Source organism: Colias eurytheme, chromosome 13 (assembly GCF_061535395.1).
Source record: "Colias eurytheme isolate Ceu_HAF_F1 chromosome 13, ilColEury1 Martin Lab GWU primary, whole genome shotgun sequence".
NCBI classification, from domain to species: domain Eukaryota; kingdom Metazoa; phylum Arthropoda; class Insecta; order Lepidoptera; family Pieridae; genus Colias; species Colias eurytheme.
In genome coordinates this window covers 10,100,440-10,159,070 of record NC_142992.1, presented here as the reverse complement: position 1 = coordinate 10,159,070, position 58,631 = coordinate 10,100,440, and the positions used below count along the sequence as shown (strand labels likewise).

General features: G+C 32.5%; 1 protein-coding gene across 1 annotated transcript; it reads right to left on the bottom strand.

Annotated features, from left to right (window-relative positions):
• Positions 1-4,322: 4,322 nt before the first annotated feature.
• Cht6 (Chitinase 6) lies at positions 4,323-58,403 on the bottom strand. The gene is made up of 19 exons (XM_090109135.1): positions 58,109-58,403; positions 26,234-26,288; positions 24,422-24,607; positions 23,873-24,024; positions 22,296-22,528; positions 18,032-18,161; positions 17,524-17,709; positions 16,881-17,100; positions 16,391-16,496; positions 14,471-14,584; positions 13,774-13,862; positions 13,293-13,415; positions 12,736-12,950; positions 12,111-12,225; positions 11,655-11,793; positions 11,040-11,156; positions 10,436-10,681; positions 9,926-10,069; positions 4,323-9,554 (listed from the first exon to the last, which is right to left on the bottom strand). Exons 1-19 carry the CDS (start codon positions 58,145-58,147, stop codon positions 4,799-4,801), a joined length of 7,365 nt encoding a protein of 2,454 aa, XP_089965261.1. The 5' UTR covers positions 58,148-58,403; the 3' UTR covers positions 4,323-4,798.
• Between the last annotated feature and the right edge of the window lie 228 nt (positions 58,404-58,631).

Genomic DNA, 58,631 nt, shown 5'->3' with positions numbered 1-58,631 from the left:
TTTTAACACTAGAGACCTAGAATTAAAATTATTATTAGTATACCTGTTTTCATCAATGCACCTTGTTTCAATGCAATTAATTTACTTTATTAGTTATAATTTTAACCGTACATAGTTACGTAATAATAAAGGTTTGGAAGAAGAAGCTCATTAACCTACTAATTTATTTCACACGACAAAATTAGTAGCATTATAAGGTTTAGGGCAGTGGCGCAACTGTTTAATGAATTTTGTCTGTTTTGATAAAATTGGATTGCCTAGTACGTATTTTGCAGTTTGAACTTGTTTTTAACTGTTATACATATTATATTATAGTTTCATTTTGTATTTGTGAAAATACAGGCGATTTCGCTACATATATTATGAATGTAGATAATTTACACAACACCATAATATAACTTCACAAAACAAAGTTATTTGCTTCTAGGGTAATAAGACAACTGAAATACAGAGTATAACATAACCTATGCATTTATGAACATCAAAACGATTAAAAGAAAAGCTCTCTAAAACTACAATATGTAGAGCATAAAGTTATACAAGAAGTTAATTTAATATTAAAAATTAAAATTCGGTTTTATTATTTTTGTAGGAACACCATATTTTTAAGAGAATTATATATATGTACAATAGATTTAAAATAGGACTTCCTATCTATCTATTCGTGATCACGAGCTCAGTAAACTGTAATATATTTATACGTATAATATAAAGATTAGAAGAGAAGAGTTTGTTTGTTTTGTGAAACGGAACTGCCCCCCTAGACAAGTGGCTTTCTATTAGCGTAAAGTTTAATAGAATAGATTATGAATGTATGAGATTGACGTTTGATTACGACGACGACGACGATTGATTACGTCAATCACATACATTCATAATCTATTCTATTCAACTTTACGCTAATAGAAAGCCACTTGTCTAGGGGGGCTGAACCGATTTCAAGTGCTAATATGTGTTGTGTGGCTGTAATATGTGTACCCGGGCAAATGGGATTTAATAAAGACACCAAGTTTAAGTTTTCCTATAGCTTCTCAAATATTGCACGCAACCTTTTATATTTTTTATATGCCAGCATATTCTTCTATCAATAACAAGCGCAATAATAAAAAATTTGCGAAAACGTTTCACACTTGCCGTGACCACGAGAAAAACAGATTAATTTAATTGATATTTAGATAATGTAAGACTCCTTTGAAATAGAATTTATAGTCTTTAATTTCTAAATTATGAACTAGACACAAATTAGGTTTGTATACGAATAAAATTAACATTATACCTGAAGGTGGTCACAATAATCTTTTAAAAATATGTTGTGAGTATGACTCATTGAATGGAATGTAAATCCGCCACGACGACATAACGAGATGTGTCATAACATTGTATAATAATTATTTAATAATATTTATTTATATGAGATTTTTTCTATAAAGTTTCGTTCTTCTGAAGCAACGCTTTCTATTTTTATTTCACTGATCGAACTATCACGACCAAGAACTAATAATTCCTAATTTTTATTCTTAACAAATTCTGTTCTTTAATCATGTTTAGCCTAATTAGGATCGGGAAGCATATTGTACATAGTACTATCGTTTAAAATGAAGAAATAAAAGCTGTGAGAAAATCCTTAACAAAATTTTACGTGTCTGATGTGAATTTCAAAGTATTTTATATATGGTATAATTGATATTATCTTATTTATTTTACACGCGGAATAAACACGAAAGTTTGGATTGTACTGATTAATATCATGATTGATCAGCCCAGAATAATAATACTTATAGAGGAGGAAAAACCCTGATTTTTAAGGAGTAGATACAAATGTATCTAATAATTGTTTAGGCCCCTCAATCTCTATAATAATAACAAGAGAATAATAATAAACATATTATGTACTATATATGTATACATATAGTTATAATAAATATTGTGTTACTATTGTTTACGTATAATGCAAATTATTAGAATGAGATTATATTTTTCGGTACGTGCAGTGGAAATCTGTTGAAGATAAGAAAAAAAAAATATTAGCAAATTTTAGATATTCGGTTCACAATTTTGCTCTGTTTTCTGAACTAGGTTGTTATCTGTGTCTCAGAATACAGTACTTTCCCTTATGAGTTCATACAATATTATTAAATACGTAAACACTAAAACAGTATAGTTTTTGATAAATTACAATTAAAATATTGATCCTTGATAAATGCAATTACGAATAATGCCTATAAAGAATTTTATTATGAATGAAGCAAGCATATCTTTATATAATAACGATGATAATCGTCATGAAAGTGAATTGTCTTATAAAAGTTAATTGTCTACTAACAGTAAATGTTTTAAAGTCTTCCTGATTATTACAACATGATATTGCAAGAATTTCAATATATTTTACGGAAGAAATTATGTTTGACGAAATGGACACTAAAATATAAGTTGGTAAGTAATTCTTCCTGAAGTTCATAATTATGATAAATGTATAAACACTTTTACGGATAAATGTAATGGTAAGTAATAAATAATAATATAATGAAGTTCTAGTTATTTATGCAGACGATGAAAAAATTTAATGCAATTTTTTTAAGAGCATGTACATTTTTCAGTAATAAATTGGTATATTATATAGATTTTATTTCATTTCTAATCCCATAAAACGTACCTCCTTATCGATCTAGTATTAAAAATTCTGACACAAATATCTTCTTTCATAGCAATTGATGTAAGTAATAAAATACACATCAACTTCAAACATGACCATTTCGATCTTGAATAAAATCACTAGATGAATTTACGCGTAAACGCCTCTTTTCAAATTATGGCTCATAAAACTGGTCCACGGTCCATAAAATCAGCCTTACCTATTTGGAAAATAGATTGACTATTTATATGTTTGATCCACCTACATTTTAATTCTATAAACTACAAATATGGAGCTAGTTTAAGGATGGATCGAGCTTCATCTAAAATATGATGTAAAGCACAAATTTTCACGTAATATTATGAAATCACTATCCGGTGAGGCGATGTTTCTTAAGAAAACGTGTCATGAAATACGTATTCATATCATACTAATATTATAAATGCGAAAGTGTGTTTGTTTGCCTTTCGTTCATGTCGCAACAGGACGATTGTATGATATGATTTTCTGTCGTGTGAGTAACACAGGCTATTTTTTACCGGGGTGGAATATCTCATTGCTATGGGATATCCCTATAAATACGCGGGCGAAGCCGCGGGTCCTATGCTAGTAAATTATTATTAGTGAATTTATAACGTTGTTCATCACTTGATCTACTGAACCTATAATAAAAAATCACCAATGAAAGGCCACGTATCGAGTCGATCATATATTTTATTTCGTTTATATCCCGGTCAACCCGGGTAAAGCCAGGATGAGCGGCTAGTTCATCATAATGATGGATAAACCACCATACGAGAAAGGCAACGGTTTGTAGAGAAAGTAATATGATGCTTATTGCTTTATTAATATTGCAAATGTTATGATAGAGATGTTTGTGAAAGTTTATTCAAAATGAAAGAAAGGAAAACGTGTTTTGCATGTTTATGAACTGATGGGATTTTATTTTGATGGAAGACACGAAAATATATAATACGAAAATTACTCGAAAATATATAATATGCATAATAATTGGAAATATAAGATTTGTTAATTGCATAGTCTACTACTTCGTCTATTAAAAAACTGATACTTAATACTACAGTGTGTCCGGACATGACATACCGATATTTGAAGGCGCTATTCTCCAGGTATTTTTATCGACAATTCAAACCCTCTACAGTCCCCTACCTCACCCCCCTCAAAATGGTTTTCCAATTTTTTAAAGTATGTTTCATCACTCTTATCAATTAAATTTGTTTAGTGGTCCCAAGAATAACTTGTTATTGTTCAAATAAAACAATAAAGTATTTTGTGACACTCACTTTCGAATTTATTACAATTTTCATAAATTCACTATCCGAATTGATAGGTTTGCCATTTTGAGGGGGGTGAGGTAGGGGACTGTAGAGGGGTTGAATTGTCGATAAAAATACCTGGAGAATAGCCCCTTCAAATATCGGTATGTCATGTCCGGACACACTGTATATCGTGGGTTGTTTGTTTCTTATGTTTATACATACTTTATTCTTATTCCCGCCAGTTTAAAGAAAATTTGTACTTACCTTCCTGTAGTGTTTCTTTTTTATCACAAAGTCCTTCACTTTTTTCACCATAAATATTTGCTTTTTTAAATACAATGTACGGTTCTTAAATTATACAATCTTTTGCGCAACACAAAAAAGCAATACAGTAAAAATAATTGAAGATGTCATTATAAAATATTATTTATTCCAATTTTTTTCGAGTTACAATACAATTATTACAAAATTCCCGAATCACTGCCTATATACATGGTAACAATTTAAAATATTAGTAAATTACACAAAAAATTAAATATCATTTATTCTAATTAATCTACACGTTTGAAAGTCTCCGACCAAAACGGGCTTACACAACAATATACAATATTTTTGGTAAGATAAACTTTCTAAACACCTAAGTTAAAGCTATAAATCTCCACGTGACTACATTAAAACCAATCCTATATTTACAATAAACAAGATGTGAACCAATTTCTGATTACAAGCCAAGATGAAAATCTTGCTAACTTTCATTTCGTTAATGTCAAAACATCAATCTTCTACATTAGTTAAATGTTTAAGATTGTATCCGTTACCCAACGATAAATCTGGAGACTAATTTAAATTACTCAGTCAGTTAAAAATAAGTACTTATGGTATATAACTAACTATCGTCATTTGTTGAGGGTGTGGTTAATCTCCGCGGGACAAACGCGGGCCTCGTGGGTCTGCTCGCTTTAATAAAAACTCGTCTTTCAGTTGTGGGTTTAGGAGATTCCGTCGAGAAAGTTCTAGACGATTTTGTTGTACTCTTTTTCCTTAAATCTACTGGTACGTTTTGCGCTCTGTTCGCCGAGAAACGTGATTTGCTCGGGCTAAATGGAGCTTTTGTGGTCGTTGTGAATGTGACGTTATTCTTCTTTATAGGTCTTTGAACTGGGTTGTATCGTGTCGTGTTTACACTGATAGGTTTGATCGGCCTTCGTGGGAAGTATTTGGATCGTTTAGCATCGAGGGGCGATAGTTTTACAGTCGTTATTTCTTCAGTTACTGTTTCGGTTGTAGGGGCATCAGTGACGAGCGTTGTTGGTGACGTCATAGGTTCAGGTTCGGAAGATAATTCTGATGAAACTGTCGTTTGCACAGTTGTTAGAAGTTCTATTATTGGGCTAGTAGGAGTTTCTGTCGTCGTACTTGTTGTCGATGATAGTGTAGAAGTACTAGGAGAAGGATTAGGAGTAGAAGTTGTGGCAGTTTCTGTTGTTTGAGATATTACTGAAATATTTATTGGGTATTTAATGGTAGCATCTTCGCTTACAGTCGATCCTTTAAATTCTTGTCCTTTCGCGAATGTCACTATGCTACGGCCCGTTTCTGGTTTAAGAACTTGCAATTTTACAATATTAGCATCTTCGTTTTGCGTTGGCACTGATGCCGAATATACGACAAATGGATGATTATTATTTTGATAAGCATCGTTTATTTTTCTTGCCATTGTGGGAGTTTCCGTTTTGAAAAGTGCCTCCAAAGATAATGTGGATGGATCTGTAAGTATTGCTCGCGGTGTAACTATATCAAAATTTTTGGCAGCCTTATTGAGTCTGTTTTGTTCGTTTTCATAAGCAGCAGGAATGAATTGCCAGTTTGAATAAGAGCGATCCTCGTCAAACTTATCTGATTTCTTATCATCCTCGTTTATAAAACTTAAAAAATCATCGTCCTTTATATGTTCAACGTGGCCTTTTCCAGCGTTCTCTTCATCAATTTTGACGTTTTTCGCTATTTTGTTCACATGTCGGTAAGCTTCGTTCATGCTTTCAGAAGCTACAAGGTTTTCCTTAGGTACATCTGAATAGTCAAAAAGGGCTCTCGCGTTTCTTGCTTCATCAATACGAATTGGATTATTTGGCGGGTTATCTACCGGATAAACATGACTGAGTTTTGTAAGATAAATTGGTATTTCGTCTTCGAATATTTTTATAAGACTGTATCTACTAACTTCACCAATTTTATCTACAGTTGGTTTCTTTTCCACTACAAGTTGTCCTTCTTCAATGAGTGTTGTTTCGTTGTTTTTATTTAATCTGTGTTTTTCTGATTTTGATGATACTTCAACAACTCTGCTAATAGAAAATAGTTTATCAAATTGCGTTTTAATAATAGGTGATACTTGAGGAATATTAGTGGTAGTTTCCGCTGAAGTTTCAGTTGTTGTAATTTGGTTTATATCTTGTTTACTCGTTATAAATGTATCTATGGAAGTTGCTTTTTCAACGTCAACTTCAGTTTGTGTGTAAACAGGATATTCTTGGGTACTTGGATAATTAGTTGTATATTCTAAGTAATCATCTGTACTGTTATCAACTTCCATTTCAGAGGTAACCGTTTCTAATTCTAAGGCATTTGTCGTAGAATCATTTTCAATTTTATTATTGTTTACATCAGATGATGTAGTAGTAATTTCGTCCATAGTCAAATAATCATCGTTATCAGTTGTTGTGGGATTAGTTTTGGGCTCAGACGAAACAGTAGTTTTTATTGTTGTTGGTGACGATTCCTTTTCACTTGGAGTCGATTTAGTTATGTTCAATGTGTTAAGTGCTGGCGTGTTGGGCTTCGGTGCATTGTATCCTATTGGAACATTTTGTACGCGTTTCTTAGTAGGATCAATTGGTTGATTAGCAATCCTGCTTACTGTTCCAGTTTTATTTTGGTTTGCAATTAGTGGTTTAGGTAACTCGGTGGTCGATGTAGAAGCTCTAAATGTATTAGAATTTACAAGCCTTGGTTTGAAGAATGGTTTTCTAGTTGAAGGAACAAAGCGGTTTACTGGTGCTGGTTCATCTTCGTAATTTTCTTCCTCACCCTCTTCCTCATCTTCTAGAGCAAGATCTTCCTCTTCATTGTCTTCATATTCTTCAGAGTCAGGTTTTCTCGTAAACAACTGGCTAGGTGGAACAAGCACCAAAGGATTTTCTGGCTCTTCATCTAAAATTTCTTCGTCCGAATATTCTTCTTCTTCCTCTTCTTCTTCTTGATACCTTGGAGTTGTTCTTGCTGTGGGGAAAGTTCTTCTTGTAAATGGACGTGAAAAGAGCGGCCGTTTAGTAGTTGGTCTTCTGAAAGTATTTGGTCTGTCTACTGTTGATGGACTTGTATATGCACCTGGATTGTATTTACGGCTAAACGTTCTACTGCTGGAAGGAACAGAAGATTCTGTTGTAGATGTGAATAATCTTTTAGATGGACGATAAGGTAACCTTGATCTTGCTGTTGATGATGTGAGTTGTGTTGTGCTTACTGTCGTTTCAGTTACTCCATCAGCATCGGTAACTGATGTTTGATTTTGATTTGATTCATTTATTGTATTATTTATTGAAGAATCGTTATTTATATCACTTGAATCGGAAGCGTTTTCGTTATTAGTAGCATTATCTTTATTTACCACTTCATTGTCTTCTTTAATAACAGGACTAGCTGGAGCGGGTTCCGTAATTACCTCAACAGTTTCTGTCTTTTCTACGGGAGCTGTTGTTTCCTTGGCAGGTTCTTCGTCATCTCTTACTAATCCTGCGTTTGACTTGTTATTATTTTCTGAATCAGATAAATTAATTGTTTTATCTTCTTCTGTTACTGTTATGTTAGGCTTTTCATCAGAATCTTTATTTTCTGAAACATTTTCATTATTCAATTCGGTATTTGTATTTTCATCTTCAGATTCATCATCATCATTATTTTCTGTGTTTGTGTTATTTTTCTTATCTTCATCATCACTTTTGTCATCATCACTTGCCTTTAGCTTAACCAAATCAAAAGTATTCTTATATGCTGTTAAAATAGTGTCTGTGATATAATCATCATTTTCTGTTGTTGTCTCAGGTAATGCTGTAGATGTAGATTTTGTTCTTTCTCCATAGTTTGTAACTTCCGCTGGAACGTCTTTGAAACCAGCATTTATTATCGGTACATTCGTAGGCCTTATCTCCTCTTCTTCAATAGGTTTAATTTTTTTCCTTATAATTTTACGTATTCTTGTTGGTGGTGTTGTAGCTGGTTCTGTTGTTTCAATTTTAGCCGTAGTGGTTGGTCGTCTACGAATGACTCTGAATTTTCTTTTACCAGTTTCGTCAATTAAAGATTCATTAATAAGCCCGCTGTCGGGGTTTTGGTACTTTTTAATCGTTACACGTTGTCTGATAGGAGCTCTAGTTGTTTCGATTGGTTCATCGTACTCTTCATCGTGTTCTTTTTCCTCTATAGCACTTTCAGAGAGAGCTATATCATCTTGACTTTCTAATTCGTCTTCATTTTTATCCGGTATCGGTATTGGTGTAGTTGTAGTTGAACCTCGGGAAGGGAAAGGTAGTTTCCGGGCTTGTATCACTGGAGAGTTAGAAGGTGCTCCGATTCTTGGGCGTGTAAAAGATAAGCGAGCACGGTTTCTTGTTCTTTCAGTTTGAGCATTGTTCGAATCATTCGGGTTTTCTGTTGAGGGGGAATTCGTCACTGGCCTACCAAAAGGTCTGGGAGTAAATCTTGTCAACGTTGGGCGTCTTTGTGGTGCTTCAGTAACAGCCTGTTTAAGTGATTCTGTGGTACTGCCATATCTACCGCGACCTCTTGATAAGATAATAGGCCTTCTCTCGTCAATTGTGGCTGCGGAAAATACACTATCTTCTGCCTTTTCAGCAATAGTAGTTGCACGACCACGTGGACTTACATCTTTCTGATCATCTTCTTCTGAATCTTCATCATCTAGAATTTCTTTTTCCTCTACGTCAATAGGTGTAAGAGATAGAACTTCATCTTTAGTTAATTGTGGTCTAAAATCACCCCTCGGTACTTGAGCAGCAGCCGCTGGTACAGAATCATCACTTGTCGTTTGGAACCTACTACGGAATCTCCTGATTTGAACATTACGCGGACTAGGTTTTTCAGTTTCTCGACTATCAGGTGTAGTTGATCTTATTTTCCTACTAATTTCGTTAACTTCCTGCGACTCAGATATATCGTTGGGTTGTGATAATGGTCTACGGCGGCGGATAAATGAGTAATTCCTAGAGCTTACCTGAGTTGTTGTCGCCACTGTTGTTGTAGGTGTTGTTGAACCGCGACGACGTAATACGTTACGTCGAGTTGTTGTAACTGCTTGAGTTGTTGTTGATTGTGTTGTTGTTGTAACTTCGGGTTCTGTTGTTTGAACTGGTTCTTCGGTTTCAGTGGGGTTTGGAGAGTTCAGTAATGAAGATATTTGAACAGATAAAACGGTTGTAGGTTCTGGAGTGTTAATTTCTTCTGGTGGTGAGAATGTCGTGGATCGAGTTCGGATTATCGAAGAGTATTGTGGTTGAGGTGCAGGGGAAGAGATTTCTCTTTCAAGTATTGATTCTTGTGACTCTTCCTCGTCGGATTGTCGGTATCTGTAATAGAAAATTTATTTTTAAAATAATGAATATAGAGAATATATATTTTTTTTGTTTGCATTTTTTTTTCAATGGCATAAAATATAGTTTTACTAAAACATATAAAATGTTCTCGAGGAATATGGGAAAGTAACTACATATTACTCAAATTTGAAAATTACAAAAAAAAAGATTATTATTCTGTTATTTAGGGGTGATTATCAATCCTTTTACTTATTTGTTTTATAATAACAATTTCAAAAATGCTTTCTATTGTCCAATTTTTGACATTTACAGATAAAATTGTTATATGATTGTGTTCTACTTAATTTTGCAGATAAAATACTAAAAATAAAAGTAGTATTTATTTCATGTGAAGAAAAACTTACGGCACAGTAGAGGTCTCCTCCGTAGTGGGTCTGGTGCGTCTGATGGTCACATACTCGGGAGTGGTCTCCCGCCGAGAGCTTATGTCCAAAGATCCGGTAGATTCTGCCACAGCTACGAATGGGTCGCGGTCGAATAGGGCGTTTCTGGAAAGATTGGGTCTGATTATTATATTATGTGACAACTGACAAAGATATGAATATAATCAACAATTGTTATACTTATTTTACGAAGCAATTCTGCAAAGCTCTATACATAGTCTTTCTGAGCTTATACCTTTACATGCCTCTTTAATAATCAAATTTGTCGAATTATTAATCGCACTAAGTTTAAATAGAGCTTTCTTGATTTGTTTAATTTTGAGATGTGAGACAGATGTAAGAGTTTAAAAAATATATGAATTAAAACAGCCCATCAGGTCACCTTGCAATGGAAATAATTATTAAACTCATGTTGATAGGGATATAATATGATGATAAATATAAATAAAGATAATATAAATAAATAATTACCTAGCAGGTACATCATCACTCTGTGTCGTCGGTCTTGTTCTTCTAATATTCACATACTGCAGCGGTTTAGCAGTTCCCCTGGAGATAGAGCTGGTCTCCAAGTTCTCCTGCCCCCTGAAGTTATTCTGCCTGGAACTGGTCTCCGAGCTGGTTTCTATCGGATCCTGGATCTCGTCTGATTCCTCTTGTTCTGAACTGTCTGGTTCTGGTGTTGTGGACTGTCTGGCGCGGTTTATTGTTACGTATCTGTTGAATTAAGGTATTGATATAGATTTGTATATATATTCTTTATTTTTGTAGGGTAGTTAGCATTAAAAATGGTTTTGTTTTTAGTTATGTACTTAGGTGGTATGTTTTTTAGTAATTTTTTTGCGTGATATTTTTTTGTGATATAAAAAATGATTTACCTACTCTCTTTTATTTGGATCATTTACAACTTTTGATTCAAGCATGAAAACAGAAATAATTAAAACATATTTGTATAATAGCAAATACAATACTTGAGTTTGTTTGTAAAAATAATCAACTAAAATTCGTTGAATTTAATTTAAAATTAGATCTGACAACAAACATAATTCCAATACACTTATAATTTGTAACTTACTGTGGCCTATCCTTTCTGTAAGTTTTATCAGTATCGGTAGAGGGTGGTAGCCCCGCGTTCTGTGGTCCGCGCCGACTGTTTTGAACACTGTTTGTTGGTATGTTGTTGTTGTTGTATCTGGAATAGATGAAAAATATTAAACATTAATAAGTATTTATAGTATTTTTTTTCGAAATTTTCACAAAATTGATCAATGTATCATCTCATCAATGTATGTATATCTATCTCATATAAGCTATAGTATGAAATAAAGTCAAAAACTGTTTTATCGAAATGCATTTTTCGATTATTTTTAATAGATAACTCTTAAGAAATCAAATCAACCCATTAAGCGAAATTTTGTGTCAGTGTTTCGGGTCATTTGTAACAGGATAGTGGTTCTACAGGGGTCTTAGTACGCAATGACAAAAAGAAAAATGATGGTCAGAACGCTGATACCGGCTGTAATATTTTATATTAGAGAATCTTAACATAAAATATTATAGTATCTTCACCGTGTGTGACGCGCTTTAAATCAATAATTAAATATCTTTAAAGTATTTCTTATTCCAAAAAAAAAATTTTTGTTCAAAAAATAGCATTTTACCACAACTAATATAATATTATACTACTAACTTGCTCTGTCCTCTAGCACGTTCTAGAACCTTCTGGTACAACTTCTTGTTGAAGTTGGAAGGTGTTGTTGTAACTACGCCGGGTGGACTTGCTCCTGATTCTGATAAGTGCAGATGTTTTTCTAATTGTTCTACACCACCTGTGGAAGAAAAAAAACATGAAAAAATAATACAAATAATCTGTATCTATAATTTATTATACAGCTGATAATGTGCTTATAGAAAAAAATACAAAAAAAAAGACGGGTTGCACTCCGGGAGTGCCGGCAGAAGTGAAAACTTGATTATTAACGTTGAGCATGTTTGATATTTTGGAATGGTATCCGTCTTACGCTTTTTCGATCAGGTCACGTGTCCTGACGCGAGTTTAAGATTTTATACCCATTACAGAAAAAGTCCTCAACGCCGCTAAAGAAGTTTTCACTTCAAAAACTTTATGGTTTTAAGGTTTACTTACCAACTTTCTTAATAAGATCGATCAGTTCCTTGATAACCTTTGGATCCTCAGCTTCCACGTCACTAGCGTCATCTGCTTCTTCATCTGAGAATTCCTCTTCTTCTTCTTCACTTAGCTGTTAAGTTAAATTTAATTGTAGGTATTAAAATATATATAAGACTATTTATTATACAAACAAATGTTATATAGTTACAGTGAGTGATGTCAATAACTGCAGAGGCTCCCAAAATGTAGTATTTTTGATATCATTCGCATTTCTCGGACCATTAGGTCCCACCCAGTGCCCCGCCTGTAGTTGCAGGCGGCGTTGCCACCACTGAAAGGGGCCGTCGCCCCGAACAGTTACCCCGAGGCCTGTGAAGGCCTGCGTGGAAGACCCCGCGATCGATCGATTTATAAGTAAATTAAAATAAGAACAGCGATAGCTTTTATACAGGGCTTTAATAGTTTTAAGAAATGTGTAAGTTTCCCAAACAAAAAAAAAACTATATTAAACCAATAGTTCCTCAGAGAAGCACGTTAAACATAAAAAAATACATTTTTTACTTCTCTAGCATTAGCATTTTTATTTTTAAAATATTAATTATTTAGCCATAAAATATGTATCAATGTCGAAAAAAAATACCTCAGGTTCCTGAGTAGTAGTAGAAGTCCTGAATAACACGGAGCTCTTGGACGTGAGTCTGACCGGTCGCTTGGTCGTGGTCGTCACGGTCGTGGTCGTGGTCGTGGGCGCATTCGTGGGCGCTTTTGTGGGCGCTTTCGTGGTCACAGCGGGTTTCTTACAGAGGACGTTGCGAGCAAAGTCACAGGAGTCAGCTGCTTTGTTGAAGTAGAGGCCTGGGGATAAATGTATTGATTATTATTATTGGAATTTTTGTTTAGAAAAAAAAATATTGGTGAATTGAAAGTCTAATTGAGACTATTAACTGTGTAATTTGGAATCATAATGTAAGTTGACTATTGTCAACAAACAAACAAATATTTTATATTATTGGTACATTTTCACGGAATATAAATTTTTACCTATTTTTTTGTCAAAAAACAAATAAAACAGCGTGTATGCCGAGCACACGTGTCAGAAGTGAAACTTCTTTGGCATGACGCGACCTTGAAATTTTACTCTCAACGCGTTTAAAGAAGTATCACGGAAAAAAAACAAATAAATAATAATATCCATACCAGAAGGACAAGTAAACTGATGTGCCACAATGCCGAGGTCGGAAGGTCCGGAGTCGAGACACCAGAAGTACTTCTTACAATCGCGCGGGTGCGGGAAGAAACCCTCGTCTGTGCACTTGAAGTCTGAAAATGTATTAAATTATTGTAGATAAGTAAATTTAATTAAAATTTAAAAGTATAAACAGACAGACTCATAGCGTTAAACTTATAATATTATGTCGTTTTATGTCAAAGGTAAAACCTATTTCAAAGTAATGTAGCGATTTCCACATGTATTATTATTTTACCTACTTTTTTAATTGTAAAATGGGATTAAGTACAATATTTTAAGTGAAACTTTTTTTATCAAATTTCAATGATACCAAATACTCTCAACGCGCTTAAAGAAGTTTCACTTCAACAAAGATAATAAATCTTATAAAATATATCAAGCCCTTGTGAAGTTATTAATAATTAAACGTTTATAAAATAAAATAGTTACCGGATCCGGGATCCGGAGTGGTTGGTGGTTCGGGTGTGATGATGTTCCACGCGGGAGTCGAAGTCTGAACCGATGTCTTTTGCCTGCTCCTGTAAAATAATTATTAAGCTATTAAATATAAATAAAAAATTTTGTCTGTGTCTCTTACTAAATTAAAGGGAGCTATTGAAATGTTTTTTAAGTATTATAGGTATATGTGAGAGAATTATAACAGAGTAGTTGTTATGTGGCTATACCTTCCTATTACAATGTACTCTATGGTGTACAACATAATGTCGATATTGAATTGATATGAAATGCATCGAGCTCTGCTATGGTTTATATTCCTTGAGTCAGTAGCTCGATGATATAGTCTCGGTACTACCATCGACCGCGCAAGGTGTGCGCACTGAGTCATTATTTAATATTATTTCACATATGTACCTAATTATAATTAATTATGGAGAGTTATTTAAATTCTCCTATAAGTGTAATGAAAATTATTATTTCTCAAATTACACATTTTTAAGCTCATAAATAAAAACCACTGCTGTCTATTTTTAAGCTGGCTAATATTTTTATCCCAATTTAATCTATATTTCTTGACGTACTTTTTACTACAAAAAGCAATTTTTGCGTATTAAACATATATTTATTGTAAAAAATATGTGATCTACAGTTGTAATATTATTTTTTATTTAAAATTGTAATATCTTACTTCGAAGATGGTTTAGGAGTGGTAGTGGTGGTAGAAGAGCGAGGTTTTGGTCTCCTCCTCCTGGACCCTGATGATGATGGTCTGGAAGACTCTGTTACTGTGTTTTGGGTTGAACTGTAATAGGAAAAACTATATGTATAGTATTTTGAATTTTATCAGGATAACATTTTTAGCAATTTTTTTCCGCTCTTAAAATATTTTTTGTTATTATTTTATGTGCCGTTCAACGTTTGCCTAACAACCACTTTGTTTCCAAACAAAAGTGATGGTAAGTTTTAAAGATTGTTTGTCCCTCAAGTTAGAATGACTGAACAAATAGGGATGAAATCGACTTAATTTTAATTAAAATTAATTTTAGAATTTCCCTTTTACACTAGAGAAGATAATTTTTGAAACAAAAAAAAATCGCAGTCGGATGAAACCCATTAGAAAAGAAGGGGAATATGATAAAAATGTAAGGAAAAATAAATTACGGTCAATCCGAGTTCGGGAAGCGGGAGGGGGGAGCTTTAAAGAGAAAAAAATGGTTTCTCTCGATTTCCGACAAAACTACAAGTCCTATAGAAAAAAGTTCAATGGAAAAGTTGTAGGTAATTAAAAGTTCTACAACTTTTGTATGCACAATTTTTTCACATAACCTAAAAATTTAGGTGAAAAATTCAAAAAACCAAGTTTTTGGTCTTTTATTTCTATCTACTTCAAAATTTATTTTTTTTCTACAAAATTTGGTGGAAACTTACTTTATTATGTCCCAAATACACTGTAATTTATTTGATTGAAAATATTTATTTTTTCGCCTTATTTTGAATTAATACCAAAAAAACAACCTAATTTTCAATCGAAAAGTCACCCGTCAAAATATCAGCTTTTTTCAAAAACTTGGGGTGCCTTTTATTCATTGAAATCTCTACTTTCATATGGTGTAAAAAAAATAAACACCACCATAGTAAATGTTCTCAGGAAATGCATACAAACAGTGTGAAAATTAGCTTTTACTAAATCAGGCACACTTCTCGAACTACCTGAAATGTTTTTATCGACATCATTTTGCTTTTGAATATGCTGTAAAATATTAAACTTAGAACAGATAATTATTTTTCTTTTGAAATATTACCGAAAAGCCGATACAAGAGAAGATATAGAGTTCAAGAAGTGTGCCTGATTTAGTAAAAGCTAATTTTCAGACTGTTTGTATGCATTTCCTGAGAACATTTACTATGGTGGTGTTTATTTTTTTTACACCATATGAAAGTAGAGATTTCAATGAATAAAAGGCACCCTAAGTTTTTGAAAAAAGCTGATATTTTGAGGGGTGACTTTTCGATTGAAAATTAGGTTGTTTTTTTGGTATTAATTCAAAATAAGGCGAAAAAATAAATATTTTCAATCAAATAAATTACAGTGTATTTGGGACATAATAAAGTAAGTTTCCACCAAATTTCGTAGAAAAAAAATAAATTTTGAAGTAGATAGAAATAAAAGACCAAAAACTTGGTTTTTTGAATTTTTCACCTAAATTTTTAGGTTATGTGAAAAAATTGTGAATACAAAAGTTGTAGAACTTTTAATTACCTACAACTTTGCCATTGAACTTTTTTCTATAGGACTTGTAGTTTTGTCGGAAATCGAGAGAAACCATTTTTTTCTCTTTAAAGCTCCCCCCTCCCGCTTCCCGAACTCGGATTGACCGTAATTTATTTTTCCTTACATTTTTATTATATTCCCCTCCTTTTCTAATGGGTTTCATCCGACTGCGATTTTTTTTATCTTTTCATTATTTTCAAAGGCTTCTACCCCAGTCTATTTTACAAATCATACATTTTGTATTTACATGATATTATTTTGACAAATTTCATCAAATACCAAATTCATTATCGTAATTTATACAAAGTTACACCAAGTAACTTAAAAGCAACTTACCCTAACTTAGCGATATAAGATTCCTTCGCAGCTTCAATAAGCGGGTAAGGTTTGCCGTAACAAGAGCCTCGGAAGTCATCGTTATCGATAGACCAGAACATTATACCTGAAAATATTATCATATTAGTATTTGAATAAAAAATATGTTTGATTCTTTGAATGAATGAATGAAGAGATCAAGATTACAAAATAAGAATGATACAAGTTCTTTGTTACTGTTTCAGACGAAAGATCCATTGAATGATAATGTATAAATTATTAATTTTAATACGATTTTAATTGATCCTTTTATAAGAAGTTAACATTACAATTTCTTGTACAATATAAACAAAAGAGCTAAAAATCAACATAATTTATAACTTAAACATGAATGTCAAACAGAATCAGAATCCTTATCAGAATAAAGATTAGAATTGGAATCAAAACCAGAACAATTATAATCAGAATCAGATTGAATTTGAATTCTCTACAATACAAAGATTAAACATACCTCCAAGTCCATTCTCAGCGACATATTCTCCCTTTTTCTTGACAATATCGATATCATCATAACCAACCCACTGATTGCCCTTATAAGCCACTGGACCCATCGCATCCTTGTTGGGATACATAACTGTCCATTCTTCGTCTTCTTCCTCTTCAGAATCTTCAGAGTCTTCGTCAGAATCTATGGCCCGCTTCTTGCTTTTGGCTTTTAACGCTTCGCAGATCTGAAATTTTGTTAATGTTACATTTGTATTCAAATGCCGGCATAATCTAAGACAAAATGTATTGCTATAAAGTTTGTGAATCAAAGTGAACAGCAAATACTAGAAAATGAACAGTGCATAATAAATGAACACTAAACAGTGAAAAATGAACAATGCATAAATTGTTAACAGAAAACAGTGAAAAATTAATACATATTACACAATAAATGAACAGCAATGTGTAAAAATGAACAATTCGTAATAAATCGTGAACAGACCACATTGTAATGAAACAATTAAATAACAGAAAATAGTGTAAATTAACATTACACACTAAATAGTGGATAACAAACACTGAAAAATGAACAATGAACAAGAAATGAACAAAACACAACGAATAATGAACAAGGCACAATTTAAAACAATAAATGTTAAAATACAAACCTCATAAAAAGCCAAGTATCCCTTTTCCCGGGTAGCTTCCCCCTGTTCCCCGGGCCCATCAGCCGGGGAACCGATTTCCACAGCATCCGGGTTAAACAAAGTGTAGGAACGACCATATGTGGGGATACCCAGGACGAGCTTATCCCGGTCTGCCCCGTTTTCCAGATAGAACTTTATTGTGTAGTCCTGGAAGAGATGTGTATAATAGTTTAGGAAATAAATATATTTTATTTTATTTCTTTACGTATTCAGGAATAATTGGATAGTAAAAACATAGACAAAAATACATAAATAATAGATAAAGTTTAAACAATAATTACTTTTCATTTCAATTTCATGAAGTTTAGAATTGTTTTTTAATTAAAAAATATTTCAATCACTGAATGGAACTATAAACCTCAATTTAATGAATATTACAGTTATAGTTTATACTGAAATACGAGATAGCAAAACCACAGAATACATATATAGTAGCTAAACGCTAGAAAAACTTTAACTCCATACTTACAATATTAAGTTCGTTATCCACACTATATTCATTAGGCTCTTCAAGAGGGTAGAGTGGTGCGTGGTGGTTCACAGCTGGTTCGAATGCTGAGTGGTAGTCGTATGTGAGAAGATTCATCCAGTCCAAGTATCTGGAATTATTCAATTTTATTAATATTCATGATAATATTAATATTGAAAAGCAGATGAATTGAAAATTATATGTGGTACACCTGCATATTTTAACTGGATTCTTGTAAATAAAATTTAATTTAGTAATTATTATAGCTAAAATTTAAATAATACGTTATAGTTTCATTTTTTATTATTAAGATCCAGTTCCAGATAATGTCGATCAACAATAACATCAAAATTTCATAATTTAATCGTGTTTCATAAAATGGTATGATGCTAATCACGTGTACATATCTCCTAACAACCATATTTTGAGTGTAAACAGTTGACGCGGTTATTGTAGCCAAATAACAATAACTATAAATAGTTATTTTAGTACATAATAGCTTCTGCTACATACTATATTTTTAACCCTACACATAATCAATTTCAAAACCTAAAATAATAGTTTTAATTTGACATATCACGGTAACCACTGTACAAACGTCTTGTATTACCACATTTGGTATAATATAATAGATAGCTTGAAACGGTTGAAACACGTTTAAGTTAAGTATAGCTTACATCTTATTTGGAAGCCTCGACGATTACTGTTTCGCCTACGGATTGCACATACAAGGAAGTGTATCAATTTAGCAACGATAAGAGTAAATGTTATTTTTAATTAAGAGCTTATAAAATTCCCTTATTGATTGTTTATTGATTTTTATTGATAGTGGAATCACTTGTAATGATCATGTAGTTAAATATAAATGTAAAAGTGAAGTACCATGTCCCCTAGTGGGGTAAGGGGCAGATGCATTATACATCTGTTTCACTGATCGATTTTCTTAGGGACAAGTAGGCGATCAACCTTCTGTGTCCTACCAGACAGAGACATTTTTTTTTCTTCGTCTCCACCGGGAATCGAACCCAGGACAACTCGGTGCTACGCTCACGCGTCAACCACTGTACCAAGGAGGTCGTAAGGGTAAACGTTTACTTTAAAAATAACTGCTAATAGTTATGTGTGTAACAATATTTAAATACAATAATATAACTTATCATAAAACCATTTTATGATACACCACTAGGTAACAAGCTTTGACGATTCGTGTATTGTTTTCATCTAGGTGTGAAATCATATTCAGGCATAATAAATATTAAATAATATACATAAATACCTAATGATTCTAGTCATCGTATCATTTATTTTTACAAAAATGGATAGATGATGTCACTTACAACACGTTATATGAGTAGGCCTATTAATTATTTCTAGCACGATGGACATATATACATGGACGATGCTATAAAACCATAATTATAAAATACATATTTATTTTATTCACTTTATATGTCAAAATGGAGGAAGTTTAATTTACTATAATATTAGACATGCGTCGTTAAGATAAGGTAAATAAGATTATTTAATCGAATGCTAAGCGACGGAATGTGTACCAAATGTAATCATTTTTGAAGTGAAACTTCTTTATTCGGGGTTGGAAAAAAATTTAGTGTACATTTTTTCGTTACGCGTGACATTTTTCCGTTACGCGCCATCTTTTTCTTATCCCTACCACGCGTGATTCGACGTATTTCTGTAAAGTTGCATATAGTAAATTATTTTTTGAAAAATAAGGTCATAAAGAAGTTTCACTTCTTACGTGTGTACACTAGTACACGCACACATTTTTGGTTCGATGGTTGTTATTTTCAGGTCATAAAGGCAATAATAATAAATGGTTCGAGCTTAAGATATTACAAATGATTCTGAGAAGTAAATAAGATATTGATAATTCATATCCTTTTAACTTTTCAATGCAATGTTATTATTTTATTCAGTTAATTGTTACAAAAATAAATATTTTCAAAGACTGTACGAGAATTAAGAATATACAAATTGAAAAAGCTTTTTTTGTTATTACAAATCCAAATTAAACATTCTCTGCGACATTCTTAAGCTGCCAAATGATTGTGCATGCAAATTTCATACACCCATTGTTTGAACGTTGCAACAGGATTGACTCACTCATCATTCACATAATGATGGCTGCTGTAATGATGTGTGATGAAAGATAATCCCCAGAGTATATGTAGAAGCTGCATTTTAATGTATGGAGCGTGTTGATTTTGTCATACACAAATGATATGATTCGAATAACTGGGAGCTTACTCCCTGTCGTATCGAGATCTAATTCAATAGAGGTCGATTTGATTGAACGCTGAATTGGTACTATTGTAAACTAAGACTGCTATAGTGTAATTATATTAAAATCAATCTCAATTGCCAAGTTTGACAATTCCATTGGATCTGGATATAAAGTCGAAGCAGTTGCAAAGCAAATGTTAAGCTTCGGGGATGAATCAAAATCGAAAAAAAAATCAAGATCGAATCAATTTCAGTCGCAAGACTGTACAGAATCAAAGATTTTATAAACGACTAACTTTACCACGCAACTTCGTCTGTCTAATAAATGATTTAACTACCTAATTGTAGCTATGTCATGAAAAGCTTAAAATCTGTACTAAAGCCAAATGGAAAGACATATAAGTTCAGTTACCAACATCGATTTTAAACAACAACATTGAAAAGACCGTTAAACAATTACTATCAATGTTATTTAACATACATAAGTTGTTAACAGTATTAACATTACATATATCTATTACCAAACATGACATTGTATTGAAAATTAAGGTGTCACAATTTCGCAAGTGACCACGGACGGCGTCGCGTTAGATTTGTAATTGCTAGTGTCATGCATTGGCCTGTATCAGTGACCATGAAATGGTTATTGGCACATACGTCGTGATGGTATTAACAATTGTAGGGCTGGATTAGATTGCGTTCGAGTTCACATGTGTGAAATAATGTCATAGTAAGGTAAGTACATAGTGAACCGCGTGAAACAGCTAGTCAATAATATGTTGTAAGCTACGATATACATCGCAGACAGACCTGAGCGTCACCTAGTGGTGGCGTGTTGCAATAACATATCTAGATGTTGGTTATGTCGTAAGGTTAGTAAATAACTTGAACATAGGCTTATATGTAGGTATGTTTGCGTTGTTTTCATTGACTTGTAGAAATAAATTATACAAATAGTATCTTGAAGATAAAGATCTCGTAATTAAGTTATATTTTAAATTATTTGATATTAAAATATTATCATAAGAATAAATTCGAATTGGATTTTCTTATTGATTCTTAGAGTTGATAGTGATAGAGCCAGTTTTAAGTCACTCTAGCTAGCTAGTCTAGCTTTTATACGAATTCCTGTAATAGATTTCATGAGATATTATTTACTTATCTATTGAATAAATAAAAAGACACAGAATTGCTACCATATTTATATCATTTAAGCTTATATTTGATATATGACGATGCTAGCTTTGATGTAGACAATAGTAACTTTAAATATTAACTCTATCAATAGGCCTTAAATAATATAATATCGACAATCGACAAACATATTATAATATCAATGTCGTTCATCTGATACATTAATATGATACTGCGTTTATATTTCCGGCACACACAAACAAGATTGCACTGCAGACTACCTTGACCTTAAGACATCTTTAACATTTACTTAACCAATGCAAATAAAAATAAAACCAATATTATAAATGTTAAATCTTATTACTAAAAAATAATATCTTTTGTCTATTCGAATAATAATTTTTGTAAAGGTTACATAGCAACAGTTTAATATTTTTATTAGTTTTAGTCAAGCTTAATAATTAATAGAAGAAAAATATTTATGTAAATTGGTTGAATAAATTAAAACATATTGAATTCATAAATGTTGCCACATTTTTTTCACAGCTCCATGGGCTGATGATCCGATATCAGTCAATGATGAAAAAAGGGAGATGCGTGAACACTTTTCAAGTCATAAGTCGACGATAAAATAGTGAAACTCGTGTCATTCTCATTACTCATAGTTTGGTTACGTTACATCGAACAAAATAAATATACACATACAGACGGAATTTTGGTTACAAATTTTAACATTACCTTATACCTTATTATTGCATTTATTGCTTACGTGCTATCGAGTATCATTTTCAATATTATTTCAATCCATTATCAATTAAATTTCATAATATACATAAACGTATTTATTTTATTAAATATGCAAACAAAATAAATAAATAACACTTACTTGTTCAAAGTCCTGACGTCAAATCCCTTCTCAATATATTCTATACCAGCTGGCACAGCCATGGTCAGTAAGAGACGCGGCTTCCCAGTCTTTTCGGACTCTCTTTCGAACTCCTCTCGTAACTCCTTCACGAGCTTAGCGTAATTTTCTCTGTCTTTAGCCTTGCCGCCATCACGGAACGCTGGGTACTCCCAATCTAGGTCGAGACCGTCGAAGTGGTTTTGTCTTAAGAACTGGAAATAATGTTATTAAACCCAAATTAAGAATAGAAATACACATATTTTTATACGATTGTAAAAATACAATAACGAACAATGAACAAGTTATGACAAAAGTTTACGAATAGAGATAAAATCCAAAAAAAAAATTCAAATTGTTCTCCCGCGCTATTCTATTCGCATCGCTATTTTTTTTTACGGAAAGAACACATCTGTCAAAACTCATACAGCCAAAGATGTAACAACTGGCAACACTATTAAAAAAAACATTGAAGAGAAGAATAACATTACCTTCAGTAAATTATTTATATTCTATTACAATACAAACTTGGTGCGTAATTTAAAAAAATATTTACATACACATGATAGCAATTTAAACCTACGTAAGTGTTTTCTGTTTTGGAATAATCATTGAACATTATTGTAATACGCCAGTGTTTAGCTAATTACGTCTTGTCAATTCTAAATGCTCTAAACAACCAGATATCCGTTCCTCTAATAACATATAATGTGTAGAAAGTGCTTTCATACTTGACGTTTTAATGTAATATGTTGTGGGAAAAGTGATTAATGTTGTTCAACGTACACAATCTTAAATAGAAGTGTAATTAATGGATTTATGACAGTCATAAAATAAACAAAATGAATAGCTATTCATAAAATACAATTAAACACATAGAGCACATTAGGAGAAAACAGTATTATTAAATCTGGCAATGTCGCTGATAATTGAAATATAAGAATTCTTATAGAATATTTTTTAACAATACCTTTGGATAAATATTCCTATCTCATTTAACAATGAGGACTGATGAAAGAACAATAAAGCAGAATGTCAAAATGTGCATTATATTTTATTTGGAAAAGACGCCATATTTAGTCGAGATGTCGATAGAATGTCAAGGAAACTATTATTTTTAATGGACTATGGGCGTATTCAGAAAGAAAGCTTGAAACTTATAAGCGCTTATCGGTGCTTGTCAGCGCTGGTAACCCGCGCAGGAAAATATATGAACATGACAAGCGCCGATAAGCGCTTATAAGTTTCAAGCTTTCTTTCTGAATACGCCATATGATTTTAAGAAGTGAAAGTTATTTATAAATGCATTAAAAATATCATCGACAAAAATGAAACCTTTGTCCATATCTTCTTCATTAAAAAAAAAAGACAGTTGTCAAAATTTTTCTTAATTTTTGAATTTCGAAGCAAAGCAATTGAAACCCAAGATTACCGCGAAAACACATGTCATTACTCATTTTGAATTCAGAACAGTATCTAAAGAAGTTTTAACTTGGCGCTGGCATAAAGTCTTTGCTCATTGCCATAATCGAAAAAAATTAATAACGTCAAAAACTTACCTTTATAACATTCCTTACGAATTCCTTCCTCCTGTCCTTGGAAGCGACCATTGGTGAAAATCTGGAGGAACCTTCATTCCAACCACCGATCGCGAGAATTGTCTTCAAATTCTTGTTGTACGTTTTCAAACCAGTGAATTTGGCGTAACCACCTGAGAAATATTGATTATTATAGAAAATTATCTAGTTGAAATAGTAATGAAAATTGCATTATGATAAATAATTGACTACACCCTACGAGTCGACTGAAATCATTTTTTAATTGTGTTCCATTTGTTGTAAGTCAATTCTCATTTATTTTTACGAAAATAAAACAGCAATGTAACAGCTTAATTGGTTTTAGTATATCAAATTTAATACATGCAATAGTTGAAACTGAATCTCATCGTCAAGTTTCTCAAAACTTTTAAAGAAAGATGACCTATATTTTTATTCCTATACCTATTTCCTTTGGGACCTTACCCTTACCCATATAGGAAACGATATCTTGTATTTTTCTCGGAATTCATACTTCATACTTTTATTCACATGACAAATATTCAAACTAACCTTTTTCAATATCCTGGTACTTATCAAAAGGCTTCAATGTGTTGTCCTTAGTGAACCCTCCGAACGCGTACACAAGATGCGTGCAAAGGTACGGGTTGATGTTCTGCGGGTTGAATTTAGCTGTGCCCGGCCGGTAAACCGACCAGTTTGTGTAGTAGCAGACCACGCGTGGTGAACTGGAGAGTGCTGTAAGAAAATAATATGGTTAAGGCCTATGCAAATGGGTCGGGTTATACCTTTGGGTATGTATGGGTGGTAAGTGTATGATGGCTGTTACCTTTATTAAGGGTATCTGATTGCTATGAAAAAGATGATTCAAACTTGCTTCTATGTCAGTCCTAGTAATCTATACTAATATTATAAAGCTGAAGAGGTTGTTTGTTTGTTTGAACGCGCTAATCTCAGGAATATGAGGCGATAGCCTATTTATCGAGGAAGGCTATTTATCATTACGCTAAGTCCAACATGAGTGGAGCCACGGGGGTGAAACTGCGTGGAGCAGCTAGTGAATAAAAAAGTAATTACTGAACCAATAACTCAATGAATTCAGATTTGAATAAACTACGTTTAGAAACACTCGTTAAACTCCGTTTTCACTTAATAGATTATTTCCTACAAAAAGCATTAAGGTTTTACGAGAGACGTTGAACAATGCTCTATTGTGGGCGTCCATTGGAAGTGCATTGGCCTATACTTGGCCTCTACTATAGAATATACGACTAATTTATATGTAAATACTGAAATAACTTTAAACCGCGGCGATGCTTATTTATGACAAAACAAGTTCATATTGTGATCAATATGTGTAGTATATTTTAAGTCTATTGTAAATAATATAAAAGACAAGATGACTCACAATAGCGATACATTCAAAATAGTGTAAATTATATAGTATCGTAAAAAACCCACGCTCAATAAGTTATACGTCGTAGAGTTTAAATATATACCAAATTAGTGGTATCATCATGAGTCCATTAATGTTCCCACTGCAGGGACACGGGCTTCCTATGAATGTTCAGAGTTCAGACCATTATATTATCACTAGTTGTGCCCTGCGGTTTTACCCGCAGTGCTCTCTTGTTGGTCTTAGCGTGATATATGCCCTCCTCGATACATTTATCGGCTATCTAACACCGAAATAATTTTTCAAATCGGACCAGTAGTTCCTGAGATTAGCGCATTCAAACAAACAAACTCTTCAGCTTTATAATATAAGTATAGATGAATGGTATTTTCATACTTAATTGAGGTTTAATAATAGCTTTACGTATTTTTAATCCGTAACTATCTGTACCAAAACAGTCTGTGTAGGAAAAACATTTTTGCAAGCAAATCGCATTGCTTCATTCTATATGTGGCCGGTCCATATATGGCCACGATTGTCTCTTTTGTTCTAGAACAATGGACTTCTTGATATACGGTTCCCGATTGTACTGGCTTTTTGTCGGAATTACTATTTTAGTGTCTATTTTTGTAGCGAATGAAGATGTGAGTAGGAAGATACGGAATTATTGTTTTTTATTTGGTAGTAAATATAACATTTTATATGTATAACGTTTGAGTCATCTCTTAATAACGATCTGAATAAACGAACATATAAGGTTATATTTTGTAGACGATTTTTCGTAAATGTTTTTGTTTTCTAACACAGAGACATCATACATGTTAGGTAGGTACATAATACTATTAATATAACCTACTAAAATTAAACAGTAATGTATTTTTTACGGAATTAGAAAATAATATGTTCAAATTGTAGAATATTGTTTAATAAAGTTCTTAGTTTTTTATTTTATACAAAAAGCAACTCACCTGGTGTGGCAAATGCGAAGACGGCCGCTATTAAAGCCAGCCATGTTGTGTTTCCCTGTGGACAAGCAAACACAATTTACAGAAGTTTCATACTAAATTAGATTAAAGAAGAATAAATGCTGGTAAATCTTTAAAACCTTATAACAATTGTTTCGATGTTTTACATATCTTAAAAAGCCTTATACATGATACCTTATTCAATATGAAAACTGTGAGCAAATCATATTAAAAATCTGAAGGAAAAACTAGTGGTCCTTCGAGACTAAATTAAAAATTGAGCTAAAACCATTTTGATGAAATTTGGCATTATTATCTTCTTTATATATAAAAATGAATCGCAAAATGTGTTGGTAAGCGCATAACTCGAGAACGGCTGAACCGATTTCGATAATTGTTTTTTTATTATATTCCTTGAAGTAGGAGGATGGTTCTTATGTAGAGAAAAAGTAAATATGTACCACGGACGAAGCCGGGGCGGACCGCTAGTATGAAATAAATAGTTTATGAAATGTTTATGTTACGAAGGATTAACAAATTACTAAGTTCTCATTTAATCACCTTTTTATTGGACCTTTGGATCCGTTTTAAAGTATGCAACGATGTCAAAATAAGTAAACATGACGAAATATTTAAGGTCGCTTACATTAATATTACATAATTGACAATGTAGTGACCCCTTGTTGTGTCACTGAGAATTTATGTATTTACAAATTTTATTTGTATATTTCCCAATAAATGCATTTTCCATTCTTTTCTTGACTAACTTCACGTTATATTATCATTAAAAATTACGAATTTTATACTCAAAGACTTTTATTTTGTGTAGTATTTCTCAAATATATGTTTGAGTTTGAGTTTGATGTTACCTAGAAGGGCTGCTACATCTTAACGCGAACGCGTGAGTGAACGGAAGGTTCACCCTGGTAGCGACATGTGCAAGGGCGTCCCCTCTTGACGGGGATATACCAAAGGCTGTGAAATACGGCATAGAATTTTACGTCGGCTATCATAAACGCAAGCTATAGGCTAACAATATATGACCAATATTACGCAATAACATTATTTAACAATTCTCTTTTGCAAGAATTATAAAACATCAATGACATCTATTCCCCAGACGCACAAATACAATAAAGTTCAACAACATCAGAATCAATATTCAAAAGGCTTGAACTAATTCATACCCGTTAAACTAACTGTTTCATAATTGTTTCGTGGCATGAATATGTAACATTAAACAATAGACGCGGTATGTAGACCACACCGAGTATGGAGCTTCCGATGCCTCTTCTATGGTGTAATTGTTATGCTCCAGTTTGGTGCTAAATTTGGGATGGTTAGGCCCGTTTTGCATGTTACACATTTGATTATGTATCTGCAGCATCTTTTTGCAGTAAAGATGTGTCTTTTTGTATTTACTCTTGCGCAAAGTTTGCACCATGCCGTTTGTCTCGATGTTTCGAATGTAATTTAATTAAGAATGGTATTTTATGAAAGAAACCAAAATTTAGTATATACCTAGTAAGTGAAATTGGTAAAAAGAGCCTACATAATTTGAAGTATAAATAAGGAAATCTAACTTAAACGGAAATTCTCTTTGAGAAACCGTCTATCTCTATCCATTAACTTTATTAGTTACAATAATACAATCAATCAATCAATTTAAGTATTAGTCAATCTGAGTAATACTAAAATCGTGCTTGTGAAAAGAGCCTAAGGAAGTTTCGTCTATAATGTCACCAATTTGAGCAAGCGGATGCAAAGCCTTAAACATTTCAAGGTCACGGTACAGTCTATAAGAAGTAAGTAGATTTGTAGCACTCGCTATTTTAGTACAGTATCAAATACTACGACTGTATGATGCCCCACATTGATCAGTATATAAATGTTGTAAACGCTTTTTCTAAACTAAACATACAGTAATACAATGACTTTTATCAATAGTGATGCTTTTATATTGATAAAGTTATCGCCTTAACAGTTTATCTTATATTACTTGCATGATGATTTAATGGTATTTGATACACCTTCCACGAACAAAAACCAATGCTCGAAAATTGTTTCAAATGCGAAGTGGTTAACATAAAAATAATTAGCTATATTGTCCCCTAACATAATACATAAGCAATGGGAAGGAAACAATGTTCTAACTCTGATGAAACAAATGTACATAACTTTGTAATTTTACATAACTTAACGACGCAAACACCGTGAAGTGATAACTTAGGTAACCAAGTAATAACTAAGTGTTCCGTATAATTTCATGGTTTTTGGATAATCTGAACCACACTGAACGCTTCCGTAAGCTTTCAATGTGGAATATTGCTACATATGTGTATAACAATGGTTTGCACAGCGATTGTCTTGGACAGTAGATATGCAACGAATTGTTTAAGATTTACTAAATATACATTTTTAAATCTACACTTGCATCAACTATTATGACGTTATAATCTTTTTAAGATGTACAGAAAATTAAATGAATAAATAAATAAATAAATATTTCGGGACAATTTTCACACACGCCACGATCCGATCCCTCATCCCATACTAAGCTTTCGCTTGTGTTATGGAAACCAGATGGCTGATAAACATACATATATAATTTTAAATAAATATTTATATAGATAATTAACACCCAGACATAGAGCAAACATCTATGTTCATCACACAAATATTTGCCCCGGGTGGGAATCGAACCCACGACCAGTGGCTCGGAAGGCAGGGTCACTACCAACCAAGCCAACTGGCCAGCAATAACTATATGTATACATATAATGGTATTTTATCTGGTAAATTAGCTACACACAACATTGCAGTTTGAACGTATTATGTATATTTTAACGATTCGTGTACTCCTTTATAAATTAAATAACATGTACGCTTGGTTATGATTAAAGCCACTTAAATTAGATAATTATAATTTATATTAACCATTCAAAAAAAAGCTTAATTTATTAAAATGCGTATCACCGATCACGTTTTTTCTCTCTTCATCGAACATCATCAAAACAACACAAACCTGTTAAACAAAAACACATTTAAAGCAAGCATAATTAAAAATACTTCCTAATGAGCGCGATCTAGTTTTTATACACAGAAATATCTCGGTATCCTAAAGATTGCGCCTGCGCATTACAACACGGACATTGCCACACGCTCACTGAGACGGTATACGAAACTGTTCCATTCCTATATCGTGGTGTAAGTGTATACTGTATATCAAGAGATTTTATTTGTGTACTTTATTATCTTATATTGATGATTATAGATAATAACAATAAAGTGAATCATCTACACTAATATCAACTAATACTATGAAGCTGAAGAGTTTGTTTGTTTGCTTGATCTCGCGTATCTAAGGAACCACAGGTCCGATTTGAAAAATTATTTCACTGTTAGATAGTCCATTTATCGAAAAAGACTATAGGCATCATCACGCTAAAATCGAGTATCAATACTTGCCATACGCATATAAGCAAATTATTACGTAACTATGGTAACACTAACGGTATGATTCCTGTACTGTAGCATTCTCTCCACGAAAGTGTTCACTTTCTATGTAGTACGCACGACTGGATTGAGTGATTTTTTTTTCTATTATTTCGAAGAAAATATTAGGTATAAATTGGAGTAATAGTTTTAATCTTATCTGTGGTCAATTAGGTATTCGCATACGCTTGAAAGTCTTTTGAATAATGTATAAAGATATATTTTTTATCTTTGAAAATGTTTTTAAAAAATAATCATAAAAAAGCAATTACTGGAAGAATTTTAAAGGCCATATGAATTACTCATATGATATTTTGACACTATACAAATTTATAAAAAATACAAAAAGACCACTATAATGACCAATGAATAATAATTTAATAAAAATATAAAGTCATCTAGAACAAGTATTTAAATTGAAAGGTATTTATTACCACATACCGATGATATGAGTAATCTATGATTAAGCTCCATGCAAATAAGTTATTCCAAGTTAAATAAGCTTATCCTTAAAGAACTTTGCATATTTTATAAGTTGAAGTACATCTTATTTATCTATACTAATATACTAATAATATTATATTGAGGAAAGGTTTGTATGTATGTATGTATGGTTTTCACGCATAAACTACTGAACCGATTATAATGAAATTTAGCACACATATAGAGTGTAACTTGGATTAACACATAGGATAGGTTTTATCCCGGAAATCCCACGGGAACGGGAACTATGCGGGTTTTCCTTTGAAAACGCGGGCGAAAACTAGTATGTCATTATATTATATACTTCTTGCTGGTTCTTATCAACATATACGTGTAGAAATAATTGTGTATTTAAAATAGCTCCGTGACTTAGCTAAAACAAATGAAATCTAAATGTTCTAAACCACACATGTAGTGAAATTATTTTATCTTCATAATAATTTTGGGTATATATAGATAATAAGTGTGGGTTTATGCCAGAGATATGACACATAAATCATAAGCATTGATATAAACAAGATTAGTAACCATTAATATTAGCAATTTCGACATCAGTATGTTATTAATATTTTATCAAGACGTAGTTAATTATTTACATCCAAGAAATCTTGACCTGATTTGACAGAAACGATATATTTTCACTACATCATACATATAATTATGCGCAAGAACAGGAATTCCTGTGCCATATGATTGCCTGTAAGTGGAGCGTGACAGCGTCTCGTAGCGTGACGCGTGACGCACTGACGAGAGTGTATACGATATATAGATTATAAGGCATGGCCTTGTACTATTTCTGTGTAATGTAAAATGTAAATTATGTGTTTAAGATCCTGCTTAATTAATTTAAGGATGAAAAAAGGTAGCTGTTGAGTAGTTTTAAATTCCTGAATATATATTAGGAGAAACAGGAAAAAAAATAAATAGATCGATTATTGAAAAGTATTAATGCTTTAAAAATGGTAAACGCTGAAAGATTTAAAAAAGAAAGATTTAAATAAAATAAATTCAGTATTTTCGTATAAAAAATAAATAAAAATGAAATAAGCTCTACCAAATTATACTTTTGAAAGCACGAAAAAGAGTTCACATTTCCAAGATTTCCTTCCTCCTTAAAAAGGGGCTACAAAAAAGAAGTTAAACGTCATAAGTATTTAAAAAAGATCGTTAACTACTATTAGATATATTATTCTCCACACATCACCGTTAGATTACCCATATAAAACTTAGGTCATAAGATATTTACGAAACACTCAAAATGCAATCCTTACCAAAGGTCACGGTATTAGCTAAAGGTCATATTACAAAATAGACCGCTGTTCGGAATCTTAATTCTTTATTCATTGAAAAGATTCACGAATTGGTATTTAATATTTATATATATGCATTGGCTATCGTCAGGCTTGCAAAATTATTTTTAATGCGTTAATAATTCTCGTATTACATTTATAAAGTAGAATGTAATAAAATTAGTAAATTACTGAAACATAATTAATATTATTTTTGGAAATAACATTTTCGAATAAGATACTCATATCTTAATTATTATTCTACAAGTATCTTGATTCATAAATAGTAATTTTAATCATCTTTGAAATTTTAAAGTAGCTCTTTGGTTTTATAAATCCTGAATCTTTGTAGGTTCAACCTAAATCGTGTTATTTCCTTAATACTAATACACATGTCATTCATACAGTACAATATTAAAATGTAACATACAACGTATAAAATAGTGAGAAAATAATAATTTCCTCAAGAACCTGTTCGTACAGAAATTTAATGAAAAGTGAGAGTGTAGACCGGTTTCCGCAGCCTTTGAAAATGAAATCGAAATTGTTATAACATTCTTGATGTAATACGCCGCTGTTTGTGAACTATTTCTACATCCTTATAACTATACTAGCTTTCCGCCAGCGGATTCGCCTGCGTTTTCAAGGAAAAACCCGCATAGTTCCCGTTCCCTATGTTTTCCGGAATTAAACCTATCCTATGTCCTTTCTCCAGTCTTAAGCTATCTCTGTACTAAAATTAAAGTAAATCTATGCTGTACTTTTTGAGTTTAGGTCGGACATACATACAAACAAACATAGAGAAATTCATATTGAAACGTGGTATAAACAACAATATTTGATTATTTTTTATAACAATAGTTAAAATATTCAATTCCAAATAAACGATACAGAATAACAGTCATTAATTTTTATCACATATTACATGTATCACTTTCCTAGGTCACAAATATCTTAGAAACCAGAACTCCAGACCGAGGTCACTTGCACACGACCTGGCTCACAATGACATTGTTCGAATACCACAGAATAATTATATTATATCGGTCTACAAAACGTGGTCATAAAAATTTTATAATATGATTCAATAGCCTTTAGAACACTACACCAAATCTACCTCCTGTAAGAGATTTCGCACTCTACCATTTAATTTGGCCAGTAACATTTCAAATTGGTCAATCGACAGGACGTTGTTGTTTATTTTGTTTATAGATTAGCTGCATCAACGTTTAAGACAAATTGTCAATAAAACTAAAATTTAAAACCTCTTAATTGCCACCACTTAAAAAACACAGCGCTTAACACATCCGTTGTCTTTTATTTCTATATCATCTAGCATTTGTGACAAAACAAAAACAATTATAATATCTTTGGTATTTAAATTATAATTCGTAGCACGAACGGAATCTATTTCGGACTTGTATAATGAGTAAGGGACAAAAGCACAAACAAGAATGTGATATCAATGTCAAATGTATCACGTTTGAATCCGTATTGACTCATTGATGGACATATTTTTCAATTCTTTGAGAACACCTATAGTACAAAAAATAATCTCGATATTTTGTAAGTTATACTAAGTATTTATTTCCAGTGATTTGCATACATTGAATTAAGAATTGAACCGAAATTTCGAAGATTGATGATTGATCGATTGACCGAAATTTACTAAAAGTAGGTATAAGACTATCTATACTAATATTATAAAGCTGAAGAGTTGGTTTGTTTGAACGCGCTAATCTCAGGAATTACTGGTCCGATTTGAAAAATTCTTTCGGTGTTAGATAGCCCATTTATCGAGGAAGGCTATAGGCTATATATTATCATCACGCTAAGACCAATAGGAACGGAGCAATGTGGGTGAAACCGCGCGGCACAGCTTATATATTATGTTATATTATAATCAGCATAGTCCATTCATATCCATCAAAAAATTATTTTATTACGTAACTAAGGGACCAAAACAAGCCCCATGAGATTAATGGCCTTGTCATAATCGCTGGGAGCAGATGGATAATTATTAATAGCTAACAAAAGAATACTTTCACACTCTTTGTCTATGTCCAACAATGGAAAACCATTAGGTCTTTTAAACTCAAATTAAAAAAAATATTTATTCAATTAGACTTCTTTTAGAAGTACTTTCGAATCGTCATTACATATTTTTAGCATTTACCACCGATTCGGAAAGCAGTATCTATGGAGAAGAACCGACAAAAAACTCCATTCCTCCTTTCATTAAGTATATAAATATTGTGTGTTTGTATGTGTTGAAATACAAGCTTTCTTTCTTTGCAAATTAATATATAATAGGTACCTTGACAAAAATCAATTATGTGAATAAACTTTTTATAAATAAGCTTGATACACCACGCTTTTCGCTTTCCATCTGGCGAAGTGATGGTCAAATATTTATCTCATAATACCTCTATCCGATAACCTCCTCCTTTTTTAAAGTCGGTAAAAATTAAATGACAAACCGACATCAAGGCGCTCTAAATCAGATCCTGCATACATTACCCTTATTATTTATTTTTTAAGTTAGTTAAATATTCCTATGACACATACACGTTGCAAGAGTTCAGAAGCAGACAATACAAACATTACAACATTTCATTGCTCAATATTTTTTCGCACGCATTTGACTTTTAACGCAGTTTGAACCTTATTCCTTTCAATTAAGCGTGATGATCGTGATAATGATTTGTAATCTTAATAATAGAATTGCAAACAATTATAATTCGATTTGAATAACGGTCTGATAATTATGGAATTAACTAGAGCTGTATTGCAATAGTTCGGATTTTGATGATTTACTTCCGTGGGGAAACGTTGCCCTCAAAATTCTATAAATAGTCCAATTTCTACTAATTTACTGTATTAAATATCTTTTTTTATTTAAAGCAGTAGCAACAATATTTAATTTGAACGTATATTATTAACAATTTCGTAAAAAAGTAAACAACGAACACCCTTTAAAACCCCTTCCAGACGACACAATTTAATCAGCCGATTTGATTGCCGATGAAATTGGGCCCAATTTGATAGTCTATCCACACGTACACAATTAAATCGCCAATTTTAGTTCTGCTCCGTTGCCGTTACTGACTGGACTTTTATTTTGCAACATGCCTCTTAGTAAAAAACAAAAATTGGGGATGATTTTGGCTGTAACTACAAATTTAGAAGAAAGAAAAAGGAAAACGATATGGAGCAAAGAATGGTTGCTTAAAAGAAATCGCATATGAGCTAATTTTTCAATGCTTGGATAAAACTTATTCGTCGAATAATGTATAAAACTACCATTTTAAAAACGTATTCTAATTGCCCGTATTTGACAGTTTACGTGACATTTTAATATTATCGTGTAATATTTCACAAATTTTATGCGGATGGACCATGAAACTTTTAATGAATTATTATCTCTAGTAAGCCCATACATTACTAAACAAGACACTGTTATGAGAGAAGCTGTTAGTCCTGAGGAGAGACTTAAATATCTAGCATCTGGAAGGGATTACAAGTAAAAATTGGCCAATTAGCGTCCACACCACCCAATTTGATCGGGCAATCCCAAGGCAATCGCAAATCGGCCGATCCCGACCACCCAATGACCTTCAATTTCATATTTCCGTCTAGACGACCCAATTTGATTGCCAATCTAGTCAAATTGGACGAAAAATTGTGTCGTCTGGAAGGGGTTTTAAGAATCTCGTAGGCTTAAAGAAATCGATATTATTGCCAAAATAATGTCAATATCTTGTAGACTTAAAAGTCACTCTTTCTTAAGTTATTATCCATCTCACATAATACGTGATGTAGCATGACAGTATTGTGTTACAAAAGACTTCAACGCGCTTCAGAGACGCACGGTATAAATTTTACGCACTTGGTCGAGTGTATAAATCTTGAGAATATAACTAAATATATAAATAAAACTATGTGTAATTTTATAAGGTACAAGTGCAATAGTATTCTCGTTAGTGTATATCAGTTAACGGTGGTTATCAACAACAGCACGATTTGAAAACTGATTGAACTGTTGAATATTTCTATGTAGTTTTTCCAAATGCTTTAAATTAAATAAAACAGGTAAATTTTTAAGCAAAAAACAACAAACCAACATCCATTAAATATTAATGTAAAGGTCAGTATTTTGTAAATTTATATCGACTAGGTATATGCAAAAATAATAAAACAAGAATATAATAAGTCTATCCAAGTGTCTCTCAATCATCCAACTTTCAATTACAATCAAGTATCTTTACAAGTAATTAAACAGGAATCTACATCATAGTTCAAAAGAATCTATAGTAGCAATTACACATGTAAACCTATAATGAGTTCCACACCATAATTATATATGTATATACATAATACGACGTCTGATCGTCCGTCACATAGAATAGAAAGCGCGCCCCGCCCGCCTTGCGTCATCGATATCACTTTCAAATATTATTTGTTTATCTGATGTCAGCAGGTGTCAAGGAATCGATGCGAATGTTATGTCACGATGTTCTGGTGAAGACGGTATTTTCCTTTACTTATAGTTGTCCCAACTAATGTTGATAAAAAGACGTGTGGTATTCGGGGACTGCCGCGGTAAAGCTATTGTATGCTATGCCTTCAAGCCACACCTCCGTGCCCGTCGGAGTGGGGAGCGTGAGGTATTTTCGTTACGGAATTTCTGAATTCGGTCCCCGCGCTCAATTTAACGAATATAGTGAATATATTATAACTTGAAGGAACGTGTAGTATGAAGTAGCGATAAACGCGATAAATGTAAGTATCTAAAATAATGCGTTAATCTCAATGTCAACTCTAAATTATATGTGTGTAAAATGGAATACGTTAAGTTTATAAGTAATGTAATTTGGTAAAAAAAACAAAAACTTTAACGTATGTCAGAAGTAATTGACAACAAAAAGGTTAAAACCGTAATTGAGCTATACAAGCAAGATATTAATGACAAATAATTAAAGAAAAACCTTTAAAACATTTAAACAATTCGTAAATCGTTACCGCAATTCAACACTTGCTAAACGGCAGGTATATTACCAGATTCTTCCTGACATTTTTAGACTAAACCAACGAGGAAGGAAAAAATGTTAAAATAATCCGCCTTATACCAAACTTTTATGCTAAATGCACCAATTATAGATGTAATGGCTGCATTCGTTTATGGTCACTTGTAGAGGTTTGAAGTTATGTAAGGAAAGTTCTGTACTCATTATAAAGGGGAGTGTCATTTGATTTGTTTGTAAGAATTCTTTTGAACCGTAAATTATTTTATAATATGCAGAAAGCTGCATTGCTCCTTATTTTATATACCGAAATATATATATTCCTGAGTAGCATAGTATTTTTGAACGAGCGACTTATACGTGAAACATTTTTTGATTATCTAAGGATTATCACAGACTTTGATGTGACGCGAGAGTGGGAGTATATAGAGAAGAGCAATTTAAAAAAAAATAAAAGGCCGTATCGTAGTTCACTAATATATATAACGAATAATCAATCTCAGTGTCAAATGCATACTGATTTTATCTTTTAATCACCACTTGAAACATATCTATCTATCACAACTTTCCTATTTATTAATGAATGTATGAAATAATATAATAGTATGTTCCTATAATATATTACTTAACCATATGACGAAGAGATTCGACATTTCATTGGAATGTTCATATCACGGATGTGTTTTAAGATTTAACGTTTAAATAAGGTTTCGATAAATAATTATAATTTCAACCGGACTTTTATACCTCATATGGATTTCAATGCATAGTTACAAACAACTTTCTGAGCTATTGCTATTTTCTTTAACGAAAAGGAACTTAAGAAGTGTAATTTCATACGGCTACTAATATTATAAATGCGACTATTTCAAAATTTGATTATTTATTCTTACTAACTCGAGATTTTGTAAACACTACCTGAGTCTCACCGCTCCATTGGTCTAAGCGTGATGATATAATATAGCCTTATAGCCTTCCTCGATAAATGGACTAACAGTGAAATAATTCTTCAACCAAATCAGACCCGTATTTCCTGAGATTAGCGTGTTCATGCAAACAAACAAACTCTTCAACTTTATATTACTTATAGAAAACTGAAAGAGATATAGTAGAGCGTCGAATTTTTGTATAAGTACAACAAAAACAAAGTCGTAGGCTGAAGCTTAGTCATCGCAGGCACTGCAATATTTATGTAACGTTAATTTTTCTTGCGGTATCAATAACAATTGACAGCTGCACTTTTATTACAATATTTTCTGTTACAAAACATTATCTTTTAAATACGGAAGACATTTAAATGTAAATGTTTACTGGTATTGCAGATTCATACACAATCAATTCTTTCTATATTTCAGCCAGACTGCATGCTCATTCAAAATGTTCCATCTATTACTTTACTAAATTCATAAAAATTATTTCAGCAGTTCAGCTGTTTTTTTTTTTCTTTTTCAAGTGGTGTCTCTCGATGTTAGCCTGAAGGGTTTCTACATCTTCACGCGGACGCGTGGGTGAACTAAAGGTTCACGTACCCTGGTAGCGACATGCGCAAGGACGTCCCCCCTAGTTAAGCTGTGAACATAGTCGCATTAAGTATAATTTTACTTATTTATTTTCAATAGTTGGCTTATGTACTACCTCTGTAGATTAGCTTGACAAGCTCCTTGACCCATTTTAATGTATAAAAAGTAGATATATGAATTAATTTTATGTTTTCCATACTATCTTATAAAAAATATTTCACGTGTCGAATTTAAACCGTATCTCAAATACGGTGTGTCAATAAGTTTTACGGTTTCACCTCGTTAGCGGAATGCAAATTAGCGATACTTGTAAGTACAAGGTACCGTTGGCTCATAGTTTGCTTTGTTTCGTAACGTTCATTGAGAGAGCTTCTATGTGCGTATTGACGGGGCGTATACATTCTTGTTTTACGCAGTGAACTTACTACTATTATGAATAAATCGCGTTTAAAGTCCGTTACTTTAAACGCGATTTATTCATTATATTATTTTCAGTCTCCCCGTGAATCGAATAAATCGCGTTTAAAATCCGTTAAAATCTTTAATTTCTAAATGTATAATACTCGCGCAAAATCAAACACTAGAAAATACTAGTAAACTTACTTGTTAGAATAGAACAAATTCGATTTCGAGGCGGGATTCGAACCTGCGTCTTTTTGCCATGCCGGGGTAACGACTAGCCTCTTACTATATTAAACTAGCTTCCGCCCACGACTTTGTACGTGAATCCTCGTTTTTTCCCGTTCCCGCAAGAATTTTGGTAAATCCCTTCTTAGCGGATGCCTACGTCCTTACATCTACCTGCATGCCAAATTTCAGCCCGATACGTCCAGTGGTTTGGGCTGTGCGTTGATAGATCACTATATCAGTCACCTTTGAGTTTTATATATATATAGATTATACTACGTTTATAATTTATATCATAGCTTTTTGATACAAACGACACGTCTTGTATCGTGTATCGACTATTTATTAAAAAGCAGTTGTCTATCTATGGATTTTAACGTTCCCTCCACGTATTGAGATGATATCGTTGTTTTTGTATTAGAATGTAGATTTAATGAATATGTATTACGTGCAATGGAATGCAGGTGGGAGTTATAATGAGAAGGTCGTATTTCGGCCATCAGGCGTGTCATTAATATCTCTTTTTGATTCAGAAGGCTATGATATCAAAACAAACCGATGAAGAGTTTCATGAGAAAAAGACAAAGCAAATATGTCTCGAATTTCAAAAAAAAACTGGAAAGTATTTTTGTGCGTATGGCTATAAACCCATGGAGGGTTGTCGCGTAAAAACCACAGGACAGTTCTTTGGCATATTATGATAATATATTATGATGTTACATATGTATTTTGTAAAATTAAATTGTTAAACTGACATGATTAAAAAGAGCAACTATGGAGTTTCTTTCCGGTTCTTCTCCGTAGATACTGCTTTCCGAATCGATGGTATTGGTTTCAAAAGTGCTTCTAGATGAAGTCTTATTGAATAAATAAATGTTTGAGTTTGAGTTTATAAAAGATTTTCTCTTCAGATACCATTTAACCCATTGACCACCGTAAGGCCCGATCGGGGCGCGACACAATAGATTTTCTATTGTGTCTGTGATTCCGAGGACTGATGGATTAACCTGTGGCAAAATAAAATATGAATACGCGAAAGTGTGATTAACTAATCTGTCACGAACATTTATGAAAGTTTGCATACTTGCAGCTTGTCTCGATTGCAAGGTCAATTGCTAATATCTCCGGTCCTTGCTTAGCGGCTATCATTTAAAATTTCTCCTTTTAATAGTCTTTGAAGTAGTATATTTATTATTGAATGAACAGGGCCTTTGCCCTTGCAGTGAATGAACTGAGTAATGTACTTGGAATACTGCCATCTCATGGCTACAAATTCTGCTTTTCGTATTATAGTGTGCTCAATTAATTATCAACTATGTAAAAAAATAAAGACGCCGTGATTACTAATACAGCGTGTTTTGTATTATATTAGGTGCACTCAAATATTTTTTTACCTAATAATTGTTACATTTAAGTTTAATCAAATAAAATAAGCATTAACTTGGCACAATTATATAATAGCAGTAGCCAACGCTCTACTGCGCATAATATTTTCAACGACTGAATATTATGTAGACTGAAAAGATGGTTATATTGATTGGTCTTGCACAAATTTACAACTAAGTATAAATGACTGTTTTTTTTTTGTACAGAAATAGACTTAAGTTTAGGTTGTCAATGCATACTTTTTACCTGGATCACAGATAATGTAATACTAACCTTCGCGTTTTAGCATCGTACATGTTCTTTATGTTTATGGTTGCCTGGAAGAGATTGCTTTACGCAATAAGGCCGCCTATTATGCGCTTACCATGTTCATGTGTTCCACGTTAAATTATATGTTTTTATTACTGGTACTGTACAATTGTGTCATAAATAAATGAATACTATACTAGTACCTGGATCATAAGTAGATACCTACATGGGACACTAGACTTTATTTAAAGCTATAAATCTGAACTGATACTTAAATACTGAACTGATTTTAAAAATCGTTTTACTCATGAGGACAGGAGAGGACATTATTTGTGAGCATTTTTTTATCCCGTGTCATCACGGGCGAAGCTGATGTTGATGGTCACTTACGAAAATATCTACATACAAAGCAATCAAATACAGCAGCAATAGCGTGTAACGCGAGTAAAGATAAACATTTATTTCGCAGGTGACCTCTAGATGCCGAGAAAGTAGCCGGAGTTATATAATCGTGAGGTTCCGTTTATTCACAATGTACGCAGTTTTCATATTGAAGATCCCGTCAATATTAATCGTTGATCAGTGTTTTATAGGGAAAATTAATTTCCTGTTAACAGTTAACAAAGATATGTTATTAAAGTGTGTTATGGTTGAATTATAGATAGAGATAAGGCTTTCTTCGGATATAGAGAAAGTAAATAGGTAGAATATGAAATGACTAGCTGTGTCCCGCGGTTTTACCCGCATTATTACTCTGTCCCTATTCTTCTTAGCGTGATGATATATATAGTTTTTAGCCTCCCTCGATAAATGGGCTATCTAACACCGAAAGAATTTTTCAAATCGGACCAATAGTTCCTGAGATAAGCGCTTTCAAACAAACAAACAAACTCTTCAGCTTTATAATATTATTTAGTATAGATGCATATTCAACTTTGATTATTCAAAGCCTAATAAATTTCGCGGATTCCTTTTGAGTTATATTTTATCTCTATGATGATTTGCATCCAACTCCGACTAGCAATTTGTTATCAATCATACATCTAACTTCACAACTTTACGCATTATAACAGTAAAATAAAAACAGATAGCAACAGGTTAATAACAGGCAAACAAATGAACGTCGTTTATGGAGCAATTCATTCATCCCAAATTGCCCAACCAAGCTAGTGGTAATAAAAACAATAAATTTCCAAATAAATGGCGTTAAACTATTACGCGGTTACTGGACCAGATCCGACCGCAATGAAATCATGCTGGCCTAATCTAATAAACTACATGAAATAGTATTGAAGATTTATTATAATAGGAGGAAATAAACATTCGTAAAGTTAAGATAATTGAAGGAAACTTTATTTGTTTTGTTGATTAAATAATTATGGATCTAAGCGTAAAATAATGTATGTATTGATGTTTAGTGTACACACGTAAGAAGTGAAACTTCTTTATGACCTTATTTTCCCAAAAATAAATTACTATATGCAACTTGCAAAAAATGCAAAAAATGTTATACATACTTAATTTTTTTCCAACCCCGATAAAGAGCTTTCACTTCAAAACATTATTAGGTAACAATTTTAGATGCATTTCTAAAAATAAACAAGTCATAAATATTGACTTATATTAACTTAGACAAAAACTTCAATGATATTTTACAAGTAAACATCTTATTCTAGGATTAAGATGACATGAAAACAATCTCGAGGCACTTAAATCGAAAGAGTAAAACAAATTCGATCACTGAGATGAATTCGTGAGTTGTCTAGTAGGTCAAGGCGCCATTACGCTAGATGCGAAAGATGCAAATTCGAATCCCCTTTTCATATTACTTAATACATAAAGCTGAAAAGTTTGTTTGCTTGCTTGCACACGCCAATCTCAGAAACTAATGATTCGATTTGAAAAATTCTTTCAAAATACATATCTCATTCATCGAAGATGGCAATGCTGTAGTACATTATCACGCTAAAACCAATAGGAAAGGAGTCCAATACTTAGTATGTATTGTAAGTTACTATTATACTATTACACTATATGTTATATAGGTATAATAATATTTCTATTGTAATCACGAAACTTAGTGGGATCGGACCTGTATGAAGCTTAGTAGAGATAATATAGATAGTCTTGATTGATGACTTCGGGCGTTAACCCAGGTACTACGGCGCTAATAAAACCACGAGTGTAAGCTAGTCTAATATATATAAGTACTAGCGGCCCGCCCCGGCTTCGCCCGTGGTACATATGAAAAATAGATGTTGGCCGATTCTCAGACTTACCCGATATGCACAGAAAATTTCATGAGAATCGGTCCACCCGTTTCGGAGGAGTATGCAGACTAACATTGTGACACGAGAATTTTATATATAAGATATCAAACGTGAAACAACAACTCAATTCGATCGGAGTTAAAAGCACTATAAATATTTATCTAAAATAATGTATATTCAATTCTGTTATATCGTATACGTTATACTATTATTGATTCACAAATAGTTTCACACTTTCATAACGTTATTACAATGTATCTACGTATCGATCTAAACATATTCTATGGAGTTACAAAATCGAAATGCAGACTTCGTAATCGATTAGATACGATGGCTAGTGCTAAATATTTGATTTGGTAGGAGAAAGTAAATATTTACGTAGAAAATTCTAATATATGTACATATTATAGACTAGACGTAATAATCATTCTGAATAAATGTTTTGGAACATTTATTGAAAGCGATGGTGTCGTTTTAAAATTTGAAGACGAATGAGAACCAGCAACCAGAAACAGAACCTGAACATTCTTTCAGTGTTAGATAGATCATTTATTGAAGAATACTATAGGAAATATATTTAAACGATTTCGATAATTATTTTTTTATAATATTTCTTGAAGTATGAGGATGGTTCTTCTGGAGAGAAAACGTAAACATGTACCACGGGGGAAGCCGGGGTAGGCCGCTAGTTATATTTTAATTATCTACGCTAAGAACAATAAGATAGTAGCAATGCGGGTCAAACGCAAACAGCTAGTTAATAATATCCCTCACAACCATTATCAGTTATACCTACAGTAGCATTTTCATAAAATTATGATTAAATTGATTACCCTCGTTAAACCACATTTAAACTTAACCACGTTAACTGTTTCGCAAAGACGACCGCTTGTAATGTCAAAGGTGACATTTGCCTTTCCGACCTTGACAGAGACCACTACTGTGTGCGATTTTGAATCTTATTGAATTAATTTTAAGTATTATTTCAGATGACACCTATTTAGTTTAATATGAAATTCCGTTTACAAGTATGGCATATTAATAATATAGATGATGAAATCACGGTAGAGCTTTGAGGTCAATTTTTTACATGCGTGTACTTATATGGTACTAGAACAAAGCTATTATTAATAGACAACAAAGAACTATTTGGATTGTACGCAATCAATACTTATAAAAATATACCACTACTAAATAAACTATTTTTTTATCATTGATTAGTACCAAGTAATACGCACAAATGAAAATTATCTATTAATTGATATATAATAATATTATAATGATAATTAATAATCACCATTGCAAATTATAGACGATCGAAGAATCCTTGGTCAGGATTGGAAATTACGCATAAAGAATGGTTAGTCTATAAAGGCGTGCTCACACGAACTGGTTTAACGAAAAGTCAAAGTCGTGAAGTGCTCTAACCTTTGACATTCATACTAGTGAGATAGACAAGCTATTAGCGATGTTGTAAAATATACTGCTGTATACTTCCTGCTGTGAAATTGATGGCACTTTGAATATGTTTTGAAAGTACATAGTTTTATTTTTCTGATTAGTTGTACATAATATGTAAAAAAAAGCTGGTCATTATTATCTGGACTGGAAAAAACTAATTATGTGATATGTTTTTTACGGGGTTAATTTTTGATTTTTAATTTAAATACCTTCTTGCGAGATTGGTTAATAAAATAATTATATATATATATTATATACCAAATTTTATTTTGGGCTATAATATTTTATTAATCTATTGAAAAAGAAATTAAATGGCATAGGTCCAGTAAATTCCACTCATGTCTTATCTTAAAATTATCTTCAAAATGCTATAAAAATTACCTTTTTGTTTATTTGACAGACCATACAATTCTACATTGTTTACTTGTATCTATACAAATGTTCACACTATTAAATGAAAGCGTGTTCGCTAAACTATCCTTCCTTTTCCGTTCACTCTTGAAAGGAACTTGTCCACGGAATGGTCAACCTTGTCGATATATCTACACGTTTACATACAAAATAATATAATGGTATGAAACCTAAAGAATATACTTATATCAGAAATCATCTGTGTGTAATAATAATCCGGCTCGAAGAACCACGATGTACGGGGTTGTAGGGCCCGTACAGAGTAATTATTAAAAGAATCAAGTACAATATAGCCTTTATTGCCTTAATTCTATATGGTTAATGTTGATGGTAATGAGTACGCGCGATTGCTATGGTGATCGAATGCGAACTAATGAAATACTAAAAATGCTGACAGCGCGCAACGTGATGTATGAACACCATACAGTTACGCAATTAACAAAAAATGCTTTAACACCATTAAGAATTTGAAACTGTAAAAATGGAATGTAGTTTTGAAAGCTTTTAGTGGTCCAAATCGAAGGATTCAGCTAAGCATTTTTATTTATATTTTATGTTTAAGAAGCAATTTAAAAATAACAAACTAAATAACTCGAAAACCAGAAAATATATCGTAAAAATTCTCTTACATGAATCATTATACGTAAGGAAAGCAATGCCAAAAATGTATTAAATATATAAGTACTTCAATATTGTAATGGAATTCAGTGAGAGGAATTACAAATTCGGTTGCACAGGTCCGACCGTGGGAATGCTATTATCTACTACTTGCTGTACGAATAATTGATTTAAATTACTAATTGTAGTACCTAAAAACAGTGCTCCATATTATTAAGCAACTAGAATGACCCCACTGGGCCATTTCAATATAATAATACCTAATGTTATTTCACAACATCTTCCTACAAACTTACAAAGTTAAAAACATTTACTTTTTACTTTTCATTTTTCTTTTATAAAGAACCTTCTGAAAACCATTGCTCTAAATAGAATTGTAATATATTTTTACTAATTGTAAAGGACGAAGCAAAAGGCCACGACCACGACATAATAAGTCATAAGTAGGTATCTTTTATATAATACGTTCCATCAAATCCTATAGGAATCACAAATACCTACTACAATACAAAATAATCAGAAGTTATCATAAACCCCTAAATATCAAACAAAACCAAATAATTCCTTCACAAACCGTCATACCAAAATATTTCACAACTTACGGTGTCAACAACCCCGAGATCACGGGCTACATACTAATACGATCATCAGGTAATCACACAGTACATGAGAAAGCATACGTGCTAAGACTACCATACAACGCGTCTTTCACTTCGATTTTTTGCGACATCCAAGCCGGTATTGTTTTCGATTTCTACTTTATTACGTATTTCGAGGGACTATCACTTTCATTGCGATATGATCTTATTACGTTTAGGATGTTTTTAGTTTGTGTTAGGTTTCTTTGTTAGAGATAATTTTTAGGTGAGCTGAGATAGTATCTAGAGACTGGTTAAATCTAGAATAAATGATTTATTGTATTTAAATCGTGTGGCAAAATAAAACACTTAATTACCGTTGTTTTTGAAACACATCTCCTATACAGTTGAGTTGTTAATCTGTTTATCGAATATTAATTTAATGCAATGTCGTTTCTAAGAAAAGTTTGTTTATACATGCTTTAGAATAATTGTACTTTTTTAAGGCTTTTTTGATAGTATCAAATATTAAAAACAAATCAAACTAACTAACAAGTCTATAACTAAGAGCCAGTCATTTAAAAAAAGGACAGTAATAACATACTAGCGTTCACATTATATTTTACGTAATAAAAGTTAGTTCTACAAAACGACCGAGCCTATTAATAGTTTCAATTGACCTAGAAAGCTACACCAATCAGCCAGGCAATTTATTTACTTGTCACTGGTATCTACTAGAACACTTATAAAATACAAGTTGAGAGTATTAGATTTCTAGGATTTATTTTTTAACTCATTAATTTAATATATGTGTATTCATTGATATTATCACGATTATAAACGACACAGATATAGGATACATACGTTAGTATTCATAACATTTTAATTACATATTATAATTATATTCGATTTGAAGGCCTGAGGAAAACCTCAAAATAAAGTTCAAAGCAATTTTTAAACCAAGTATTATTAATCATTAAAAATGTACTTTTCAAATTACTACGTTAACAAACTAATATTTACCTTAATTATTATCAAAACAAACACCTACAAATTAACCTTATGTGAAGGGAAATAATCTAAAATCAGCAAGGTCTCCCATTCAAAGAGCTTCCCATACTAAACATTCACCTTACATTGTCTATTGTTTGACCATCATTATCTTAAACCTCGATTTCCATAGATAATACACCAAGGTATATTTATAATCTGCGGTGGATATAATCTCAATGCGTAATGGCTGGTTCACACTTTGATTAGTGCGAGTGCAGGTGATTAGTGCGAGTGCAGGTGTGTAGTGCGAGTAGTGTCCAATTCAACTGCGAGTGCAGGTGATTAGCGCGAGTGCAGGACAATGGTGAAATTTGCGACGCTACACACACTACGCTAAACACTAAACACTAAACACTCCTGTCCAGACGTGTGTAGGCAGGCACACTGCGAGTGAGGGGGAAGGGAGGGCGCGCGGGACGTGGCTACTCGCAGTCCACTCGCAAAAAAATAGAACACGCTTCTATTCACTTTACTACACAGCCTACTAAACACTCGCACTAAACAGTCGCTGTCCACACGTAGTACTACTCATCACCTGCACTCGCACTAATCAAAGTGTGAACCAGCCATTAAAGTGACCGTGTATGTATGTATTTATGAGCTGTTTGCTAGTTAGATACATATATATTTTTGTGCTAGCGGTCCGCCCCGGCTTCGCCCGTGGTACATGTTTATGTTTTATTTCCATAAGAACCATCCTCGTACTTTAAGGAAAATTATGAAAAAGAATTATCGAAATCGGTCCACCCGTTCACGCCTGATGCCGTGACCAAGGAAAACAGGTTTCATTTTTATATATACGTATATACCTATATATAGTTTCTTTAAATCTTTCTTACTAATATTCTAAATGCGAAAGATTGTGATGATGTTTGTATGTGTACATGTATGTTTGTTAAAATTGAGATATTTTCAAATATTTTCACTGTACTACAATTCGCTCTAAAAATATTTTATCCGACATAACTTATGATTACATTATCCTAAATCTATACTAATATTATAAAGCTGAAGAGTTTGTATGTTTGAACGCGCTAATCTCGGGAACTATTTGGTCCGATTTGAAAAATTCTTTCGGTGTTAGATAGCCCATTTATCGAGGAAGGCTATAGAGTATAGACTATAATATAGCATCTCGCTAAGACCAACAGGAGCGGAGCACTGCGGGTAAAACCAGGGAGCACAGCTAGTATTTAATAAATAAAAGAATATCAATAGAAAGTTATTACGTACGAATGTCGTAAGATATTTGACATCAAATAAATGAACGCAAGCTGACATACATCTAAATTACGTTTTATAATTATTGTGTTTGCATTTCATAATGGTGAAGTTTTTAAATATGTCACCAGAGTTTAGAGTACCGCCTTTGTATGATAAAATATCCAATAAATAGTTTTATAGCATTCAAATGCTTTATAAAAGTCGCGGGTTTGAATCCCTCCTCGCCATCGATTTTCATTATTAGTCAAATGTGTATTCTATCATTGTCTGTGTTTATAAAATCAGTGCAAAGCAATTATTTATTTGATACTAGGTTTCCGCCCGCGGCTTCGCCCGCGCAGTCAAAGAAAAATCCGCATAGTTCCCGCTCCCGTGGGATTTCCGGGATTGCGTCATTTTCCCGGGAATCAAAATATCTCCATACCAATTTTCATGAAAATTGGTTCAGTAGTTTAGGCGTGATTGAGTAACAGACAGACAGACAGAGTTACTTTCGCATTTATAATATTAGTATGGATTACAACTAAATGATAGCCAACGTTTAATGAAACATAGAAGATTGATAAAAATATCCTCTGAACTTTTATATATTTAATTTATAATAAATTATATCAGAGTACAAAATTAATCATACCTATTTCATTAATTTTAATTAGAGAAGGAAGAATTTATTATGAGCGCACTAGCTGTGCTCCACGGTTTCACCCGCATTGATAAATGGGCTATCTAACACCGAAAGAATTTTTATTTCGGACCAGTAGTTCCTGAGATTAGCGCGTTCAAACCAACTCTTCAGCTCTAAAATATTAGCAAAGATTAGTGCAGTTTTTGGTACTGTATTGGCGCATTCAGAAACGCTGTAAGTCTTTCACCAGCTCATTTTAATAGCGCTATGTGAACATTGCTAACAATAATTCGCGATACCAATTTGTATTCACTCAACATTCACCACACAATTTACATAAGTGCTAAAAATTTCTTCTTTATATAATGTCAATGATAAAATCATGTAGATAATTGATTTTCAACGAGCAATGCAAGAGTGAAACGTGTATAAAACTTTTACGAAGTTTATTTTGTGTGTAATTGGTCGTTATTTATCAAATTATTAAGAAACCACTGATTGGAGTCTGCTACAGTTGCAATTGCAGAAGTGAAAGACAATCTATGTGAACGTAATTTACAAATTTGAAACTAATGTCTGTAATTATTATAGACTAGCTGTACCCCACGGTTTTATCAGCATTGCTCCATTGCTATTGGTCTAGCGTGATGATTATAGTCGATATTATCCTTCCTCGATAAATGGACAATCTAACACTGAAACAATTTTTCAAATCGGACCCGTAGCTCCTGAGATTGGCACAAACAAACTTTTCAGCTTATAAGTAAAGATAAATAAACCATTGACTTGGGTCTGTTAGCTAAAGTTAAAGTTGCAGAAGTGAAAGACAGTCTATATGAACGTAATTTACTAATTTGAGCCACCAATGTCTGTAATTATTATAACAAGAACTTATTACTTCAACACATAGAAATCTAATAAGCAACTTGTACCTAATCATATTTAGAAGTTCTTATACAAAATAATGTTATACTAATACTAAAAAGCTGAAGAGTTTGTTTGTTTGAACGCGCTAATCTCAGGGACCACTGGTCCGATTTGAAAAATTATTTCAGTGTTAGATGGCCCATTTATCAAGGAAGGCTATAAGCTATAATATATCATGGCGCTCAGATCAACAGGAGCAGAGCACTGCGGGTAAAACCGCGGGGCACAGCTAGTGAATGATAACAATAGACACATTTATTAGTTCTCAGTATTTATACATACTTTTAATCAAATGGAATGCTCGTTCATTTGTTTTCACACACATATTTGTTATTTGCTTCCTTTAACTAGGTAGTTTGTTGGTATCGAATGTCACCTTTCAATAGTTTTTCAATGAATTGTATTCAAAGCTATTTCAACAGATATTAAATTTTAATTAATAGAGTTAAAATGCACTTTAATAAATGTGAATAATTTACTAAAAAAATAAATAAAGGTTTATTGATTTATTTAAGTAGTTGAAACGTACAAAGGTTCTTCAAGGAAGACGGGCGAAGTTATTTTGCGACACAAACATGTTTCCTCAATGCTTTCTAGTTTTTGTTCGTGCAAAAATGCAAATAAAACAGGAATATTGTATTGAAAAACAAGCTTATGGTAAAAACATTTAAAATAAGGACTGATATATTAAATACAAGTTTTTAATGTAGCAAAAATATTAAATTAACTTTTAGCAAAAATGTTAAAGTTATAAACACTATTTTTTTGTATCTACATTCTACACAATATTATGTTATAAAAAGCATATATCATATATTTGAGTGCGTAGGTATTACATAGTTTACTATTTTAGTATTTAATAAAATACTAGTTTAAATATTTGGATAGATTACCAATTACATATTATTACCATTCTTTATGTCCAGTATTTTGTTATTCAAAATATTTGTCAAGTTTTACTCTAAATATACACAATCACTACATAGTATAAAACAAAGTCGTTTTCTCTGTCCCTATGTATGCTAAAATCTTTAAAACTACGCAACAGATTTTAATGCGATTTTTTGTAATAGATAGATTGATTCAAGAGGAAGGTTTTAGTATATAATTTATTAGGTTTTAGACAAAGCGGGCGAAGCCGCGGGCGGAAAGTTAGTTTATTAAAAAAACATACATATTATCTACTAATTGAAGTAAATAATACCTACTACGAATAACTTATACACAAGAATACAAAAATACGGTTTTATACTAATCCTTACTAATATTATAAATGCGAAAGTAACTCTGTCTGTCTGTCTGTTACTCAATCACGCCTAAACTACTGAACCAATTTGCATGTTTGGTATGGAGATATTTGGATACCCGAGAAAGGACATAGGCTACCTTTTATTGCGAAATATGTACCACGGGCGAAGCCGGGGTGGACCACTAGTAAGTAATAAATATTAATATACTAAATATAAATAGCTTTACAGATAGTATAAGTTGTATATGTAGTATATTATTATTAGTCTGTGGTATAAGACAAGTATCAAGTAGGTACCAACTATCAGAAGGTTTTGAAACAAGCTCATATAGATACAGACAGCGAATTTAAAACCTGGTAGCATGCTTACCTTGACGAATCGCAAAGGAATTTATACACGAAAGTCGTACCTACATGACAAACATCTACGTTGTTTCTTTTGTTTCATGTACCATAAAATTAAAAAAACCGGCCAAGTGCGAGTCGGACTCGCGCACGAAGGGTTTCGTACTATGTATCTATAATAGAAAATCATTTATTGTATGTACCCTTAGTATATTATTTTTATTTTTAGTATTTGTTATTAAAACGGCAACGAAAATACATCATTTATGAAAATTTCAGCTTTATAGCTATCACGGTTTATGAAATACAGCCTGCAGACATACAGACAGCGGAGGCTTATTAATCGGGTCCCGTTTAACCCTTTGGTTACGGAACCCTAAAAAAATGTCACCCGCGAAATATAGGCATGTATTTAACGTTTTTTTGATCCAACTGACACATAATAGTCATTTAATTAGACCTACTTATTAAATAAAACCACAATACCTGTTCACCTCAGAATTCTTAGCCAGATCAGCCGACATTGCTGCTGACCGTGGCCTTGGTACAACCTTTCTATGTGGTGTCATTACAGCTCTTCTTACTAGATCATGTGTCAATCGTTTATACCTATGCAAAGAGCTGCATTGAAAACGCTCTTCTATCATTTAACACGTTCGCTGCGGCACAGATATATCTGTACTTTCCATTACTGCGTTACGGGTCGTTTTAAACCTTGTCCTATACCAGAGATTGTGGCGGCACGAGGCATATTAAACCCCACCGCCCGTAGGAGACCAAAATCCTTTTTTTGGCGCCAAATAAGACAAAGTGTGCGGCTTTTGTCGTGATTATTATTAACAATGAGTTCATTAACCTAAATCTACCGCCGCCCGTGGTTAGATTAGTTAGTTTAGATTCTATGGGTAAAATAAAATGTGGGGTCTGATGTACCCTGTATCGCACTGAACAATAGCAGTTTTTCATATAATTTAGTGATGGGAAAAGAAATATCGATTTTATTTAATTGTATTTATTTATCAAACTTATGGATGTTTTTTTATTAAAACAGGCCAAACCAGAATATTGTTTGCAACCAGTGCATTCTGTGAGAATTTCCTTTACTTTTTTTGTCGGCCTCACGACTTGTTAAGAATATGCGGAGTTTTTCGTAACATCCTACACATCTCCTCTTCTTTGATCCCTTTAAGAGATGATGTGCCTTGTTTGTTGGCTTGTTGACTTGGGCAAGAGTTAAATTTTGATGAGCCATACACCGATTGCCGGGTGTTTTGGATTTGCCGCTAGTTGATTCAATGAACAAACACACTAATAGTAATCATCAGTATCAACCTATTTGAAGAAAGTTACTCAACATGTCACATTCACGTTTCTATTAACGATATTTATTATAACGAGTAGTTTGAAAATTAGGTACCTGTATCCACATTCAAGTCCTTCTTTGTAAAAGCTTCAATAAGTTGTTCCACAAATAGTCTCGAATGCGTTGCACAACACTAACCGCGTGAAGCTAGCTTAGGGTGCGGTACGAGGTGCGCGGTGGTACGAGGTGTTCGCAACCTCGTTCCGCACTGTGTTAGAATTTTTATTTGTTCAGTGCGGCACGAGGTCTAAGAAACCCGGTATTAAGGTCGGTATACCATTGAACTAGGAATCAATAGCACATCTCAGATATATAGATATTACTTTCCTACACTGAACCAGATGGAAGTTATGCCTCCCGCACGACAGAGAAGTTTAAGTTTTTTCCTACCGCTATAACGACGAGACACGGACAGGGTGTTTCAAGCCCTGTTTCGCAGCGAACGTGTTAAGTTAAAATTGAAGTACTGTAGTAGATATGGTTACATAGAATTTTGACTCAAAAATATTTAGAGTGGGTATGATTATTATTGACTACGTTGTAACTATAAATTTATAAAGAATAGAAAAATCGATTCGATCACGAGGCGTTTCGGCGACTATTTAGTAGTCGGTGGATATGATACGACTGAATACTTTCAATTAAATTCATTTTGAAAATTATTAAAACGTATTTCATATACAAATACTTCTTAAACAGAATATCCAAAATCCAAATGCTGAATCTATCTACGAGTATATAGGTATCGCTTACGATACGTGCAACAATTTTAAGACTCGCAATGTAATAAAATCCTTATTTCAATCATGGTTTTGTTATGCGTTAATTTTATATGTATATTTTGCAAATGAATGACTTGATAGATCGCTCAATCGTTTGTTACGACTGCATTTGTTACAGTTATAATGAAACTGTTACGTACGCAGTAACTATGTCAGTTTTTACGCACAAAATCAACGGACATAGCCAGTGATCTAGAGCCAATCAAACAACAGCATTTTACATAGAATGTTCTGGAATACATTTACTTATCTACACTAATATTATAAAGAGGAAAACTTTGTTTGTTTGATTGTAATGAATAGGCTCATAAACTACTGGACCGATTTTAAAAATTCAAATGGTGAAAACCATTCGAAAGCTACATTATCCATGAGTAATATAGGCTAGGTTTTATCCAGGAAATCCCACGGGAACGGGAACTATGCGGGTTTTTCTTTGAAAACGTGGGCGAAGCCGCAGGCGGACAGCTAGTATTTTATAATTTATTAACAAACATATTACACATTTACCAAATAAAGCGGTTAGTTTACAGTTAATTAATAAATAATCGTACGTTCAAATTTTACAGACTGAAAATTTTAATTAAATTATTTAGGTGTTACTAATTTTCCCAGATCTGCGTATACTTCGACAGCGAATAAAGACAATTGCAAATATAATATAAATAGACTATTTAGGCGTTTCTTTTACCATATTAGCATAAAACCATAATACCTTCACTTTCTATATTATTTCCCAAACATAACGCATCAAACTTTCTTGAAACAGAATATTCACACAATAATAAGAAACAGAGAATAAAAAACAGAAAGTGAAGCTTGTAATGAAGTCTCTATAGAGTATTATAGCGTAGAAATAATGTCATTTATAACTAAGTGAACTTGGCTCAATTAAAACTGTTTCATTCATTTAGTTATTTGTAATTACATCTCTATATTTCACAGCTGAGTAAATTTTTGTAACACTATAAAAACTAAGCACTATTTTACTAATTAGATTTATTTTTTAGGTTATGTCTGTTTTTGTTAAGCTTTCACAACGAAATCAGTGAGCTAGTTTCGATGAAATTGGTTATGGAGATAGTTTAGAAGCTAGACATATTTTTCGACTAGTTTATTTTATCATTCAATTGAAAGCCTAGCCTTTTCATTAAACAGCCGTTTACCTCGACTTGAATGATATTCAAATAATCAAAAGAATATTCAAATAACCAACAAACAATGTGAAACAGCTGTCGCTGAGTCATAAGAAAATATGCTGAGACTTTATCCTTACTAATGTATAAAGTATTTTATTACACTGGTCCCAAAGTAGTACCCACTTAATATATCAACTCTAAGATCTCTGTGTGAAATTGTTCCTCTCAAATCACAAATGTAAATTACATTACATTATTGTACATTTTTCATCTAGGACTTCATATAAGGTCAAAAAATTAAGAAATGGTGTAAAAAAAGTAATAATCATTCTTATTTTTCTATTCTTCTACAAAAATATATTATTCGCTTGTAAACTTGGCTTTTCAGGCTTTCTAACTTCGATGTGTCTAAAAATGTTTCACAATCTACTCCCAGACCAAAGTTGTATCGGATCTCATATACACTGGTATTTTATATTATATTTTATGCTAAAGTTTTCAATGTACGTCTCTAGATGACGCTACAGATACAAGCATGCGGAGATTGTACATTCAAGGACGAGCTGAGATATTGTGTCGTGGGTACGCTAGTATTCGAACAATATAATGCCTATTTTGTGACTAGAATTCGCTTTTAAATACTAAATAATATACAGATTTCGAGGGAGAAGTTTTTTTTTTGTGTGGCTTAGGGAAATTATTTTGATATTAACTCGTTATTTGAAATTTATTCAGCTATTTATTGACGTACGAATATTTTGATTTTTTTATAATTAATATATAATATACATCCTAATTTATATTGATGAGTAAATTATAATATATTAATTCGAATAAATCTTTAATCAGGAAGTTTGAAGGTTCTATATCGCAACACATTATAAAAATCAGGAAAATTAAGATGCCTCTCATTAAGCCTAATTAGGTCAAATTAAATGTCAAAAATTTGCAAATTGGTATCGCACACGGAAATGGATAATTAATTATCATTAAATAAATATATTTTTCTTGTAAATAAGAAGTTATTTAGTCTCTGATTGATTGGGGTTATATTTTATTACATTTTAAATCAATCACTTAACGAGGTCAAAGCGTTTGATTAAAATTAAGGACTCGATCAAGTTTCGAAGGCAAAATTATAAATTTATGAGGAGCAAATCGTATTACAAAATCGTGCCTGGTCACTGATAATTTGATATAATTATTGGTGTAAATATGAACATTATTTTTTTTAAACTAAATATGGTATTTGCTATGAGTATCTTTTAAATTATTTATCGTATATTCCTTTTGCGTTGTCTGCTACTTGTTACCCGTGACATCGTCGCTTCTAGATCTACCATTATTTAATATTCAAATTTAATCTCGGTATGTATTAAAGAAAATTTATGCAAAGAACAATCTACTTTGATCATGTTGTACCTACACCCATTTTAATATGCTCTAAACCTAACCTATGTGTTTATTCAAGTTACCCTCTATATGTGTTCTAAATCGGTTCAGTAGTATTTGCGTGAAAGAGTAACAAATACACACACATCCTCACAAACTTTCACATTTATAATATTAGTAGGATTTAAGTCTCGTAAGTTCTCTTAATAGAAACTACTAACATGCAAGATTCAAATTTTAATATTTTATTCTTCCAACTATGTATTTCAAACGTCAAGTTATTGACCCACCACTGGTTCCGAAAGTTTCTGCACAGAAGAATCTTGTTCCATGTTCCATCAATATGTATAATCGAATTTTAATATAACAGTTCAATAGATGTTTATCTAACAATGAGTCAGCATATTTACTATCAACATTCCTTGTTAAGAGGAGAGAGTGTACCGCTTTTCACTACGTAACTGTATTGAAAGGGATATCTTGTATATTAGTCTGGGGTCTTTCCTGTTTGAACCATTTGGCTTTATTATACCCCATTATAGGCATGAAGAAAATGAAATTATTGTTTTCTTGTCGATGTGTTATATGGACAAGTGATAAATCATTTTCGTTGAGTTAAACTTACGACTGGCTTCGACTTCTGCAACTATAATTTATGCGAACATTCGTCAAAATTAGTTCAATGAAATAATAATTTAATGTGCCTATTTATCATCCAGATTCTATACTAAATATTTGTGAGTTTGTCCGTTTTTGTAAGTTTGTAACAACGAAACAAATTGATTAAATGAAACGAAAATATTATTTTTGTGGTTGCTTGGTGGTTGTTTTGTTTAATGATTGATAAATAACTTTTACAACTTTTATTCAACATTGGTTGTTCTATAATTGGTCTAAGCGTGAATATATCTACATATATATAAAAGAAAGTCGTGTTAGTTACTCCACTTATAACTCAAGAACGGCTGAACCGATTTAGCTGAAAATTGGCAGGGAGGTAGTTTAGAGCCAGGAGAAGGACATAGGATACTAAATATTATGTACCACGGGCGAAGCCGGGGTGGATCACAAGTAGCCTATAAAAGTGAAGTGAAGTCCCATGTCCCCTAGTGGGGTAAGGGGCAGATGCATTATACATCTGTTTCACTGATCGATTTTCTTTAGGGACAAGTAGGTGATCAGCCTTCTGTGTCCTACCAGACCGAGACATTATTTATATAGCCTATAGCCTTCCTCAATAAATGGGCAATTTAACACTGAAAGTTTTCAAATCGAACCCGGGGTTCTTGAGATTAGCGCTGATGATTGATTAGCAAATTCTTCAGCTTTATAATATTAGTATAGATTCAACTAGGTACTATAAATACGGTTGATATTACTATAATATGATACTAGCTTAATTCATATATTTACTTCAACGATCCACCAGCTATTATTCGATAAATTGGCGTGTTTTATAGCAGTGGATATGATATCATGTCGACATGCACTTACGCGGTGATAGCTAATGCAATACTTCATACACTGACACAAAAACAAACATTTCACTGTTAATTATCTGTTGAAAATGAATATTGTAAGGAAGGATGTGTATGTGTGTCGTGTTGTAATTTTTGATGCTTTTTTAACGTGAACCCGGCTGAATACGAAATAGTAATCTTACTATGGAATGTAATTAATAATGAATACTGCTATTTGTATCTTAGGTCTACACCGAGAATAAGCTAGGCATTCAACGAAGCAGAAAATACCTACAGTAAATGTATGGACGTATTTAATACGGAATATTATGAAACAAAGATAGTTATCATTGTTCTAAGAAAAGAATAAGACTATATTTTTCAAACTTATTTAATGTTGTATTTTGAAGAATATTTCAATACAATAAATATTATTCGTCAAAGTAGCTTACTAGGTTAATTATAATTATGTCGTGATTCAGGTCATTTTAAACTGCAATTACTTGGACGTATTTATTTAGCTATACAGACAAGAATGTCGTAGGTATAATATTTTTCATTATTGTCACATTCCTGCGTATTTACTTACCCATTGCGACGGTATTTACGAAACGATTAAGTTAATAGAGAGAAATTATAGAAATGCGACGATTATGCATGGATTGGATTAACCAGTTTGTTACCAAACAGATCCGGGTCCAAAACTTTCAGCCTTGAGTAAAAGTAGCGAATGATACCGCGATATATACCCATAATATCTTTAATTACCATAATGAATTTAAAACGTAACATTTACATTAATTTTATAACGCGTAACATGATAAGTATACATTTCGTTACATAAAAGTGATCGTTCGTCATTTTTTACAATTCATCTGTAAAAAAAAGAAAAAAATATTAACACTCACCATTTTTGAAAGGGACGGTCTCCGATCGAAATTCCCCATAGCAATACCTTAACTATTAGATACAAATATCCTTTTGAAATCACAACAGTTTCACATAATTCACAATCATGACATACGTACACAAATTAAAAAGTTAAATTAAATTAAAAATAAAATAATAAATAAGTGTCACTGGCTGCACGCACTTTTTAAAAAATAAAAATTTGACAGGTGACAGTTCGCGGTTTTTCGTTGGGCGGGAAACGTGATGTCGCGCGGGCCGTTCGTCATAGACTGGCAATATGGCGGGTTTTTTTGAGGGTTCACACAAGTCGATTCACTTTCTACGACCTTACGTTGTGTGCTTGTAATTAAGCGCTAAGTTTTACGTAATATGACGATGTAACTTGTATTTGGTTTCCGTAAAATTCTTTGGAAACGTTTATTTAATCGATCCATGGAAACCAACCAATAAAATAATCTCCACAACTATTTCTATAGACAAATGCTATTTTTTGCTGCAACTCGATAGTTCGAAATAACT

Coding starts and splice junctions, on each gene's coding strand:
- Cht6 (XM_090109135.1), bottom strand. CDS start 58,147: ATGGGGAATTTCGATCGGAGACCGTCCCTTTCAAAAATG. Junction 24,025..24,421: donor GTACCAGGATATTGAAAAAG/GTTAGTTTGAAT, acceptor AATATTTCTCAG/GTGGTTACGCCAAATTCACT. Junction 17,101..17,523: donor GATACTTGGCTTTTTATGAG/GTTTGTATTTTA, acceptor ACAAAATTTCAG/ATCTGCGAAGCGTTAAAAGC.